The sequence below is a fragment of the Setaria italica genome, chromosome VII (genome assembly GCF_000263155.2).
Source record: "Setaria italica strain Yugu1 chromosome VII, Setaria_italica_v2.0, whole genome shotgun sequence".
NCBI lineage: Eukaryota > Viridiplantae > Streptophyta > Magnoliopsida > Poales > Poaceae > Setaria > Setaria italica.
Window position 1 is genome coordinate 25,200,659 of NC_028456.1, and position 68,457 is coordinate 25,269,115.

Genomic DNA, 68,457 nt, shown 5'->3' on the forward strand with positions numbered 1-68,457 from the left:
CAGCAGGGAAGCCACTCCGTTTCCACCACTCAAGCGGGCGACAGCGCAACTGGTGCTTGCCGGCCTTTCCTCGCCGGCGCCAGGTGGGCCCCTCCAGCAATTTCCCTCTCCGTCCCCGCTCCTCTCGTCCCCGGTGCAAGCTGCATGAGCGTTACTGTGCACGAGCGGACCAGTCCGATCGTCAGTGAAAGAAGAAGGAGCGGACCAATCCAATCGTCGGTGAGAGAGGGAGAGGGGTACTATATGAATGACATGTGGGTCCGCTCCCTACTTTTTCCAAAAACCACAGTTGTTTTACCAAAAGGCTTTTCGATAGCCCACAGCCCATAGCTCACAGCTACTTTTTCATAGCCCACATCTCACAGCTACTTTTCCAAAAGCCACAGCTCAACCAAACACACCCTTAAGCTAGTCTAACCCAATCCCAATTAGTAGTGTGGGACTAAAGTCTATGTTGCTGCTAGCACCCTGCTAGCACGCACGCACACCACTTTTGGCCTGGCCTGGCCTGGCCATGGGCTGTTACACTATGTGTATATGTGCAGTGCATCCGTCTAGTGCTCCAACTTAAGGTCGTGAGTTTAGCGGAGAGCCTTAAAGCTTTTTGGCGATGACCCCGCCCTAGATGCTTGGTAAAAGCATATGCAGTGCATCCATCTATTGCTCCAACTTACAAGTCGTGTATTGTGCATTTAAATTAGATTAGAGTTTGGCGAAGGCCCCTATCAGTCATACATCTATGGGCCCACCGGAAGGTTTGGATAGTCCTACAATACAGGGTTGTACACCGAGATGTGTCAGACATGTAGACTACGGTGCAAGATGATGTGGTCTACATAGAGGATAAGAACTAGTCAAGAATTAGAAAACTACTTGTAGCAATTAGAGTATGACTCTCTAGTCGAATCTGACTAGTATTCTTGTAAACAACCGACCTGTAACCCTGCCCCCGGCAATATAAGGCGAGGCAGGAACCCCCTCCAAACAAGTTTAATCAATACAATCCAACCAACATATAGGACGTAGGATATGTCGGCCATACATCTATGGGTCCATCGGGAGGCTTGGACAGTCCTACATATGGGGTTGTACACCAAGACGTATCAGACATGGAGATTATAGTGTAGGACAACGTGGTCTACGCGGTGGACAAGGACTAGTCAAGGATTAGAAAACTACTCGTAGAAATTAGAGTAGGACTCTCTGGTCAAATCCTACTAGTACTCTTGTACAACAACTGACTTGTAACCCTGCCCTCGGCAATATAAGGTGAGTCAGGGACCCCCTCCAAACATATGATCAATCAATAAAAACCAACTAGCACACAGGACGTAGAGTATTACACGACATAAGCGGCCCGAATCTGTCTAAATCGTGTGTTCGAGTTCACCTTCGAGTTTCTGGTCTTCGACGAGCCCCCGGTGCAAAACAGTACCTTGAGTACCCCCTCGGTAGGTTGCCGGGTCTAAATATCGACAGCCGGTGCATCAGGTAAGGGATCTCGCCAAAGATCCATCGGCAAACTCGATGGCTCCAATCATGATAAAGTCCACCGTCGCGTTTGAAAAAGGCGCGATGTTCATCTTCAGCTCCTGGGTCTGCTTTGCGAACAACGCTGGTAACTTCCACTGCCACATCGCACCAGCTCCGGAGGAAAGGCACTACGACATCAACCTCCATCGCCAAGCTTTGGAGGATTTCGTTGAAAAATTCAATGAAATTTTCGACCTCTTCTGAGGTTCCAGGGGTGAGTCTGAGTCCAACTCGACTTCTTCCACCAGTTGGACTGGTTCCCATGAGCTGGCGCTCGAGCCATCGCGCGAATCGGTCTACAACACAAGTCGGTTCCTGTTTGGACTCCACAACGCGAGCACCGTCTACCAAGCTTCCTTGTCCAGATCCCAATCCAACTCGGATTCAATCAAGGACTTCGACTACTACTCGAATTCGGACGAGAAGATTCCCTTATCAAGTCCGCAGAAAGGCCTGGTGATCACGTCTACTCCATAAGGCAGATTCGTCTACTGGCCCAGCATGAAACCATCTGCCTTCACCAGGGACAACGAGTCACGCCTCGTCGCGTATTTCAACAACCTCCCATACCAGGATGGAACACCTCTATCTCCTATCTACGAAGAAGATGGTCCTACAGAGATCATCACATCAAGCTCGAGTAGTTTCTCCCTAGAGCGAGAACTACTCGCCATTGTCACTCCCCAAAGAGCCAACAACGATGGAGCAGAACAACCAGAAAGGAACCCACGACGTGAGCATCACTCAGACGACGTGTCAGCGAATGAGCTCACCACCAACATAGAAGGAGAAGAGACGGAAGATCAAAGGGCGCGCCGATGAGCAAGAAACGCAAAGTGAGCAGAACATCGACACCGCCTTGCAAATGGCCTACCCATCATGAACCTGGATCACGCGTTCGAAGCAATTTCAATGCGTCAACATAACACTCCTCTCACCATCGTCGCCTCCATTGACCTGCTCACTCAGGCGATGGCGCTAGACAAGTACACCAGGCAATTAGCTCTACTAGCGAAGCACGCGTATGAACTACTCGATCAACAGAGTCTGATCAACTCAGTCCGACGCACCTTCTCTCATCATGGCAGCAGTGGCAGGCATCCAAGTCGCAATGAAGCCGCCAGAAATGAGGTTCCCAGGATTGAGCAACCCAGGACAAGTCAACACAGGGCAGAAGGTAGTCGGGCGGGACCTCTCGGGAGGCCTTGGCCACCATTGGCCCTACTCGGAATCTGAGCAACCTCGCGACTTTCGCTAGCAGATCAACCAGAATCGCGATGCTCGTAACATCATCGAAGGGTGCCGCCGCAAACACGAATTCGGAGCATTTAGAGTAGAACTCTCTAATCGAATCCGACTAGTATTCTTGTAAACAACCGACCTGTAACCCTACCCCCGGCAATATAAGGCGAGGCAGAGACCCCTTCCATACAAGTTCAATCAATACAATCCAACCAACACACAGGACGTAAGGTATTATGCGACATAAACGGCCCAAACCTGTCTAAATCGTGTGTTCGAGTTCACCTTCGAGTTCCTGATCTCGGTGAGCCCGACGCATAGAACATTACCTCAGGTACCCTCTCGGTAGGTTGCTGGGTCTAAACATCGACAGCTGGCGTGCCAGGTAGGAGCTCTCGCCAAAGATCCGCCGGTGAACTCGATGGCTCAAGTCATCATCAAGCCCATCATCGCGTTTGAAGTAGGCGCGATGTTCGTCTTCGGCTCCTAGGTTTGCATCGTAGACAACGCTGGAAACTTCCACCGCCACATCACGTCGGCCCTGGAGGAGAAGCAGTACGATATCAACCTTCATCGCTAAGCTTTGGAGGATTTCGTTGAAAAATTCAACAAGATTTTTTACCTCTCTTGAGGCTCGAGGGATGAATTCGAGTACAACTCAACTTCTCCCAGCAGTCGGACTGGTTCCCACGAGCTGGCGCTTAAGCCATCGTGCGAATCGGTCTACGATACAAGTCAATTCTCGTTCGGACTCCGAAGCTCAGGTGCTATCTACCAAGGCACCATGTCCAGATCACAATTCAACTCAGATTTGATCGAGGACCCCAACTACAACTCGGATTCGAATGAGGAGACTTCTTTAGCAGGTCCACAACAGGGCTTGGTATCACATCTACTCCACAAGACAGATTCATTTACTAGCCCAACATGAAGCCACCTGCTCTTGCCACAGATGATGAGTCACGCCTTGTCGCCTACCTCGACACTCTCCCATACTAGGACGGAACACCTCTATCACCTATCTACGAAGAAGATGGCTCCACAGAAGTCATCACATCAAGTTTGGATAGTTTTTCTCCTGAAAGGGAACTTCTTGCCATCGTTACTACTCAAGAGAGCGACGGTGAAGAACCACCAGAAAGGCATCCACAACGCAAATGTCATCCAAACGACATATCACAGGATGAGCTCATCGCCAACGTAGAGGGAGAAGAAACTGAAAGTCAAAGGAATCGACGGCGAGCAAGAAACGCGGCACCAGCAGATCATCGCCGCTGCCTTGCATCCAACCTACCCATCATGAACCTGGACCACACGTTTGAAGTAGTTCAATCGTGTCAACACTATACCCCTCTCACCACCATCACTTCCATTGACCTGATTACTCAGGAAATGCCACAAGACAAGTACACCAGGCAACTCGCTCAGCTGGCGGAGCGTGCGTACGAGCAACTTGATCAACGGAACCTGATACATTCAGTTCGACGCACCTTATCTCATCACAGTAGTAGCACCAAACCAAGTCACAATGAGGGTGGCGGACCAAGTCGAAATGAGGATACCAGACCAAGTCGAAATGAAATACCCAGAATCGAGAACCCAAGACCAAGTCAGCACAGGGCAGAAAGTAGTCGGGTGGAATCCTCGGAAGGCTGTGGCTACCGTGGGCCCCATCTAGAGCCTGAACGCCCAGTACATGACCTCCATAAGAAGATCGACAAAAATTGCAACGCCCGTAACATCATCGAAGGGTGCCACCGAGAATGCGAGCAAGAAGTCGAGTACTCAGGAGAAGATTTTGACGAATTTCCCACCTTCTCCAAACGAGTACAAAAGACGGTCCTACCTGACAAGTTTAAACCTCCGGATATCACCAAGTACGATGGCAAGTAGGACCTAGTTCAATGGCTAAGGTGCTACTCGTTGTCAGTCCAAGCGGCGGGAGGAAACGACGACACCAAAGTTACTTACTTCCCCATCTGCATGGATGTAGGGCCACTCACATGGCTTGAATCTCTAGATGGGAACTCCATTGACACGTGGAGTCAACTAAAGGCGACATTCACAAATAACTTTGTAGGGAAAATGTAACGTCCTGGCAATAGGATTGACTTGTCTCAAGTCAAACAGCAACAAAGCAAGATCCTGCATAGTTATCTACACTGTTTCTTCGATAAGAAGGCCACTACCATGGACATCACGAAACAGGACACTATAGATTGCTTATAGAACGGTCTCTATTCCTTGAGCGTTTCCCCCAGTTTCTACTTGCAGCTCTTGAGGTCCCAAGAGTTGTCGGGTCGGGTGTACGTATCCTGGAAGTTGTCGATGAATATCCAGCGGAGCTTGAACAAACTATGGATCCAGTCTGGCTGGAGATATTCCAACCATGCTTGAGTTGAATCTGCGAGGAAGATCGACAGGTACTAGATGATGAAGTCGTTGTCGTTGGGACCGCCAGCTCGACAGGCGAACCGGTAGTCCTCCAGCTAGACACTGGGGTATGTGTCCCCAGCGTACTTGCTGATGTTGGTCGGGGCGCGGAAACACTCAGGGAAGGGCGCGGAGCGTATCTTCCTCCCAAACACCTTCGGGCCCAGGCCATACAGGGTAGGAGAGCATGAGCGCTCGTAGTATCGGTCGCGGCGGCCGCGGTGGTCATCGCGGTCGTGATGACGTTGTCTGTCAGACTCCGCACGTTCGCAGCACCGTGTTTGGATCGTGCGACGCGTATTGTGCGCCCTGCCCAAGCAGCTATGCGTCGAGGCCGAGGGGCGCCGTGGCGCTAGTGCCCCTCCCGCGGGTTGGCCAGCTTCCTGCTGGCTACCTACGGGTGCGGCGGGTGCGCAGGAACCTGGGGGCCACCTGCGCTCCACATTCGGTGGCTGCTACTCGCTTCTTGTATCCGTTGGAGGGAGCGCTCCGCCTGCTGGACCACCACGATCTCGAGCAGACCTTTAAGCTCACGATGGATGCGTAAGCCCTCAAGGTCTTGTGGCTCAAGGATTGAGTGCAGAATCATTGCCGCGGCGGCCACGTTGTGGCTGGCACAGTCAAAGCGGCGGACTCCGTCTTCGCTCATGCACGTGATGGGAACAGTCGCGGGCCGATCTGGCCACCTATTCTCCATGCTGCTTGGCGTGCTTGGCACACTTGCGCTCCAGCTGGGCGCGCTTGCCGTCGAGCTCTGCTGCTTCGGCGGCGAGTTGTTACGCTTTTTCGTAGAGGTACACCTCGCTCTCCTCCAGCGTGCGCTGAATCAGCTGCACACGCTGCCCGTCAGGAGGGGTATGCCCGGCGAGCTCTGCCATGAAGCACTCCCTTGACAGGTTATCGCGGAGTGGATCTCCATGAGGTCGTGGAAGGACGCCGGCGCGTACTCCGCCGCACCGACGAATGTGGGGTTTAAGGGGTCGGGGCAGAGCCTGCGCTCGAGGTCCATCTGGAAGAGCTGTGCTGCGTCCCGGAGCTCATACGACAGATGAACCGTAGGGTCCCAGAACTCACTCTCCGGGGGGAGTGGGGCCTCCCCCGAGAGTTGGGTGAAGACGTTGGCCAGTGCATAGAAGGTGTGCTAGCAGGCCTCGGGCTTGGGGTCCGTACTCAGGTGTACGTCGATCTGATGTGCTAGGGTGTTGCCATCGATGGGCAATGTAGCGGGCCGCCACTTGGCGGCGCCCCCTCCAGGTCAGGCTGGATGGGGAACCCCTCCTCGAGGAGGTGCAGGTGACCTAGTTGGTCGGCGACGAAGTCCAGGCTTCCGAAGTGGAATGCATGGGCTGGAAGATAACTAGGGATAAGCTGTACCTCGCCCCCAGCATCGACAACGAACTCGAGGCTGCTGAAACGAATGGTGTTGCCCGGGATGGCACCACCGTCGGCGCTGAGACCGAGGGAGGCCATCGAAAGCTAGTGAGGAATGCGCGACTACTCCTACCTGGCGCGCCAACTGGTGTTTTGTACCGCCGACTAGTGATTGTACATCGCGCTCTCCCTACTTCTGATGGCTAGCACACAAGAGATAAGGAGTTATACTGGTTTGGGAAAATCCCTACGTTCAGTTTTGGCAGGAGTCGTGTTCCTTGGATCAAGTGCACTGGACTTACAACAGGGTACTTGCAAGCAAGCGTTTGTGCGTTGTGTGGATGTATGTGTCGAATGTGAGAGAGAGAGAGAAAGGAGGCCCGGTTCCATTTATACAAGTCAGGGACTGGACAACAACGTTGAGAAATGGAGGGGGTCCTCGATCTCAGGCATGGTCGGATCTTCCTTGCATCAAGAGGCTTCCTTGTCCTATCCCCTTGGCTGGTCATGAGCTTCGCACGCCTTGTACGGTGGCTCCGGTGCGGCGTGGGCTGCTTACGCACGGCCCGGCCTACTCCGTGGTATGCCACGGGACGAAAGCTGTCGTTGACGTCTGTACTGGTGACGAATGGACGGGCCTTGATTAGTGGCCTGGACGGGGCGTTCCGCTCGTCCCGGCTTTCTCCGACTTCTTTGGTGCGTTTACGGCTACTCCTTGCAATAACGTCTGTCGCTGGGTTCCACCTCAATTGCGGGATCGTACCGGGCATAGCATGGTGGCATGATCTTGACGGCGAAGGTGATGATGACGCCGGGGTGCGTGGGTGTGTACGGTTGCGCGTGGCCTCATCCTGCAGGCCGTATTGGACGGTCCGAAGGGTGTAGCCTTACCCTCAGACCTCTTGGTTAAAAGTCAGCTCCCATCGCCCGATCATCTCTTCGGTGTGGGGCGGTCAGGGAGCCACGTCCTGCATTTAATGCCTCTTGTATGGTGCAGGTCTTCTTGAGTCAAGTAGGTGAGGTGCTATGAGCCCCGCCCCCGAGCTGGCTGAGCTGGCGAGTCACGACTCTTGGCTTCCAACCAAGGGAGGTCGGGGGGTGGGCCACAGTGTCGTCTGAGCTGTTTTCATGATACTTCTAGCTGTTGAGCCTTTGACCTCTTGGTACTGACCGCCTTAAGCTCTTCTCCTGAGGATACGCACCAGGAACGGTATAAAATTTAATACTCGTATCTTCGATGAAAATCCCCGTTGAGACCGGCGCGTGCTCAGATACTCGGCGGCCCGGCCCACCAGGATCTGGACTGGGGGCCTGCAGACCCGTCGTCGCTGTCGCGGTGCCGTCCCCGCGGTCCCACCCATGCCGCCGGATCCCCGATTCCTCCAAAAGAATCCCCTAATCCCAAACGACGCAACGCCACCAAACCCGCGACGATCCGAATTCCCAAGAGTTCACGCTTCTCCTCGCCGTCGTCCTCGCCCCGGCGCCGTCAACGCCCCGAGCCCGACCGGCCCCCTCTCGCGCCGTCGAAGAAAATGCACCTGTGGCCGTCGCTCCGGATCCGGGACTCGTTCAAGCATGGGTACCTGCAGAAGCTGGAGCTCAACCTCGGTCACATGAAGCGCGCGCAGCGGGGACAGGGGCAGAAGGGCGAGGGCCAGGACGACCAGGACGGCCAGGCCGGCGACGGGGAGGCGCCGCTGCTCCAGGACCGCTCGCCGCCGGGGTCCGTGCTGGCCGGCACGCTCGAGCTCGCCTGGGACGCCGTCTTGCTCCTCACGTGCTGCTTCTGCTGCTTCTGCTGTGGAGGTACGGGGACACTGGACACGGACGCCTATGTTTCTAGTTGCTCGATTACCATTTGTTATTTTTAATTGCCAAGAGCGCTAGCCATTTCTTCTGGAATCATTTCGATTTTACACCTGGCGTTTTATAATTAAGCTTTGCACTTAGTATAATTACAACTGCAAAATAAAACATTGATTAATCCTCAAGAAATTGTCTTCCGGACACAAGCTCTTTCCCCATAGTACTAACGATTCCATCCTGTAAGAAAGAAGCTTCTAAACCAGTACTGTTGACCATTCCTCTAGTATTACTTGAGAAATATCCAATAATCTTTACAATTGATATTCCCAAATTATAAATTTAGCATCCAATTTAATAAATCTCATTTCACGCAAGTAGAACTTCAATGACCTGCTCATTTTGTATATGTAAAATAGTTATTGGAATGGTCAACAAAGTTTTATATGCTGCAATCTCATTATTCTGAAAATAATTTACTCCTAGTTGAAACTTCAAAATGATGACAGGGTTAGTGTTCTTAGGACTATATTCTTAAAAGGCAAAATAGGCGATTTGGTCCCTCAACTTTACCCCGAGGGTCAAGTTGGTCCCTCAACTTTCAGATTGGCCGTTCTAGTCCCTGAACTTTCGTTTTTGGGTCAAACTTGTCCTTGTGCTGATATGGGTACTATGTAATGGTATGAGACTAATGTGAAAGGTCTTTTTTGCCCTTGGCTCCTTGTGCTGATGTACCATTGTTTCACTGAAGCCATCAATTTAAACCGGTATTCCATAGAAGCTGCAAATTAGATTTAAATGAGAGGACTGTTTCTAAAATGTTACAGCATCCATGTATCATGGAGTCCGTTTATCCCTTCTCTGACAAATGTATTGTGATAAGTCACAGCTCATGTGCATCCCCTAGGAATTTATAGAATTCGGAAAGAACAATGAGGGACTCAACTGCGCACCACAGGGGAATGTAGCATATATGGTATGTCTGCAACCTAAATAAAAATATAGAACTGATATACAAAATGAAAAGGAGTAAGGCCACTGTAAGGAGGAAAAGAGGCATCAAAAGCATCTGTATGACTGTATATGACTCGCAGTTCTATAATCGACTCACATGGACACATATGCAACACAGTTAAAGCTCACATTATCGGCAGAAATTAAGGAGGGGGAGAAGGAGCCAAGGGCAAAAATGACTTTTCGCATTAGTCTCATGACAATATAGAGTACCAAATCAATATAAGGACGAGTTTGACCAAAAAAACAAAAGTTTGGGGACTAGAATGGCCGATGTAAAAATTGAGGGACCAACTTGATCCTTAGGATAAACTTAAGGGACCAAATCGCCTATTTTGCCTTCTTAAAAAATGTTTTAGCAAAAGAAAAGGAAGAGAGGAGGAGAGGGACAGGTTCGAGAAGTTGGGAAAATGGAAAATGGATTTGAACCAGTGGTTGGTCTGCGTAAAAGTGGGCACTAGGGATTCCCGACTTAGTTGTAGTTGATAAACGGGTAGAAAATGGGGGCCATTGATTTGCTTCGGTGTGGCCTGTGCTGCAGCTCATGCCTCAGGTACAGGCTTGGTCTGATGTCTCATTCCTTTTATTTGGTGCAGCGCTGGTCTCCTAATCCGTTAAACTTGGTTCATGTTTTTTTTGTGAACCCTTGGGTCAGTTGTGATTATATTACAGCCTTACAAGGCATGGAGGCAATATTGAGGACATGCCACTCCCCTTCCCTCTCTCCAGTTTTCAGGATACAACTCCATGTCTCACAGACATTAGCTGCCAGTAGCAGCATAAGCTAAATATTTTGACACACCAATTAGTAGTAGCCATTGCTTCTATTGCAGCGTGTAGATTATTCTCACTTATATATATATTTGTTCAAATCACTTATGTTCTTGCAAGTGTTTGCTACGTACTGCTACTCCTGAATCCTTGTGGAACAAAATCGCACTAGAGAAGTAGCACAGTATTTTGACCAACACGATTTAGTTCAGCATGTGTATCAGATTTTAGGTGACAGAAAAGGTTGCTATTTGAAGCTCATGAATTACTTTCCAGTTTTCTGGCCCACCGTCAATATATTTGTTTGGTTAGTCTATTTTCAGGACATCGACAAACTCGTTCTGAACTTCTCTAAGGGAAAATCTTGAAAATCAATTTAAGGTACCTAGTTTGAAGTTGTTGTTAGGTCATTTTGACTCATTGGCTGTTTCAAACCTTTTCATCTCTCCAGGAATAAGCCTCGGTCTCCTCAAAGTACACATTGAACCCTGACCAGTGATGAAATATGGAGTCTTCTCCTATGCCTGTAGAAATTGTATCTCATATTTCTGTAAAAGGTGTACCTTGATATGGATCCAATGGAAAGGATCCTAACACCTAACAGTATATGCATAACCTGAAATTATGATTTGCATTTAAACATCTTATAACTTTCGGTGCTTTCTTTTTCACACAAGTAGTTAATTACTGCTAATCAATGGACACCCCACCCTTTTATGCATTGAAACTGTGCTGTATGTTTTTGTTGCTCAAGTAATTCGGATTCTACAGACTATACATTGTGCTATATCACCATTCTGTTTTCTCCTTAGTTCAAAAACGTGGCTCACATGCCTTCTGTTCCCCATGTCAATTCTTTGACTGGTCCTAACTTCGTCTTTCATTGATTAATGTACCAGCTTGTAGTGATGAGGAGGATCACCCAACTGCCCGCTGAGAAGCGCCTTCAGGAGCCTGACAATTCGTCAGATCAGGGGAAACTAGATAATTTATGGACCCGTAGTGAATTGCAGCCAAATATTTTCTGGCAGTTTTGTACATATGGATTTTTCGGTTGCTCCTTGATGGGGCCTATAGATGTCGCTGGCAAACGGATAAAGATCCTCCAATTTCTTTCTCTAGCAAAATTCCGTTTTGTAGGATTTTTCTTTGTGTAATCAGTTGTATGATTGTATCTATGTTCAGGATGCGTGCAATTGCCGTTAGCCCTCTCAGCAAGTGATTGCCTGCACCGCATGACTGCTAAATCTCCTGATTTGCGTGAGGATGTTTTTGCATTCCTTTATCTTGCTTTACTACCTGATACTGTAGCTCATTACACGAAGTGCTTAGCTGTGGTTTCTGGTTTTTTCAGTGGTTTGTGCCACGAGCCCAGGGATGAGGAAGCCCGTGGTGGCCTCATGGTCTGGCTCCGTTGATCCTCTCTCGGAGCACCCACGGCGGCCCATCGGTTTTTGCGTAGCGGAGCGCGGTTTGCGGATCCTCAGGCCATCGCGAGGAAAGCAAACATCTCCTCTCCACGAACACGCCATGCCGACGCCGTGCCCGCAGAATTCCGAGCGTTCCCGTGCGCGCGCGCAGGAGCCTCGCCGTCCATTGCCGAGCACGCGGCCTCGTCGCGGGACTAGGCGGCCGCGCCTGCGCGCGCCAGGGGATCCGCGCCTGCGCCAGTCCAGCTCCAGGCGCGCGCGATGGACGCCTTCTTCAGCGGCGTCGACTCCCGACTTCGGGTGCCGGTGAAGGCGGCGGACTCCATCATGGTCGGGCTGGTGAACGCCGCCATGGAGGACGCCTACAGGAAGAGCCTCTGGAAGGACGGCGACCTGGACCGCCTCTTCCACAAGCTCCGCTTCGCCGAGCTCGCCGTCATGCAGCTCGAGTGGTGCCTCCGCTTCGTGCGCGGCGAGATGTCGGCGGACGACGGCGGCGACGACGGCCACGAGGAGCTGCTCGACGACCTCCTCGAGACGCGGGACCGGATCCAGGCCCGCCTCGACGAGGCCGAGCTCGCCGTCGCCGAGGCGGACCGCGACTACATGCGCCGGAGGCGCGAGGAGCTCGGCGGCCCGTCGCGCGGCAGCGGGGCGCCACCCGCGGCCGCTCGCAGGGGCGGCGCCGAGGACGAGGAGGACGGCGGCCGTGCGTTCGGCAACCTGAGGGGGTCCGTGAGCCGGATGATGTCGAGGATGAGGGCCAGGCTGGAGGACGCGAGCTCCACGCTGGCGGCGCTCATGGAGAGGATGAGCGGCGAGGCGTCGCCCATGGCGAGGCTGCAGGAGGCCGGCCACGAGGGCGCAGGGGTCAAGGGGCTCTCCGGATTCTACAGCGTGGCGCAGCTGCTCATGGAGTTCCAGGAGATGGTCATGGACGCCGGCGCCGTCCGAGACATCGTCGCGTCTTCGTTCGACGCGATGGAGGGGTCGGTCTCCGCGCTGCGTGCGGCCATGGATGAGCAGCAGTGGCTCGTGGACGCAGAGAGGGAGATGTACGGCGCCGTCGTGGAAGGTTTTCTCAGGGAGATCAACGTGGGATCCAATCGCACGTCTTCTCCGGGTGAAGGAGCTCGTACACCTACATTGCAACATGACAGTGACGCTACTGAGAATTGCCTGGAAGAACTCCGATCTCCAAAGGATGAAACTATGCGGCTGCAGTCAGAAAGGCGTATTACAGCAGAGGAGTCAGATAGCAGACAGTGTTATCATTCAAATGAGCAATGTATCTACCGTGAGGAAGCTGAAAGGCTTGCTGAAGAGAGAATTGATTCAGACGTCAGATCTGAACCACAATGTGTGTTATATACAGCAGCATCCAGAGACTTGGTGAAGAAACGGGCTGTTCTGGCTGATGTACAGAGGGTAACTGAAGAAAGAGATGAGGTGGACATCAGAAGAGAAGTACAAATTGAAATATATAGCACAATAGTCAAAAACTTACTGAAAGGAATGGCTGCTGATTCTGTTGATCATCTTATCAATACTTTCATCAAAGATGAAGTGCATGCAGTTTTTCTTGCCAAGACTTTAAATTCTTGGAAGAGCACAACTGAAATGCCTCACAGTGAGGGGCTTATCAAAGAAGAGATTGATCGCATTGTGTTTGGAGGACTGGCAGTAGATTTGATAAGTGTTCATAATTTTAGAGCGATAAAATCATATGGTGAAAACAGTCCCAGAAATAATCTGGGAAGATTCAGCATGATTGACAATATCGAACAGTTAAAAAAGGTGAAGATGGAAATCAATGTAACCACTGAAGATGAAGATGCAGATTCTGATCAACATGGAGTACCTGTGAAGCAAGAGGTTCAGAGTCTCGGTGCTAACTGCGACAGGCGAAATTGCAAAGGCAGTGATCAACAACCTGAAATGTCAACAGACAAAGGTGATGTCCCTGATTCAGTTAAGAACGATGTTGAGGAACAAACTGAAATGTCAACAGACAAAGGTGATGTCCCTGATTCAGTTAAGAACGATGTTGAGGAAGGATTGGAAGATCAAAGGAAGGAGAAAACAGGGGAGATAGGAGTAGGTTTCAGCGTGCCTCCTGAAAATGGAAATAAAGAAATGTTCATTCCATCAACTAAATTTCAGGCAATGTTCATGGATTTTGAAGCTGTTACCTGTGGAAAATTAGGAACAACTGTTCTAAGGTTTGTGAGTCTCCATTCCATAATTTTTCATGACATAAGGCTTGGATAATGGTTTTTTGATCCTTGTCCAGATTGAGAGGCTTGGACAAACAATTGGCAAATTTGGCTGAACAAGTGAGTTCTCTTAAAAAAAGTGAACTCATTTACAGGACAGCTTTCACCGGGCGATGTTGCGACCTCCAAACAGCGGAAGCAGAGGTTAGAAACTATGGGCTCATACCATCTCTTCAGAAAAGAAAACGGCTTGCTACAGATTGATCCATGGTCAAAATCTCTCAATGCTAAAATGGAGATACTTTATATTTGCCTTCCGTGAACTTCAGGTGGATCTTCTTGGCGATGAGGTAGAGCTGCTTCTTGGACTTGTCAGCAAGACATACAAAGCTCTTAATCACTACTCACCAGTTCTTCAACACTATCTTTGGGTAATTATCTAGTTTCACTCAGTTAAATCATCAGAGGGCATAATTAAACTCATTTAATTATTTTGTACCTTGAATACTAGGCCGATGTAAATTTAAAAGGTGCAGTGTTATGCCATCGTGCAACAAAATTTGTTAACAGCTAACGCAATTACTGAATCTACCACTCTGTGTTCCCTGCGCCGCAGCTTGATAACCAAGTTTTAAAACATACATTTCCACAGATATGTCAGTGATTTTTCTCGTTTCATTCTTGAATTGTTCACAAGAATTGATGCTGGTTTGAGCCTTCGTTTGCTGCTTCAGATCAGGGAGATGCAGATCATGCTTGGGAAGGAGCTTGCCCTGAGGCATCAGGTCCAGTAATATATATAGGATAACGCACATATGTTACCACATATTTTCCATGTGTAAAATTGAACATAGTCTATTTTTCCCTTCGCAAATGTGAAAGAAATATGTTTAAAGGTTGAACCGTTGAAGAGAAGGTAGCGGAAAAGTAAAAAAATAATAATGCCATTCCCAAGGGATTATTCTGCAAATTTTCTACATAGGTACACGTATACCATCTGGCATTCTCCAACGGATACTTCTGGAAGCTTCCAGCGGTTACAGCTGCCGCCACCGCAGAAAACCGCGCGGATACTTTCAACCTGCCGTCCCTCGTCTTCGCTCCGCCGCCGCCATCGTGGTTACTCATCTTCGTTTCCAAGCGTAGCCATGGAGCTCGATCTCCCGCCGCAACAGGTCCCGGCGCTTACCGACCTCGCCGCCGCCGTCCACCGCGCCGCGGCGGCCGCTACCGCGCTCTCCACGCCATCTCCGTCCTCCCACGCCGCCGCGGCGGTGGCCGCCCTCCGCGATGCCCACGCCGCCATCGGCTCCTTCCTCTCCAGGCTCGACGCGGCCGCCGCCTCGTCCTTCGACGATCAGCCGATGGCGGAAGGCGGCGAGGAGCTGGAGGTGAACGGGGAGGAGGAGCACATGGTCGGGGAAGTAGAGGAGGGACTTCGGGACTGTGTCCTGCAGGGGAGCAAGCGGCGGAAGCGGCCCGTGCCGCCGTCGTGGCCCCTAGGACGCCGCACGAGCGGCGGTTGCGAGGCGGCGGAGGCTGCCGCGCCGCCGGTGCTGGACGTCGAGGGGCGGCGGCGCGCGGCCATGGATCTACTGCTACAGTTCCATGCTTGATGCGTAGGAGGACGGTGAGTTGCTTTCGTGTTTCGACGCAGTACTTTGTTGGCTGAATTAGCTATTGATGCAAATAATCGTGAGAATTGTTTGCCATTTCTGGGCATTTTTTTAATCTAGAAATCATGCATGGAGAGTTAGATTTGGTGTCAAATACAACGATTGAAATGCGCTATAACGAGAAAACGTTCAAATGTATTCAGATTTGGCCAACAGCTAATGCTGGTGAGTAGTGACAGCTCTAAGTAGGTTGTGGAATGGAACTGATGGTTTGATTGAAGAGCACGTTTTGTGATGCTTCTAAAGATCTAGAAGTCGTGTTTAGCACTAATAGAAACCGAATTGTGAAATCTAAGAACTGTTAGGCTGCCTGCATTGCGCCTTTTCAGGGAGCACATGTAATTAGTATGTCAACACATTTAAGTCAACTTTGTCCAAAGTTTTGGTACGGCAGAGAACTAAAATCAGAAATACTTATGCAATCGTTTTGAAAGTGGCTGAGGTTCGTCTGGATTAACAGGACAGAAAGCTATAGGCCGTAGGTTATCTTTGGTCCTCCTTGGCAGGCCCTTTAGTTTGGTGCTTCTTGACAGGTCAATAATCTAGGTATTGACAGGGAAATTCTTTATGATCGTAGTAAACATTGGTGGAACAAGCACATAGGTATTGGCCTGTGTTTTAACTAATCCGCACTGGACCTCCTACTTAGCATTCTTTTTTTTTAATTTCCCTATCCATGTGTATCGACATTCCATACAGTAGGTAAATTTATTTAAAAACACAGCCCTAAATAAATCTCTTTGCCCCTTGTGAGCTCATCTGTCCAAACCCCCCCCCCCCCCCCCCCCCCCCCCCCCCCCGGGTTGAGCCTGGGAAGTGGTTCTTGCATGAGTAATATTTTCCTGTTGTTTCATCTCAACATTACTACTTCTCCTTGGATCTCCACTCCTGCTAATTCACTCTAGTGATTTTCAGGAATGGTTTTGAACAAATCATTGATTACTGGCGGGAGCGAAAGTTTTCTGACGTTTGAAACTCGTGGGCCATCCTGTTCTTCACGGAGATGCAGGCAATCAGACAGGCAGAGAGTAGGCAACATTATCCCACAGTGGGGACGCTTTGGGATCGGGATGGAGAAAGGGAGATGCTACTTCAGCCGAACTGTTTTCAGCTACTAGTGGGATTTAGGAAGTTTTGATTCCCAATAAAGGGCCTGATCATCTTTGTTCTCAGTTCCGCTGAACGGAGTACTGTCTATACAGCAGTAGTAGCATAGTACGGGTGTAAACTTTAATACCTATCATATCAGATGTTTAATACTAATTAGGAGTATTAAACATATGGAATCTAATTCACAAGATGAATATATTAAGCCTTAGTTCATGATTTGACAATGTGGTGCTATAGTAACTATTTGCTAATGATGAATTAATTAGCCTTAATAGATTCATTTCGCGAATTAGACTTAGACTCAATCTGTGCAATTAGTTTTATAATTAGATCAGTTTAGTCCTCCTCATTAGCATCCGAACATCTGATGTGATCCCGCGAAAGTTTAGCCTATTGTATCCAAACACCCTAGTGATAGTGATCCAAACACCCCAGTGATAGTGATAATGTGATCCTACTAAAGTTTAGCATCTCATATTCAAACATCCCAGCAACAGTGAATTTAGCATCTCGTATTCAAACATCCCAGCGAGCGACAGTGACGGGGCGACATGATGAGCGACAGTGACGGGGCGACAGTGACGGTTGCTTGCTCAACTTGTTTGTCACTGCAGTTGGTTTTCCTCAATGTCTACAGAATTGATCGTTGAGATGTTTTATACATGTTCATGTTATTCTGAAGTCGGGTGAAACAAACAAAGGGAGCTATAAAATTCAGCAATCGGACCACCTCAAATGGGACAGCTGGTTTGCGTAGGGCTCACGAGTCAGACAACCGGGCCGCGTCCACTGACAGCTGGGTCAGGAAACAAAGCCCATCCGTGATCTACCCGCGAAATCAAGGCTCCCACGTCCCACCTACCCCGAGGCCCAGGCCGGCCGCGAGAGCGGTGCGAAACCACCATGGCCAACGCTCTCCTTCTGCTCCTCTTCCTGTTTCTCTCGCGCGCCTCAGCGGCGGAGTACGGGGAGGAGCTGCTGCGGCGCGCGGGGGAGGAGCGGGAGTGGATGGTGGGCGTGCGGCGCCGCATCCACGCGCACCCGGAGCTCGCGTTCCGGGAGCACCGCACCAGCGCCCTCGTCCGCGAGGAGCTCGAGCGCCTCGGGATCAGCAGCCGCGCCGTCGCCGGGACGGGCGTCGTCGCTGATGTTGGCTCGGGTGCGCTCCCCATCGTCGCGCTCCGCGCCGACATGGACGCGCTCCCGCTCCAGGTCCTTTTCCCCTGTCCCCCCTTTCTCTCTGATGCTCCTCATGGGTCCTGGGGACTCCGGGTGTGGAAATTGAACTTTAGTAGATGATACGATGCTGCGTTTAGGATCGTATTGCCTCATGTTTATGTCTAGGGGATTAAGATGGCTTACTGTTACGGCAGATACTTAGTCGAAATGTTGGATTGATTTCATTCTGTTGGTTCTGACGACAGGAATTAGTGGAGTGGGAGCATAAGAGCAAAGTGGACGGGGTGATGCACGCCTGTGGGCATGATGTGCACACGGCGATGCTGCTGGGGGCAGCAAAGTTGCTTAGTCAGCGTAAGGATCAGCTCAAGGTAAATTACAATTTTATAGTCCTACTTTAATTCAGAGTCATTCCAAAATTGGAGCTTGTTACGAACCTACTCGATTGGTTCATCGATTGGTTCAGTAAATAGGAGTACAGGAGGGTGAATTGGGGTTCAGGATGATTCTAGAGGATTCTAGAGGAAGGGGAAGGGAGGTACGAGATACAATCTAGCCGAAGCTAGCCTCGAGCATGAGCTCGCCGCCGCCGGTTGCCCGGTTCTGGACTTCTGGTCATCGACACCCTCCCTTGCTGCTTCTGTGTATTTGTACTGCCGAGTCGTGTGACTTGCTTCCTTGGGCCAAGGACAAGCTAGCAATCTGGCCCGCTTCCTCACAGTGCCAATTAGCCGGCCCATCTTGTAGCATAGGTTCCTGACAGAGCTCTATTCAGACCTTAGAGTAGAGGCAGTAAAAGAAACTACCTGATCTTCGAGCACTGCAGTCATCATATGATATATCTCTCTGGTTCAGATTTTTGGCATAAAACCCAACCTGAAGTTTTATTTCTCTGATTTCCTGATTACTGACTGTAGGAGCAGCTCCTAGAATTTGTTTTTCTATCCTAATATTGAGTTTCTTTGCCTCTGAATGAGTGAAGGCAGATGCTTTTGTGGAACTTGATTTCGTCCTAAATCTAATCTTGTAGATAGGAATTTTCTGATGCAAGACTGCATGAAGTTAGCTTAATTCTGTAGAGCAATATTAAGACCAGATATTTTCCCTTAAGAAACTAGATCAAATACTTTGCTTAACTACATATATTTCAAATTCCCACAAGTTTTTTTGGTTTGCATATACATGTACATGGATTAATTAATAGATATTGATTTGTGGTGAAGGGGACAGTGAGACTCCTTTTTCAGCCTGCTGAAGAAGGTGGTGCTGGTGCATCTCATATGATAAAAGAAGGTGCTCTTGATGGTGTCGAAGCCATTTTTGCCATGCATGTTGACTATCGGATACCAACTGGTGTAATAGCAGCTCATCCAGGACCCACGCAAGCTGCTGTATGTTTCTATGAAGCAAAAATAGAAGGTAAAACTGGGATGGCTGAAACCCCACACTTAAACGTGGATCCTATTGTTGCTGCATCATTTGCCATCCTGTCGCTACAGCAGCTCATTTCAAGAGAAGATGATCCTCTTCACAGCCAAGTATGATACTGCTCTTGGTAATACTATTTTGCCTCGTGAATTTCTTTAGCACACTACGGAGAGGTGTTGCACATAAACCTAGATCAGAATGTGCAATAAAATCAACATTTCTTTGTACACAAATAACTGGGGCTTGGTTTGGTAGTCCTTTGAAAAAATCTACTGGGCAAAGATGTCCTCCTGAACCTGGTTTTGTCTTAAGAGAGGGGAATTCCTAACCCTTTGGAGAGGTCCTGTCGTGATCTTTGAGCACCCGGGTTCAAGCCCAGGTGGAAGTTCTCTCAACTGGCTTTACCAACTGAGCTATCGCTCGGTTTTCCAATAATCCCTTTACAGTAGACTAAGTAGCATACCCTGTTGCTAAAGATCAACCGTTAGCTAATGCAGACTAACTGTAATACATTTTGACTTGAAAGTTGCTAGTTCGCCCTTTTTCATACATAAGGATCATTCTCAGCATCTACAACCTTGTCCTGAACTCTTGACTCTGCATTCGTTCTAATGAGGACTTTGGGCACACACGGTTGACCAATATTGCTGGTTTTCACACAGAGTGTCTTACAGGGACATGGAATTTGTTTCTTTGTAGCCTACTGAATTATGTTAAAAAAAAATCAATTAATGTCTTACTACTCATGAGTGCACCCTTTGGCATTCAGGTGGAATAGTATCGCTCTGTGAGCTGCTCTTTCGAGTGCTTTGTATGGACAACTAACCTTGTACTTGGGAGTTTGTTTGTCACCTAACTTTGTTTTGTGGCGAGTTTTTTACCTTATTTTTCTCCTTAATGAAATGATACGCACCTCTCATGTGTTCAGAGAAGAAAAGGTCTTGCTACTCATGTTTGCACATAGACTTACTCTAGTTGAGAGTTCCTTCATTACAAACGAACAACATAGTCGGCCTATTTCGGTGTGAACAACCTGAGGGGAATATCCATAGTTGGCCAAAAAACTTCTTGTAACATAAAGCCCACAACATCCTTGTGCTGATGTATGTTTATTATGTTCAGGTGGTCTCGGTTACATATGTCAAAGCTGGAAAAGCCCTTGATGCCACCCCTGCAATTGTTGAATTTGGGGGTACTTTGAGAAGCATCACTACTGAAGGCCTTTACCGTCTACAGAAAAGGGTTAAAGAGGTTAGTAAAATCATGTACCACGCATGACTTTATTTAGAATTATGTTTACCATAATATCGCTGTCTTCTGAATGCACTGGGACCTTCAGAGCATTGACAGCACTATGCATTTTATTTGGTAATGGCTTTCAAACTACATATGTGATGAATGATATTAATATTAGATACCTGTAATGTAACTAGCCCAGACAGACGTATGAACACAATAAGTTGGAAAGGCATGATTTCTTTATTTGAGTGGTACATGGCAATGTTGTTTGTTGTTTACTTTGCCAAAGCTGCATTAGTGTTTCCCTTTTAAAAACAATCATCATCACTGTGTACGAAATTCTAAGAATACCAGATGCTTCTGATAAACAATACCGCATTAGTGGGATTCTCATATTCAGAAGGAAATGGAAATTCTCCCGTTTTCAGGTAGTAGAAGGGCAGGCTGTGGTGCATAGATGCAAAGGAACTGTCGACATGAAGGGTGAAGAGTACCCAATGTACCCTGCTGTTGTGAACGATTGGAAGCTGCATCACCATGTAGAGGATGTCGGCAGGCGCTTGCTTGGCCCGGACAAGGTGAATCCCGGAGAGAAGATCATGGCGGGGGAAGACTTCGCTTTCTACCAGCAGCTAGCTCCTGGCGTTATGTTTGGCATCGGAATTAGAAACGAGAAAGTCGGCTCCGTTCACTCAGCTCACAACCCTCATTTCTTCGTTGATGAGGATGTCATTCCAATTGGGGCAGCTTTGCATACTGCCATAGCAGAACTGTATCTCTCTGAGGCATATGCTCTGAACGGAGGAGGGGACTTGCGGTCTCATTGATGTTCTTGAGTCGAACAGATGGGTTTAAAATGGGCAATATATAAGTATACATAGCATTACCGCGCACATCTGGTGCATTTTCTCTGATAACTGGTTTCAAACTACGAGTGCCCCATATGCTTCTGCCAAAGAATTGTGCAACTATGTAAATTCAGATTTCAGACAGTAACGGGCCCTTCTCCATTTTTGCAGGTAGCAGTAGATGTTGGAAAATTAGGCAATTGTATGATTAAATTCCGAACTATATTTCTCATAAAAGGAATTAAACTTAGCATGCAAGACTCTAACGTACCAGGCAATAGCAGGAACGACATCATGTTCTCATAAAACATGCTGAAATAATAGATCAAATCACAACGTACGTGCTGAGCGGGCGCAGCCGTGATGGGAAGCGGTGCCGACGGAACGATAACAGTGTTGCGGATGGAGCGCAGCAGACGACGAGCCGCCGCAACGCCGGACTAGGACGGAAGACGAGCCATGGTGAAGACCTTGAGCAGTTGCGCAGAGCACTTCCCAAAAACCTTATTTGCCCTGGTGCAGGATCACAAGAGCGAGAGGTTCCGGAGACCTACTCTCCCATTTGCCGGTGCACGCAGACGCTCGGGATGGAGTAGATTAGCGAGAAGAGACAAAAACCTAACTCGTACGGACCACCTTAGGGATACCCTAACTTGGGGCCTTCCGTATAGTAGTCTATATTGCATCTATTCCAGGAGGGAGGTGGTCCATATATATAGGGAGGAAAAGCCCCAACACCCTCATCTATTAGCAATATAGGATTAATAGATGGTATACCCCCTCTTACGCTAATGGACCTTTAAGATTTATTCAGAATTATCATTTATATGGGCGAAGCCCATATATCTAACAGTAGAAGGGCAGGCAACCGTGCACAGATGCAAGGGAGCTGTCGAGTTAAAGGGTGACGACTACCCGATGTACCCAGCTGCCGCGAACGACGAGAAGCTGCATCGCCACGTCGAGGACGTCGGCAGGCGCCTGCTTGCTCCGGACAAGGTGAGGCCCGGGGAGAAGATCATGGCGGGCGAAGACTTCGCTTTCTACCAGCAGCTGGTTCCTGGTATTCTGTTTCCCATCGGAATCAGAAGCGAGAAAGCTGGCTCCGTTTACCCGCTTCACAACCCTCATTTCTTCGTGGATGAAGATGTCATTCCCGTCGGGGCTGCGCTGCATGCTGCGCTTGCAGAACGGTATCTGGCCGAGGGCTCCGCTCCGAGCCAAGGAGACCTGCATTCACGTAGTTGACCTTGAGCTGAATAAATGGTTTGGACTTCGGTATATGACTGTGTACGTGTACGAGTACATTTCGGTCTTTTGGGAGAAAAAAAGAGCACATATCATAAAATTACACGTACTGTCACGTGTACCGTCCATCCCACTGTCAGGTCCGTGTAGCATGCGGGCGCGAATATGTCACCGAAGGTGAAAAAAACAAGCTGTCGCCTTCAGGCCCACCCGTCTCCGCTCGACCCATTTTCCCCTGCGCTGCCATCCACCTCCGTCTCCGGCGATAGGAGTCGTCAGCCGTCGCCCTCACCTCCGGTCCCCACCTGTTTCCCCTCGGTTGCCCTCGCCCCACCCTCCTGCACCGTTTCTGGCGGCTCCTGCTAACGGATTCGCTCCCGCTAGCTACTGCCACTCTAACCCAGCTCCCCTGGGAAGCTCATCGTCACTCTCCCGCCTCCTCTGCCGCCCACCGGCTATCCTCCGCCACCCGCGGCCGGTGGCACCTGCCGCCTCACCACCCCGCTTGCAACCCGCCGCCGCCTCACCACCCCGCTTGCAACCCACCACCGCCGCCCAAGGCCCTCCCTCTATAGCCGGAGCTCACTGGATACCCCACCCCTGGCAACCCGAACCTTGAAGCCTAACCCTACCGACGGCGAGCCCCCACTACTGGCAACTCAAAATCGAAGTCTGAAACCCCGAAGGTTCAAACCCTAACCTCCGACGGTGAAGCAAGGTGGTGGTGCAGCAGGAGGAGGAAGAAGGCGACCCACGCCGCCGAGGGCCGCAGAAGGTGACAAAGAGCACATTTGTCGACATGTAGTCGCAGCGGTAGCATGCCCAGCATCGAGCAACGTAACGTATGCGTGACGCCGGCCGCCCTCTCCAAACCTCGCACCGTACGTCCAGAATCCCATGGGTAGCTGTTCCACTCCTGGACAGAAACAAAACCAACGGACCCGAATTCTTTAATTTTCTCAAGCAAAAAATGGATTTGGATTTTGAACGGGCGTTCTGAATACCTGTATAAATCCCTGCAGCCGTGCCGTCCCCTTCAGCACCATGCCCACCAGCGCCAGCACGTATCATTTTGGAACCCGTGACCGGGTCCGCCGAGTCGGAAGCAGAATGGCGTCGACCTCCCGCCGCGCGGCCGCACCCGTCCTCTTCTTCCTCCTGCTGCTCCTCGTCGCCTCAGGTGCGCGCATTCTTCTCATCACAGCCAGCATTCGTCACGCACCCATTGCACGCGTATGCACGAGCACGTCTTACTTCAGACATTTTAGAGTTTTCTTATATATGTCAGACATTGAGACGAACTTGTTCTCTGATGTGCAGAGATGGGGACGACGCGGCCGGTGGCGGAGGCGCGGCGATGCGTGTCGCAGAGCCACAAGTTCGTGGGCAGCTGCATGAGGAAGAGCAATTGCCAGCACGTCTGCCAGACGGAGGGCTTCCCCTGGGGCGAGTGCAGGTTCCACGGCGGCCTCCTGCGCAGGTGCTTCTGCAACAAGCTCTGCTAGCTAGCCGGCGACCGAGGTGCAGTGCGGTCAGCTGCTAGAGCTCATCCCATTCCCAGGCACTGTCACACCTTGTTTCATCGGTGGTTAGCACCGCGCGCCAAGGCCACAGCATTTGCCATCGCGTTCCCCCTCAGTGCAATCTTGTCTCGTATACCAACTTAAAGTTTTTTTAATTTGTAAGTTATTTCAGTTTGACTGGGGCCAAGAACCAAAGATGTATTTTAAGATATATTTAACTTTCTGAGTTCTATCATTACAAGTTACATTCGTTTACGAATGCATCTTGGAGTATCAAGATGTTGAGCTATATATGCATCGGGATGAAAACTAGACATGAAATTATTTCAAAAAGTTTTCGAAAAAAGAATTGTTTCAGCAACTTTAGTACCAAAGTTGTTTGTAAAATTTTTCTAGAATTTTTGTAAATAAGTTGTTTAAGTTGGAATTGTCCACAAAACATGCATGTTTGAATAAGTCATCCTTGAAATCCTTAAAAATCACCGTACAAAGTTCTTGTGAAAACTGTCATGAAAAAAATATTCTCAAAATTTTCATGCAAAAGTTTTCATGGAAAAAGTTATCTAGGATATTTTTTAGAAAACCTTTTAAAAATTGTGGAAATGAAAATAACAACTAGAATTCATAGTTTTCCGACTGTAATCGCATTCATGGGCGCTGCATGGCCATAAATCACAAGACCTATCAACTATCATAGATTGTATCCAGTCGTTGACGTGCCACCACTCATCTCCTTCTTTGATGTTGACGACCTTATTCCTCATCCTCCCTATCTGCATCACTCCCTTCCCACCATCCATCTTCATTTATGGCAGCTACCGTTATCTAACACTACCACTCTTAACCAGCTCGACGTTCGTGTTAATGTGGCACCCCACCACCTCCACTGCATAGTGACTGACTATCATTCTCCATCCAAGACTAGCGGTGGGGCACTAACTCACATGCCACCTACACTATACCTCCACCACCAATCATTAGCACTTATCACTAATGTCCTCCGCTAAGACCAGTCTCAATGGAAGTTTTATAGAAGTTTTATGAGCATTAAATTTGTTGCCACGTCAGCAAAATTGCTGACTTGGCAAAATCATTATAAGGGGGAGTTTCATTAGAAGAGAGGAGTTTCATCCCATAACACTCAACTGGCACAGCTACCAAGTTCTCAATCTTGATAACTGTACTGTCCACTGAGACTCGCCTAATGCGCTATGCCGAAACCCTCACTGAAGATTAGCCCCGTCCTTTGACAACCCTAAGCCCTAACATCTATCGACAGCGGCCGCGAGTATGCAAGAGGAGGTAGAAACCATAAGGTCCACCGGGCAGTGAGGAGGAGGGTGTGAGATGATCTCCTCCAGCAGCCAGCGTGAGGCATAGTCCACATATGGTTTGGTGACCGGTCCGCATTGTTTTTGTTTTCCTTGGGCGACTGCAGCTCCTACAGAGCACCACGCCGTCCACGTCCCGTTTGCCGTTGTTGACATGCTCCGTCTGGTTCGCCCAATGAGCCAGTCAGCCACCGACCAGTTGCCGGGCTGCGCACGCAGCGCAGCTTGATTAGCTAGCGGTTCACCACCGTTCAGGAGATTTTGTCCCTGTTAACTTTGGACTCAGGACTAAAGGTAAATGAGCCACCGAAAGATTACCAATGGGGGAAGCTTTAGTCTCAGTTGTAAAGATCAATCGGGACTAAAGTCCCCCTTTAGTCCCGGTTGTAACGGCTAGTGGGATGAGGGGAAGTTTTATCCCGGTTGGTATTACCAACCGAGATTAAAGGACCCCTCTTGTCTCGAATAGTTAGTCCCGTTTAAATTTTCGGAATCTATGATCTTATCTAACCGGAGCTAAAGGTGGATTTTACACCGATGGTTGCAGAGCTCGCACATCGATCTAGCTAGCTACTTGGCAGATCACGTGTGTACCGCGCTCATCTCGCTCAACACACCATGTCAGGTCGGTAGCTCCCGTGGCTGAAGCGATCCGAATAAAGAAAACAAAAACAGGAAGGGTGTAGCCGACCCTGTTCTGCTGCTCCTGAAACCGCAGGCTGCCCAGCACCAACAATCCAACGTACATGCCCCCTGCTCGATGCACGCACTACGGGCGTGCTTGCTTCCCACGGAAGCCACGCCATAGGGCTGCGGCACTGATTCTGAACGGCACACCCGTCACACTACAGTGGTATGGCATTCTATGAATGAGAACCAAGCAGCCCATACATTCCAAAGGTATCCACGCATGCCCTCTGAGCACCATCTCCTCAAGAACGGTGCACAATACCAATCCTTTTTTGCATTATGACTGTGAGCGAGGTATTTTACTTGTGCCGAGACGAGATTGTCGGGACACGACGGGCAAAGCTCCAAACGCTGCTACACGCATGCACCGACCAGGTTGCATGATTTGGGCCTTGTTTAGTTGGGGAATTTGGGAGGTGCCAAATTACTGTTACAGCACTGTAGCACACTGTAGCGTTTCGTTTGTATTTGTGAATTATTGTCCAAATATTGACTAATTAGGCTCAAAAGATTCGTCTCGCAAAGTACAACAAAACTGTGCAATTAGTTTTTAATTTCATCTACATTTAGTACTCCATGCATGTACCGCAAGTTTGATGTGATGGGGAATCTTCTTTTTGCATAGTGTCAAAGTTGGGAGTTGGGAGTAACTAAACATGGCCTTGGACTTGAACGAGCACTCTAAACCCCCTATATAAACCCATCCCGCCCCCGGCACCTGCGTGCCAATCAGTCCAGTTCAAATAGTACTCATCATCACGTACACATGCACAGGCGCACAGCCACTCCCGTGTAGTACAACACAGTTAGGCAGCAAAGAAATGGCTTCGACCTCCTCCCGCCGCATGGTGGCCTCCGCCCTCTTCGTCGTCCTGCTGCTCCTCGTCGCCTCAGGTACGGTGTGCATTCTCGTTACCAGCATTCGCCTCCTGGGTTACTTGTTTCTGATGGCACGTAACGTTAATTTGTTTGTGTGGATTGTTGTTTATGCTGCGCGTCCGTGCAGAGATGGGGACGACGCGGGTGGCGGAGGCGAGGCACTGCCTGTCGCAGAGCCACAAGTTCGTGGGCGCCTGCATGAGCTACAGGAACTGCGAGGGCGTGTGCAACACGGAGGGCTTCCCATGGGGCGTGTGCAGGTGGCACGGCATGGAGCGAAAATGCTACTGCAAGAGGCTCTGCTAGCTGGCCGGGCCGCGGCTGGATGCATTCCCCAGCCGGCCGGCAAGCCTGGACCGGCCGGGCTGGAAGGTTTACTGTTATCGCGTCGCGTTCCCATCTCTTATACCGTGGTCTGGTCACTGTTGTCGTGTCTTCAGTTACTGCTCTCAGACATACGTGCCCGCCTCGTGTAGTCATGTACCCGTTTCAGTTACTGCTCTCAGACAGACGTAAGATGTTTTATTAGCTATTTTATTAGCTATATGAAAACATAATAATAAACCCTGTCGTTGCTGCTTTTATATCGATGTGTTCGTGCTACGCCAATGTCACTGCTAAACAATGTGTATAGCATTATGGATAACTTATACTGTATATGAAATGTGCTACCGTTAAGTTATTTTGTAGGTTCTTCAAAGAATGTGTAAAGCTTATCGTGTAAAGCTTATCATCTCGGTGGCAGAGGTGGCTGGTGGAGTGGAGTAGCGTGGATGTGTGGGTGGTTGGGCATGACCACCATTTTGTGTGGAGAGCTTGAGAGAGTTTGTTCACATGTATATCTGTGCGAGCCTTTCTGCCGTGCGTATTTTGTGTCCTCGCTCATATTTGTGTTTTCCTTTGTGTTATTGTGTATGCACCGTGACCACGGTGATATGGTAACTGTGGTAGTGGCCGGTACGGCCCACTGATACTTAGGATTAAATTGGTTAAACTGATTCAATTTATGGCAAGGTTTGTTAATTTACTCATGGTGGATCCTCACTATTTCTTTTTGGAAAACTTCTTAGGAGATGTTTTTTTTTCCAAGAAGTCTTTAGAGAAAAGCTTATTTCAACAAGTTTTAGTAGCAATCTTGTTGTAGAAATTTTCTAGAAAAAATTATTTACATAAGTTGCTTAAGTAACAAATTTAACCATGTTTTTATAAGTCATCACAAAAATCTCCAAAGAAAGCTCTCCTGAAAACATGTTTTGAAGATTTTTTTTAATTTGTCATGAAAAAAGTATCTAGAATGTATTTCAAAGACTTTCAAATTAAAGAGAGAAGTTATAGAGACGAAAGTCAAGAAAAAAAGTTTCCCAATTAAAATTGCACATATACATATCGCAGGCTCAGTATGATATAAATCATGGACCTTTTACCTATCATGTAGGCGAGTGTAATCTATCAATTTTTTTATCTTCTTGTTCTCTACCTCCACACATGTATCGCTCCACCCCCAACCTCCTCTAGCAGCTCTCGCCACCTAATGCACTACCACGGTACTCACCATCCGCCTCCACCACCAATCAGCAGCACTACGTCCTACCTTAGTCCCTCTAAGCCCAAACAATCAGTGAATAGAAGAGCGGCCTCATCCTTGACAAACCCATTCCCTAACCAGCAAGAGGAGGAAGAAGCCTCGAGGCCCTCCTGGCAGTGACGATGAGATGAGGATAGTGTGAGACGTGAACTCCAGCAGCCTACACTAGGCATATAGGGCATGTTTGCTTTGGGCATGGCTGGAACTGTCTGGCTCAGGCAGCCCTCCCAAGTGTCCGATTTTGGTTGCCTGGGGCTGAGGTTGCTGCCTAGCCGGCAAGCTGCCTGCCAGGACTCGATCCAAATAAGCCCATAGAGCACGTTTGGTTTGGTGCCTGCTCACCAAACCAATTATTTGGCTCGCCCATGACATTTGGCATTTATTTGCTTTGTTACCCATGATTGGCTCGCCAATGTGCGCGCCAAAGTGAAAACAACAAGAGCCGCGGGCAAATTCTGGCGAGCAAATCGCTCACCCTTGAATTGGCAGCCAACGCCCACACTGATGAGCAATGTGAGCCAACGGAAAGAGGTGGAACAGAAATTGAGGATGCAAGGTCAGTTCCACTTATACGGTAAAATCTCCCAAATGGCTAATCTAACCTCAAATCCGTTTGCATATTACACATAAGATGTTATTTGACTATATTTTAATGTAAGAAAGAAAATATGACATGTGGATCCCATATATCATATTATGAAAATAAATTGGATTCGCAAGATTTGGTAGGGCTGTGATCCAAACGTAACTTTGCTCACGATTTGGCAACACCATGATTTGATCATGACCAATTTACCAATTTTTGATAAGATTATGGGGCACAAACTAATCATGCCCATAGTCCACTTACGTTACGGAATCCCGAGACCCAACCCATGGCCCCTCCGTGACTCCGTGCGTGCACCATCTCGTGACTGGCGCAGTGGCGCGCATCACAGTTCTTGTTTTGCTGCGATGACTGCGGCTCCAACGTCTACGATTACAGAGCACAACGCCGTCCACGTCCCGTTTGTCGATGCCCGATAAGCCAGTCATCCACCGACCAGTTGTCGCGCGCTAGCTGTATGCGCAGCTTGATTAGCTACTACTACTAGCGTCTGCTGTCCTGCTCGACCCGGACCTCGCATCGATCCACGTTGGCAGATCACGTGTACCACCGCTCGTCTCGCTCAACGCACATGTCAGGTCGGTAGCCACCCGTGTTCTGCTACTCCTGAAACCGTAGCCTGCCTAGCCCTCACACATACACGTCCCCTGCCTCCATAAACGCACTACATTCCAAAGACAATCCATGCATGCCCTATGCAGCATCTCCTCCTGAACGGTGCACGATGCCAATTTCTTTCTGAATCTCCAGCCGTGGGCGAGGTATTTTACTTGTGCCGAGACGAGATCGTCGGGACACGAGGGGCAAAGCTCCGATCCGGCCAATGCAAACGCTGCACCGCCCTGCGTGTTCCGTATCATATCAGATGGCGGGTTTGGGGATTTTGAACAAGCGCACTAAACCCTGTATATAAAACCCTACCGTCTCTGTCACCTCCGTCCCAAATCAGCCCAGTGCGAAGAGTAGCTATCACGTAGTGAGATCTAGCTACTAGTCAGCGAAATGGCTTCGACCTCGTCCCGCCGCATGGTCGCGTCCGCCCTATTCGTCGTCCTCCTGCTCCTCGTCGCCTCAGGTACGGGGTGCTGCATTCTAATCGTCAGCATAGCTAGTCAAGCTGCATGCATTCTTCTGATGATGGCACGTAACGTTTCTTTGGGTGGCTCTGGTGCTTGCGCGTCCTAACAGAGATTGGGCCGACGCGGGTGGCGGAGGCGAGGCACTGCGTGTCGCAGAGCCACAAGTTCGAGGGCACCTGCACGAGGAAGAGCAACTGCGAGAACGTGTGCAAGACGGAGGGCTTCCCGTGGGGCGAGTGCAAGTGGCACGGCATTGTGCGCAAGTGCTACTGCAAGAGGCTCTGCTAGCCGCCCGGCCGTGATCATCGGCCGGCCGGCCGGCCAACCCGGGGAAGGGCTAGCTAGCTTCTAGCTATAGCTTGGACCGGCCGGCCCCGGGGCCCCGGGCCTTTTGCTGTTATCGCGTCGCGTTCGCGTCCATGCTGCCGTGGTCACCGCCCCTCGTGTCTTCAGTTACGTCCCCGTCTCGTGTACCCCAGCCATTCCATGTCGATGTCGTGTGGTTTTCCTTGTAACATGTTTTAGCTACCTGGAAATGGGAACAATAAGCTTTTGTCGTCGCTGCATTATATCGGTGTGTGCTTGAACGCGCCACGCCAGTGTCCACTGCCAAGCATCATCATATCATTCCCCTGCCTTTCGGCACTTGGACCTGCAAAGCTGCTGTGCGCGGGAGCGAACACGGCCGAGCCGTCCAAACTCAAGTCTCCAAGACACGCGCCTCATGCACACGTCCGGCGTAGGGAGGACAGCCGGACACGGTGGTGGGCGCGGGGCGCTCCACCGCGGCCGCTCCAGGCGCCCGATTCGTGCCCGCCTCCGCTGCCACACGACGCCCGGGGCCCGGGAGATGCTCTGCTTTTTCATCGGCCGCGAATCAGATCAAAACTAGCTACACTAAAAGGCACGGTCACGCATACGCAAGTAACGCAAACGAGAAGCTTGAAAAGCTTCCCAGAGGGGCGGGGCGGCACCACGGGAGATCGATTCCGTTGCTATCCTTCGGTCGCCGACTGTGCTTGGTGCTGCTAGCTAGGCAAATGCGTTGCACGCCGCAGGTGGATGTGCGGCCGGCCGGCCGGTGGGTTGCGCCGGTAACACGTCGCGCGCGGCCGGCCGGTGGGAATAATCGGGCACGACGTCGTCCCCTTCCAAAAGTTCTCGGACAGCACGGGTTCGATTCTACTACCTGTATCTTTTTGTAGTTAGCATCAATGGAGACGTCGTCGATCGTGGGCGACTGGGGACGGGTCGTGCGCCAGAAAGAAAGTGCCCCCCGTCCATATCGAGCGCGCATCGCGCCTCTGTAATCAATCTGTAGAGGAAAATGCAATGCCTCTTTTCTGGTTTCTGTCAGGGCTCTCCAATGATTGCTCCACTGTGTTAGACGGCTACGCCTGGTAGCAGTAAAAAAACAACAACCAAACCGACAAAGCATATACTAATCCATCATCCTCAGGAAAAAATAGGTACTGCGAGAGACCCGATCCTAGCTTTTCCACCCATTATTGCACATCCACAGTTTCATTGCTAAAGAGTCTTTAGTAAAGACGGCTACAGAACTGAACCCGCATCACCCAAATCGGCGTCGTCTCACAGTTACCCGGACAGGGGCTCGCCAAGCCTGCGTTTTTCCTGCGCCTTTGGCCACGCCTGCACCTCAGGTTCGTGAGGCGGCTGCTCGCCGGAATCTATCCTGCATTGTCGGCACCAGAAACGGTGGAAGCTCGCACGAGCACGAATTCGGAATCCGATGGGTGCGCGTCGAGCGCGACGGCCGCTGGGCGCTGGCCGAGAGGTGGAAGCTGCCGCGCGAAGCGCATCGTCTCTCAGCTGGTGACGTTTGTCCTTGCGATGGGCAAGGATTTGCGGTGGTTGACGACCAAAATTAGCATCTCGGCAAACCGGTCTACAAACCGATCATATCGGTTTTATAAACATTGTCAAATCTCTGATTGGACTTCATCATTGCGTAGATATCGTTGAGACAATCGAAATGCATATGTGGAACATCCAATTTTGAGTCCGGATGAGAGAGTTATAGCTCTGGCAGGATTCAGCCCTGTGTTGACTGGTCTGATTGGTTGGGATGGGCGGTCTTACTGGTTTGATCAGTCTAATCCGAGTTAAGAGTTGTATTTTGACATAGGATTTGTATAACCTTCAATTCCTACTGCGGCAAGACCTCTCCACCTTTCCACCTTATAAATATGAAGGGCCACAGCCAATTGAGGACATTCCAATCGAATCAATCTACTATGCATTTACCTTTTATCTCCTAAACTTCTTTTCCAACCTCCATGATGTTCGTCTATTGATATCCACAATGAGAGATGGCGTCCTAGGCTTGTTGGTCGACCTAGCGCACGCCGGCGACATCCACGCCCTGACGGGGTCCCTCCCGGGTGAGAGTATCGACGACCTTTGCTAGTTTTCTCATAAACTAGTCGTTGTTCGTCACGTAAGTGCATTGGTTATCCCTTTGCTGGTTTGCTCGTAAACCTAGCCGTCTTCCATCACGTAAGTGTGGTAGTTATCCCCTCGAATGATCGATCTAGGCAAAACCTTAGGAAACCAGCCCAACCGGGTTGCTAAACCGGTCTGAGCAGCATCGCTGCCGTTTGGTCTGTTTGCGACCCGCACGCTCTAGTACTTTCGTGTGTTGCCTTGAATTTGCACCAACACATTTTGGCGACTCCGCTGGGGATGAAGATCTGGTTGCTCAAACGTTCTATCAAACCCTAACTATTTACTTAATTGATCTATTATTTTGATTCGCCACTATTGTTGAATCTGGTCTTTTTAGACCGATTGCATCTATACTTGTGACATTGCATCAGATTGCTCAAGCCGATTGCATTGTATTCGCTTGTTGCTACACATTGAAAATTAAAAGAGAAGCAAAGTGTTGGTCATTGATTACTTAGATTATCAAGAATATTTGGATTTATTTACTACAAGATCAGAAGCATCAAGATCTATTGGCGGGCTATCCTTATACTCACAACAATATCACTACGGCGAGCCCAAGGTAAAAGTTGCAAATACATTATATGTTCCTAATAATTATTTTGCAAGTACCATGAATCCTCATATTAATGTTGCTAGATATGATACTAGTAGGCATATTGTATCGACTAATAATTATTCAGATGCTTCTACTTATGCAAATTATAATTCTGAATGTTATATGCAAAAACCATTGTCAAATAATATGCATGCTTTAAATTTTAATGCCACTAGTGACATACAACATTACTCTCGCACATCGGCTGTACAACAAGTTCAAGAGCCGGTGGGCAATTATCAAGGCCAAACTAACATGGTGAGTTCGGCCAATTTTTATGAGACATCATATTTCGGTAAGGTGTTTCATCTGTTTATTCATCAGCTGGAAACTCACATTATGTGATTACATCACAAAACATGCCAGTGAATGAGAAGATTGGCCGTGATAATTCTAACTATCCGGTCAGTTATTCTCAAACATCATATACTACCAATTTCTATAATATTAATCTTGTTGATATTGTTTTTAAGGGTTTAAAATCATCTATTAGAGATAGGTTGGATGGGTATGATTTTCTTTCGGTTGCACAAGTACATGTAAGGGCTACGGCTCACGAAAACCGAATGATAAAAGAGAAGAAGAATAATTCAGATTTGAGCAGTAGTTCAGTTATTACAACAACCAAATCAAATAATGTATATTCTGAATCTGTTACACCGATAGAGTCAAGCTTAGTTGTAAAAGAACGTGTTAAACATAAGAAAACAGCTCTGTTTGTTTTTCCTGAAGCCGAATGTGTCGTGCATTTTTCTAATGATTATCGCATTATTAAACGACAAGTTCTAACTGCTGTTGAAGAACATGACAATGGAGGCAAGAAGGAAACATTGGCATGTCAACACAAGGTGATTTCTAGCAATCTTGGAAGCACTGGTCTGACCGGTTTCATATTCCAATCTGACTGGTCCATGCAGAATGTGGTTGTGGGCTGGCATCAAGGGGAGAAACACGATATTATCCACATCAAGGTTCCTCACCTCTTCAATATATTTGACAAGGTATGCTTTGCAAGTAATTCTCAATCAAATCACAAAGTTTCAGTTAATTCATTTATTAGTGATTCTATCATAAATAATTCCAAGAGATCGATTGAGGATGGTAATTTACTTGCTAGTAGTAGTATGCCTTCAGATTGTCTCAGCCAATGCATTGTCAAAATAACGAAGGCTAATCATAGTAATACTTTGGCATTTAAATTTTCTCCATCATCATTACCAAATTTTTTCTCTACATGATTTACTTATGGTCATTCTAGATTTAAAAGTAAAAGATTAAAACTGAGAGTTGTTGTGAAATCTGATGCTAATATAGTACTAAGCTCTAAAGAATTGGGTATGAGAAGCACAAGAAAAGGTATAACCGAATGGATCATTGAGAAATCTGAACCATTTGCTTGCTTGGCCTTAAAGCCTTCTCCACAAAAGCATCCGTTAGAGAAGATAAAGTATAATTTTGATTTAACTTTGTGTGATGATCTATTTGATATCTTTCTAGAGAATAATTTTATTAAACTATTTGATCACAAAGTTATTCCATCACCTCTTGAATTAGAAGATTGAAAGTATTGCCAGTGGCATAATTTATTTGATCATAATACTAGCGATTGCAATATGTTTCACCAATTTATACAATCGGCCATTAATACCGGACGATTGAGATTTTCTCAAACACAAGAGGATGATCAGTTGGCTACAATTGGTTTTGATGGCAAAAAGTCATTAAATCGGTTAGCATCTGTTGGGGGGAAATATTAACGACCCCCAAATACGCAGCTTAAAGAAACAAACATGAAGGCTCGGGCCTACCAAAGCGTGATCAAGTCTCCGCCTCACCCGACCCAGGCGTCAGGATCAGGAGCGCCCGACCTCCCCCCGCAAGGCCTCCGCCTCGCCCGACCGTAACCTCAGGGTCGGGAGCGCCCGACCCTGTACCGCAAAAGTTCCGTCTCGCCCGACCCCGAGCGAGGGAGTCGGGCACGCTGAGGTTCGCGGGGTCAGAATCCCCCTCGGATACGATCCACATAAACAAAACAAATCCTGTGGGTCCCCCCGTCGGCCTCACCATAAATGCGCCGCAGAGTTGACAGAGCACAGGGCGACCGCGCCCCTCACGCAACCCGGCGCAAGTACCCGTGCACGGCCGTCCTGTGCGAGCTACAGTGCCGGCGGCCGGTTTCTGTTCGTAACAGAGTACTCATGACCTGCGGCGACCGGAGCAAGGGAGGGAGCGGCCCCGTCCTCGGGTCCCGCACGACCTCAGGCCCCGCGCAAACGGCAGTACAGGTGTGAAGCTCCCCCTCTCTATAAGCCATCGCCGGAGCCGCGGTATCCACCGTCCTCCCTAACGGACGGCGGAGTGACGACGAAACCGCCTCATCATAACCCAACCTGGTACCTACGAACACCAAAGAAGCTACCTACGGGGAGCAGCGACACTTGGCGTCTGGCGACCACCCATCCCGGCATGCACAGTGGCACGCGTTTAGGGTCGGCAGGACATCGGGCGCCTTGGCTCCCCCTCCTCCTCCACGCCGGGCTTTTTACCATCTTACTCTTTACCTTTCACCCGGTCCCAATTGTAACTCCGGCCGGCCCCTTGCGATATAAAAGGAGGAACCTAGAGCCGGAGGAGGGGGGGCAGATCGAGATCCAGATCAAAGAGGCCAGCTTCTCCCCCCGTTACACCATAGGACATCAACACTCCTCCCAGGAACACGAAAACCGAAGAGACCTGGGACCAGTCCCTCTCTCGCCCATCTGTAACCCCCTACTACAGAACCCCTGCGTGGGCAACACGAGCACCCTCGATACTGGACGTAGGGCTTCCCTTGCCCGAACCAGTCTAAATCTGTGTCTCCCGCGCCACCATCTGAGGCTCACGCGCATAAAAGAAATTTACTAGTCTAAAGTCTAGATCCGCTGATCTTGACAACGACAGTTGGCGCGCCAGGTAGGGGACCTTTGTGCGTGCATCTCCAAGTCTCAGATGGCCAATCGCGATAGCAGCTTTGCTCCGGGCTCCCTGATCCGTTTCGGGAGCCTGGACTTCCTGGCCACCGGGAAAGGGATCGAGCTGATCCCTGTCCACGTCCTGCCCGCTCGTCCCGCTGCCATCGGCACCACAACCAGGACGACGACGAGCAGCCGGATGCCAGCCAGAAGGGCCTCACCGGAAGGATGGCTCTTCAGGCTACGCAACGCCACGGGGGCTCACGGCCGCCTCCTAGCGCGGTCCTTCGCCACGTCACCCGCGAGCAACGAGCTCGTGGGCACGGCAAGGATGGTCTCCGACACTTGCTCCAGTAACGAGGATCCCCGCCCCTCGCGCGAGTGCTTCATGGCCGACACGCACTCCGAGGGGTCCAATGGCGATGGTGCCGGGGAGAGGCAACGGGCTCCCCCCTCGCATGCCGCAGCTACCACCGGGGCCTTACCCAGGGCCCCAGAGGGCTCTCTGCAACCGGAAGCGCACATGGGTGCTCGCCAAGAGGTAGAGCACCCCCGCCACGAGGGGGGAGCACGACAACGAGCGCGCGACGTCCAGGAACGCATCTATGCGGATGGGGAACGTTCGCCGCTCTTTGCCCGCGCCAGCCAGAACGTCGCCGCCGCGGCGGTGTTACTCCGACAGCTCCCTGAGCCGGCAACACCTGAGGAACGACGGGCGCGCCAAGAGATGCGTAACCTGCTCGAGTGCACCGCCGTCCAGCAGGCAGAAAGTTCAGCGTCTCGACGACGCGGCCAGAACGCCAGTAGGGCGACGCAGGGCGCCCCCCCGGAACGGCGGGGGGAATCTGTCCATCAACTCCCTCCGGAGGCGAATCCGGCTGCGACCGTCCAACGAGCACCGCCACTCGCGGTAGGCGAAGCCCGATCCGTCCACCAGCGCGTCGGTCTCGTCCGTGACGCCCGCGATACACTGAACGCGCGGAGACGATCCCGCGCGGACAGGGGGGACGGGGCGGATCGTGGCTACCACGTCCACCGTGGTGGGCGCTACGACAGCGGGGAAGACCGCAGTCCGAGTCCCGGAGCAGCCGGACCTCGGGCCTTCTCCGCGCGCATCCTAAATGCGCCCTTCCCGCCGCGCTTCAGGCAACCCACGAGCGTGGCCAAATACTCGGGGGAGACCAACCCTGGAGTATGGCTCAGCGATTATCGTCTTGCATGTCAAGCCGGCGGGGCGGACGATGACCTGTTCATCATTCGCAACTTACCCCTGTTTCTGGCAGACTCCACGAGAGCCTGGCTAGAACACATCCCTTCAGGACGCGTTCGCAACTAGAACGACTTGAAGGAGGTTTTCGTAGGAAACTTCCAAGGGACGTACACACGCCCTGGCAACTCCTGGGATCTCCGGAGTTGCCGCCAGGGGGCGGACGAGTCCCTCCGGGATTACATCCGGCGCTTCTCCAGAAAGCGCACCGAGCTCTCCAACGTCGCCGACGCTGACGTCATAGGAGCCTTCCTAGCGGGGACCTCTTGCCGACCCCTCGTCCACGAGCTAGGGCGCCGAGGCCCGCGAACCACGGAAGAGCTCCTCAACATCGCCACTAGCTATGCCTCTGGCGAAGAGGCTGTCGGAGCGATCTTTGATCGTTCCAAAAGCAAGGCGAAGCGGGAGGAGGACGCCGACGAAGGCACCTCCAACCGCCAGCAGCAGAAGAAGAAGGGCAAGCAGCGACGCGAGGCCCCCCTCGTGGCCGCGGTCGAACGCAAGCGAGGGCATCCGCCCCCCGAAGGCGCGCCCGGCTTCTTCGACAAGCTGCTTGAGGGACCGTGCCCGAACCACGAGTTCCCCGTCAAGCACGCCTACAAAGACTGCAACCTCATGAAGAGGTTCTTCGTGGGCAATCCGGTGAAGGGTGACTGGAAGCGGAATCCCGACGAGGAAAAGAAAGGCGACGAGGAGAAGGAAGACGGCTTCCCTAAAGTGGATGGCTGCTTCATGAGCTTCGGGGGCTCCGCAGCATACGACACCAAGCGCCAGTAGAAGCTGGAGCACCGGGAGGTCTACGCGGCCGAGCCTGCAACTCCGGCCTTCCTCGACTGGTCCGCGCTAGCCATCACTTTCGACAGGTCCGACCACCCTGGACGCGTCCGGCACCCAGGGCGCTACCCACTAGTCGTCGACCCCATCGTCGGCACGACGCGTCTCACCAAGGTACTCATGGATGGGGGCAGCGGCCTCAACCTCCTCTACGCTGAGACCCTTGACGCCATGGGGATCGATCGCTCCCGTCTCCGTCCTAGCAAGGCTCCCTTCCATGGCGTCGTGCCAGGGAAGCAGGCAACGCCTCTCGGGCAGATCGACCTGCCCGTCACGTTTGGGACCCCTTCCAACTACAGGAAGGAGGTTCTCACCTTCGAAGTGGTGGGGTTTCGCGGAACCTACCACGCCATCTTGGGCCGCCCATGCTACGCGAAGTTCATGGCAATCCCCAACTACACCTACCTCAAGCTCAAGCTGCCGGGACCCAACGGGGTCATCACCGTCGGCACGACCTTCCAGAAGGCGTACGAGTGCGACGTCGAGTGCTGTGAGTACGCCGCGGCTATCACCGTCTCGGGCGACATGGTGGCCCAGCTTGAGGAGACGGTCGAGGACCAGCCCGACGCCAAGCAGTCAGGGACCTCCTTTGAGCCCACTGAAGGTATAAAAGAAGTCCCTCTCGATCCGGGTTGTCCCAATGGAGGGGTCGTGCGGATCAGCGCAGCCCTATCCCCTAAATAGGAAAGCGCGCTCGTCGACTTCCTCCGCGCAAATAGCGACATCTTTGCGTGAAGGCCCTTGGACATGCCAGGCATCCCGAGAGAAGTCGCCGAGCATTCCTTGAACATCAGGGTCGGCTCTAAGCCAGTGAAGCAAGGCTTGCGCCGTTTCGATGAAGAAAGGCGCAAAGCCATTGGCGAAGAGCTCCAGAAGCTCCTGGTGGCCGGGTTCATCAAGTTAGTACACCACCCCGAGTGGTTGGCTAATCCTGTTCTTGTGCCGAAAAAGAATGGGAAATGGAGGATGTGTGTCGATTATACCGGTCTCAACAAAGCGTGTCCAAAGGATCCGTTCCCTTTGCCACGTATAGATCAAATAGTCGACTCGACAGCCGGGTGCGAAACACTCAGCTTCCTCGATGCGTACTCCGGCTATCACCAGATCGCGATGAAGGAGGCCGACCAGCTTGCTACCTCCTTCATCACCCCCTTTGGCCCTTACTGCTACGTGAAGATGCCTTTCGGCCTCAAAAACGCGGGGGCTACCTTCCAGCGATGTATGCTTAAGTGCTTCGGAGATCTCATCGGGCGGACCGTTGAGGCCTACGTCGACGACATCGTGGTCAAATCCAGGAAGAGCGAACAGCTCGTCCCCGGCCTGGAGCTAGCCTTCGAAAGGCTAAGGGATAAGCGTATCAAGCTTAACCCCGAGAAATGCGTGTTCGGTGTCCCAAGGGGCATGCTGCTAGGCTTCATCGTTTCCGTGCGCGGTATCGAGGCGAACCCGGAGAAGATAGCGGCCGTCAACGACATAGGGCCGATCCGGAACATGAAGGGAGTACAGCGCGTCATGGGATGCTTAGCGTCCCTAAGCCGCTTCATCTCGCGCCTCGGCGAGCGAGGACTTCCCCTCTATCAGCTCCTGAAGAAATCCGACCGTTTTGAGTGGACCAGCGAGGCGCAGGAGGCACTTGACCGGCTCAAGGACCTCCTGACGAAGGCCCCAATCCTAGTTCCGCCAACCGACGGCGAGACCCTTCTACTCTACGTCGCGGCAACCACCCAGGTGGTCAGCGCGGCCCTAGTGGTGGAGCGGGAGGAGGAGGGGCGCGCTCTTAAGGTGCAACGCCCGGTGTACTTCATCAGCGAAGTATTGTCCGAGTCCAAGTCACAATATCCGCAGATCCAGAAGCTCGTCTACGCCATCCTCATCACGAAGAGGAAGCTGCGTCACTACTTCACCTCCCATCCGGTAACGGTCGCCTCTTCATTCCCGCTTGGTGAAGTAATCCGGAACCCAAATGCAACAGGAAGGATCGCGAAGTGGGCGCTTGAGCTTATGGATCAGGGTATCACCTACGTCCCCCGCACCGCCCTAAAGTCCCAGGTACTTGCCGATTTCGTGGCCGAGTGGACAGAAGTACAAACTCCGGCGGCAACAGAGGAGCAGGAGTACTGGACGATGTACTTCGACGGGTCGCTGATGAGGGCCCGCGCCGGAGCAGGCCTCGTCTTCGTCTCTCCGCTGGGCGTGCGCATCAGGTACATGATCCGCCTCCATTTTCCTGCATCCAACAATGTCGCTGAGTACGAAGCCCTGCTCAACGGGCTCCGCATCGCCATCGAGCTGGGCATTCGTCGACTAGACGTCCGAGGCGATTCCCAGTTGGTCGTCGAACAAGTCATGAAAGAATGGAGCTGCCATGACCCAAAAATGGCCGCCTACTGCAACGAGGTACGTAAGCTCGAGGACAAATTCGACGGGTTGGAGCTCAACCACGTCGCAAGGCGCTTCAATGAAGCCGCCGATGAGCTCGCAAAGGCGGCGTCCGGCCGGATGCCCGCCCCCGACGGCGTCTTCGTTAGCGACCAGCTGAAGCCTTCAATCCGTTACTCGGAGCCAGCAGGGGTCGGCGGGGCATGCCCAGTCTTGGGGGCGGGATCCGAGCCAGGGGAGGTCGGCAGCACGCCACCTGTCCTGGACCCAAGCACCAATCCCAAGGGAACCAACGCTGCCCCACCCGACCCGGCCCCGGAAGCCAAGCCTCCCGACCCCGTGGTTATGGAAATCGAGGCGGGCCCCGCGGCGGGGGCCAACCCCTCGACCGATTGGAGAGCCCCGTACCTCGACTACCTTATCCACGACGCACTCCCGACCGACAAGACCGAAGCCCGCAGGATCACGCGCCGTGCGAAATCCTTCACCATCATCGACCAGGAGCTTTACAAGCGAAGCCACACTGGGATCCTCCAGCGCTGCATCCCAATCGAACAGGGAAAGGCGCTGATCCAGGACATCCACGCTGGGGCTTGTGGTCACCACGCTGCGCCAAGGACGCTTGTGGGCAATGCCTTCCGACAAGGTTTCTACTGGCCAACCGCGGTCGCGGATGCTACCCAGGTAGTCCACACTTGCGAAGGGTGCCAATTCTTTGCCCGCCAAACCCACCTGCCCGCGCAGGCGTTACAAACCATCCCCATCACGTGGTCGTTCGCGGTCTGGGGGCTGGATCTCGTCGGACCTTTCAAAAGGGCGCCCGGGGGCTTCACCCACCTACTCGTCGCTGTGAACAAGTTTTCCAAATGGATCGAAGCAAGGCCTGTGGCGCAAATCAGGTCCGAGCAGGCGGTGTAGTTCTTCACCGACATCACCCACCGCTTCGGGATCCCGAACTCCATCATAACCGACAACGGTACGCAGTTCACCGGAAAGAGATTCCTCCAGTTCTGCGACGACCACCACATTCGAGTGGATTGGGCGGCAGTTGCGCACCCCCGCACGAACGGGCAAGTCGAACGAGCCAACGGCATGATACTTCAGGGTCTCAAGCCACGGATCTTCGACCGCCTTAAAAAGTTCGGCGGACGATGGGTTGCGGAGCTCCCAGCAGTCCTCTGGAGCCTGAGGACGACGCCCAGCCGGGCGACAGGATTCACCCCGTTCTTCATGGTTTACGGGTCCGAGGCCATCTTGCCCACCGACCTGGAGTACGGGTCACCAAGGGTCAAAGCATACGACGAACAGGGAAACCAAGCGTCGCTCGAGGACGCACAAGACCAACTCGATGAGGCGCGAGATGTAGCCCTGCTACACTCAGCTAAGTACCAGCAGGCCCTACGGTGTTACCACAGCCACAGGATACAAGGCCGCGCCTTCAACGTCGGAGATCTAGTGCTCCGCCTCGTCCAAGACAACAGGGGTCGGCACAAGTTGACTCCCCCATGGGAAGACCCGTTCATCATCGCACAAGTGCTACGGCTAGGCACCTACAAGCTGGCAACTCCCGACGGGCAAATCTTCAGCAACGCCTGGAACATAGAACAGCTAAGGCGCTTCTACCCATAGCTCTCATTTACAAGTTATGCATGGTCTTGCCGTCTTTTCAGTTCCTTTCGTTTAAAAGCTCAGGGGTATCCGACCCTGGCCTGGCTCCAGGGTCGCATACCCCTCGGGGGCTACCAGTTTTGTTCTTCTGCGTAAAAAGAAACCCTGAGCCCCTTTGGCTCAGGTCCTTTCGTTTAAGCTCAGGGGTATCCGACCCCGGCCTCGTTCCAAGGTCGCATACCCCTCGGGGGCTACCAGTTTTGTTCTTCTGCGTAAAAAGAAACCCTGAGCCCCTTTGGCTCAGGTCCTTTCGTTTAAGCTCAGGGGTATCCGACCCCGGCCTCGTTCCAAGGTCGCATACCCCTCGGGGGCTACCAGTTTTGATCTTCACGAACTTTTCTTTTAAACTCAGGGGTATCCGACCCTGGCCTGGCTCCAGGATCGCACACCCCTCGGGGGCTATCAGGGGTCCCGACCCCAGCCGCTGTGCACCGCTAAAAAGAAAACATTTTTTCTTCTTTCAAAAAACCGGACACTCCCTTTCGAAAACCTTTGGACGCAAAAAGATAAGGATGCGTGAACGGTACTCAGCCAAGTTGCGATCGGACTGCGAAAAAGCCTACGCCCCAGCGGCTACGGTACCTTCGCTCATCAAAAACTTACTGACGCGCCCGGCAACGCATCCAAACGCTTTCAAAAACCAAAGGAATAACAAAGGGAAACGGTTTCCTTAGCGCAAAATAAAAAGTCATCAGAACAGGCCCGTATGGCCAGCACAAACGAGTTCAAGACAACTGACTTAAGTACAAACGTTTTTTGGGCACAAGCCTGGTACAGCTAGTTAACAGGAGGGTCGGCTGGAGCAGTGGTCCCGGGGTCGGCTGAAGCAGCGGCTTCGGGGTCGACAGGAGCGACGGCTTCAGGGTCGGCAACGGCGGCGGCTTCAGGGTCGGCGGCGGCAGGGGCCTCGGGGCCGGCAGGAGCGGCTTCAGGGTCGGCAGGGGGGACAGCTTCATCCTCCAGAAGCTTCGCGAGGGCCTCCGCCGGCGCAGTCACCACGGAGTCGATCTCGTCCAGCTCGGCGTCGGTGTACCCGGCGCAGTACCCCTCACTCATCCCGACAAAGTTAATGTCGGCATAGTGAGAGCCGAAGACCCCGAAGGCGCGCCACACACCAAGGTGAAGCGCGTCCACGGCAATCTCACGGCGGCGACGGCGCACTTCGAGGACACGGGCCGGCAGCGAGCTCGACCCCTCCTCCGGAGCAACGCCGAAGTCCTCGCAGATGACGCGAACCGCATCCCGCAGGGCGCCATGCTCGCCGCGCTCCTCGTCGAGCAAAACCCGCAACCTGGCGAGGTCCTCTGCAGGAGCCGATCAAGAAGTCTCACCAAGTTAAAGGAACTGAAACACCAATGACACAAAAGTACAGGAGCAGAAAGAGCCTCACCGTCGGCCTGGGCCTTCAGCTCGCGCTCCCGGTCGACGCTGCGGGACAAGGCGGACTGGAGCTCGTGCACCTGCAAACGGAATTGGTCGCGTTCCGTGCGAAGGGCTCCATTCTCCACCCTCAGCCGCGCCAGTTCCTCGGCGTCTCGGCGGGCCCGCTCAGTAGCCGCGGCTCTTAGCCCCTCGGCATCGCGGCGGGCCCTGTCCATGGCAGCCTGGAACTCCTGGAGGTCGAGGCGGGCCTTCTCCGCGACGGCCTGGAGCTTGGCCTCGGCACGCCGCGCCCCCTCTAGCGCCGCCTGCTCGTGCCCCTCCAGGTCGCGAACGGCCCCATGGACGGCGCCGAGCTGCAGGGTCAGATTCCTGGAGCGCTCCCTCTCGGTGTTGTAGTGCTCCCAGAGGTTCCTCTGCCGCCGGAGGAAGTCGGATTTCTCCAGGCTGCCCTCCTGGAGAGCCTGCAAAGCAGCATGACGGTAAGGCAAAAAAGTAAGAAGAAAGGAACTCACCACCGAGCGGCAGAAACAACATACCTGGCTGCCAGGGACCACGGTGTCGGCCAAAACCCCCAACGCCGAGGTCAGAGCCGCCTGCACCTGGGCGACGCCGCCGTGCATCGCCTGCCACTTATGCCACTCGGCGGCATCATCCAGTGCGTAGAGGCGCCTCGGCGGATCGTCGCGGGACGTCCAGCGGAGGATGTGCCCTCTCCACGCCCCAGGGATGGAGGAAGCTGAGCGCGGAACAAGGGCCGACTCTGACGTCGCCATCGATGACGACATCACGACGCCAGAAACCCCCGGATCCGCCGACGGCTCCGGCGCCTGCGCGCCCGTAGCCACCGCGGCCGCCGACGGCACCTCTGTGGGCACCTCCGTCTCGGCCGCCGGAATCACCTCCGTGGGAGCAACCGGGACAGAGACCTCGGCCTCCGACACCGACGCCTTCACCGCAGCCGCGCCCTCGGGAACCAGCGCCCCCTCTGCCTCCGACCCCGCCATAGCAGTGGGGGCATCCGCCCTGCTCACCGCCGTCTCCACCTCCTCCGCCTCGTCGGCGTCAAGGTCGATCACCTCCCCGGCTTGTGGGCCCGGGGGAATCACGACCCGAGCCGGAACGGCGACCGGTGGGGCCGCAGGCGGAGTGGAGTCCGCTCCCCCTCCTGCGGCTGACCCCGCCGCCGTCCCGACGACCGGCTCCTCAGCGGCCACCTCCGCCGGGGGACCTGTGGCCACTGGCGGGGTGGCGGCCCGCCCCCCGGAAGAGGACGACGTCCGCAGCATCTTCTTGGGCGCCAGCCGCAGGGTGACGCCGTGGGGAGAAGTGCTGCACGACAACGGTCAGGCGTCAAACAGAAACATACGGAAAGGGAAAGGAAGGACAACATGTGGGAAGAGTCAACTTACGCCCTCGAAGCGCAGGGGCGGCGCGCGCGCTTCGACTCGGAGCCGGACGCCGACCCCGAGGCATCTGGCAGTGGCCGCTTGTCGCCGCCCCGTTGCCCTCCGCCAGCAGGCACGGCGGCGGGGGCAGCCCCCACGGATCCCCGAGGAGCCCCCCGAGCGGACTCCTGGGGGACGCCCCGCGCTGGACCCGCGACGGCGGTAGGGGCGGACTCGGAAGGCCCCTGAGGGGCGCTCCGGCTCGACGCCGGGGTGACATCCGTTGCCAGCCCCGAGGGAGCGCCCCGCGCCTGCTCCTGGGGGGCACCCTGGGACGACCCCGAGGGGGCGCCCTGCGTTCCTCCCTGGGGGAGGTCCTGCGCCGACCCCCGGGGGACGCCCTGCGTCGCCCCCTGGGGAGCGATCCGCACCAGCTCCTGAGGCGCGCGCTGCACCGACCCCTGAGGAGCGGTCCGCGCCGGCTCCTGGAGCGCGCGCTGCGCTGGCCCCTGGGGCACGGCCCCAGGGCTGGGGGGAGCCGGATCCCGCGCGGACGCTCCCGCCGCCTCACCCCCTGCCGCCGTCTGCGGGGGTGCGTCACGAATCACCAAAGCCCCCAAACGGGGGGCAAACAGCTCAACTTCCTCCTCCTCCTCCTCTTCCTCTTCCTCTTCTTCTTCTTCTTCTTCCTCCTCGTCGTCGTCGTCATCGGACACGACCGCCCCTCTCCGCCGCCGTTGGAACTCTTTGGCGGCCTTCTTCCGCCGCTTCTCCGTCTCCTTGTCCTTGCGGCGTTTGTCCTTCTCCGCCTGGAGACGGTTGCGAGCCCTCCGTGCGGCATCCTCCGGCACCGGCGGGAGGGAGTCCTTAACCCGGGTCAGCGTGCCCTGCGAGGCGAAAAAGAGGATCCACATCAGAACAACAAGACAGCGGAACGTCAGGGGGGGGAAGTGGTGGCCCAGACGCCTTACCAGGTCCACGAAGCCCTGCTCCGGGCGCATCGGCGTAGTAGTGGAGGAGCCCGCGGAAGAAACGTCTTGGAGGGGAGGCGAATCCCCGCTCGTGGAAGTGGGCGAAGGAGACAACATAGCCGGCGGGTGGCGACGGAACCTTCTCCGTCCCCGGCAGCCTCCACTCGTCCGCCGCCGTCCTCTCGCAGAGGAGCCCTTTTCGCACCAGGCCCTCCGCGCGGTTGGCAGTGAAGTGGGAGACTCCCCAGGAGGCCATTGCCGAAGGAGGAAGGGGACCGACGGGGGCGAAGACGAAACGCGCGGCGAGAGGCAACGGGAACGAGGCGAGCAAGGCGAGCGCAGGTGAGCTAGGAAGGCAAGAAGGCTTGAGCGCGAAAGGAGAGGAACCGGCGCGGCGTGCTTCTGCTTTTATAGGAGGAGTACCGGGGAAGCCAAATCGACGCCCCGGCCGCCATAAATGCGGCGCCAGGTACGCCCCTGCCACGCCCGTTTCCTTTCAAAAATCGCGCGCACGATCGGCCGCGGAGAAACATCCTATCTTCCTCGATCCGCGGGACGGCGCTTCCATAACTCCACTCCCCGGGCTTGGCGCCCACGACGCTCCCCACGATCGGCCTGGCACATCGACCGCTCCGCTCCGGTCCAAGGCCCACAGGGAGGTAAGAAAGGGATACGGGGCTGAAAACGCCCCTACGGCCCAATACGGTCCAGGGGTTCGAAAGCTGGCCCAACACGGGTTCGACAGTTCCCCCAGGACATCCCCGAGCAAGGGGTGAGAAGGGACGGGCCCGCTAGCAGCCAACACCCAGGCGAGCAAACGCAAAGGGCGCCCCAACCTCACGTTCGAGTCCCGCTCAGTATAAAGTTCATGGTTTTTCCACGGGGAAAGGCAACGAGCCCTCAGATCCAATCGAACGGATCCGAGAACTATATAAACTGACTGACGGGAAATTGGAGTACGCCACCAGCTTGGCCCGAGCCGGACCCCCCCCCCCAAACGGGGACCGGGACTCCACTCGAACTTACCCGTTTGCAGCTCAAACGAGCACCACGGTTCGTCCTACGCGGATAACGTGGCCCGGCTCAACCCCTCCGTCCTAGCGAACGGACGCTTGAGGGGCAACGATCAAAAAGTCGACCTAGCCTCCCGATCGGTTTCCTGCAGCGAGCAGGAGCTCGGGGGCTAGCCTCGCAAAAAACTGCCACACGTGTGGTCACCAACTGACAGGTTCCCTCGAGCATGGCGAAGATAAAACACGCGCGCCATGACACAGGAACCAACTGCAAAACAACGAAAGGAGCCTCCGGAGGAGCACTCCTGCTCCACCACAGGCTCGGGGGCTACTGTTGGGGGGAAATATTAACGACCCCCAAATACGCAGCTTAAAGAAACAAACATGAAGGCCCGGGCCCACCAAAGCGTGATCAAGTCTCCGCCTCACCTGACCCAGGCGTCAGGATCAGGAGCGCCCGACCTCCCCCCGCAAGGCCTCCGCCTCGCCCGACCGTAACCTCAGGGTCGGGAGCGCCCGACCCTGTACCGCAAAAGTTCCGCCTCGCCCGACCCCAAGCGAGGGAGTCGGGCACGCTGAGGTCCGCGGGGTCAGAATCCCCCTCGGATACGATCCGCATAAACAAAACAAATCCTGTGGGTCCCCCCGTCGGCCTCACCATAAATGCGCCGCAGAGTTGACAGAGCACAGGGCGACCGTGCCCCTCACGCAACCCGGCGCAAGTACCCGTGCACGACCGTCCTGTGCGAGCTACAGTGCCGGCGGCCGGTTTCTGTTCGTAACAGAGTACTCATGACCTGCGGCGACCGGAGCAAGGGAGGGAGCGGCCCCGTCCTCGGGTCCCGCACGACCTCGGGCCCCGCACAAACGGCAGTACAGGTGTGAAGCTCCCCCTCTCTACAAGCCATCGCCGGAGCCGCGGTATCCACCGTCCTCCCTAACGGACGGCGGAGTGACGACGAAACCGCCTCATCATAACCCAACCTGGTACCTACGAACACCAAAGAAGCTACCTACGGGGAGCAGCGACACTTGGCGTCTGGCGACCACCCATCCCGGCATGCACAGCGGCACGCGTTTAGGGTCGACAGGACATCGGGCGCCTTGGCTCCCCCTCCTCCTCCACGCCGGGCTTTTTACCATCTTACTCTTTACCTTTCACCCGGTCCCAATTGTAACTCCGGCCGGCCCCTTACGATATAAAAGGAGGAACCTAGAGCCGGAGGAGGGGGGGCAGATCGAGATCCAGATCAAAGAGGCCAGCTTCTCCCCCCGTTACACCATAGGACATCAACACTCCTTCCAGGAACACGAAAACCGAAGAGACCTGGGACCAGTCCCTCTCTCGCCCATCTGTAACCCCCTACTACAGAACCCCTGCGTGGGCAACACGAGCACCCTCGATACTGGACGTAGGGCTTCCCTTGCCCGAACCAGTCTAAATCCGTGTCTCCCGCGCCACCATCTGAGGCTCACGCGCATAAAAGAAATTTACTAGTCTAAAGTCTAGATCCGCTGATCTTGACAACGACAGCATCAGTCGATTCATCTAAGGATCCAAACTCCATTGCCAAAGAGGAAGATTTGAACCTCCAAGTGATAAGAAGGATATCGTCCATGAATTGCAAGTTCAAACAACTAGTGAGGACGATAAACCTATCAAAGTCCCAGAAGTTACCGGGGGGCAAACGGATTTTTCTCCATCAAGTCAAGAACATGTTATTCCTGCTGTGCTGCGCGAACAGGTCAGACCGGTTTGCAAAAAGGTCTGACCCGTTTGGATCAATAGGTTAGACCGGTCTCCCAAACCGGTCAGACCGGTTCATATCTGAAAAGTCCAAAAATGTCTAAACCTGAGGATCCTATAGTGAATGGAGATAAAGACCGTGTCAAGCACAATGGTAAAAAGTCGAAGCTCACTTTTGATGAACTTCTAGCTAAATATCAAAAATAGAATGAAGCCAAGCGTGCTAATTGGTCGAATGATATTAAACCATCAAGAGTGCCTCCTAGACATAATTCTGGGAATTGTAATTGGCAAGGGAAAAAATTTCATTCAGTAGCATCATATCATCCTTTCGAGCCAACAATGTCAGTTCCATATGCTTCACATCCCACTAGTTTTCATCCTTACTCATCATGGGGGTGGAATGATCCATGGGCACATACTCCTTCATATTTTATACCATATCATGTAGAGTATGCAGCACCAAGAGAACCATCGTGTGCAAGGCAGTCGTATGTTGAAAATGACCATTTTGAGCAAAAGGATCGGTCTAATGTTCAAAAGAAGAAAAATGTTGTCAAGAAAGTTTATCGAGTGAAAAGAGATGGTCACAAAGATAGGAGTTCATATCTGAATTTAATTAGTGAAAAGCCGAGTAAAGTGTTAAGCACTTCGGCTACTAATGGTGAAGGAAAGGAAAAATCAGCCATTGATCCTCCAAGTGCTAAATCTGAACAAAATAAGTTGAAAGCATCAAAAAACAAGAAAAGAGCGTTACTGTCCAAAACTGAAGAAAAGCCAAGCCATCACTTGGTTTATCAAATTGGCAGAACAAGAGCTGAGAAAGAAAGACATGGCATGGGTTCCTAAAGGAAGCATTCAATTCAAAACAAGGATGATGCTTAAGCAAAAGGTGCAACACAATTGAAGGAGAAGAAAAGGTACGAAAGACGATCTCCAAAACTGAGGTTTGCATCAAATCATCAAAATAATTGGGCATCACATCATCCATTTGTTTTACAAATGCCACATATACCTATGTCTTGGAATTCATCCTTAGATATGTTTGGTTATCCCTCACACTCTTATTTTGATCCTTGGTCATGTGGGTCTTTATATTATAGAGGTTTATCACCAAAATGCTCTACATATTGATTAATTGCAATAGGTGTTGCTATTAATTTTCAAAAACCGAAATATTTAGTTCCTAGAGATGGTTTTAATTCCTACATTTATACGGATATCTACTCTTTTATTTCGGTTGCGCATATTATTATGGATGGATTCATTATGGATGATAATTTGTTATCATCCTTGGCGACATATATGGCCGATGAATCTCTTTGATCATTATCCTAAAGCGATAAATTCCCGATTAGAGATCACTTATGACCTTATTGGTGGTTTCAATGCTCGGGGGGCAAGATATTAGCAAAAGGAGTAATTTGCCACCATGGAGTCTGTATTTACTAATCGTCTTGCAAAGTGTTTTCAAAACATTGATGCGGTCTTTATTTCACCAAATGGTGTTATTTTGAGACCTTTAGCTGGTTGGAGTTCTTAGCATCAATGGTCAAGCCGAATATGCAATTTTTCTATTCAATCTAGAAATTTTGTGATCCATGGGAAGAAAGCATGCAGAAGTGTTTGATAACTCATTGCTGGAGGTGCAACAAGTATTTATGTTTAAATGAGTTATTAGATGTTTGTCCTAATGGATGTCTAGCGGATCATCTTAACTTTGTTGTGCATCATGTATCTAGACATGAAAATTCAGGATTAACACTCTGGAATGATGAACATCAGGCTGCAATGTCCAATAAGACATTTACATGAGAGAGCCAGTATTTAGAAAATGTCGGAGGGCACATCTCGAACGCAACGGTCTAACCGCTATTGAGACCGGTCTGACCAGTATGGCTGCTACTTTGGTTCAGAACTTTGTGAATCCGAGGTTAGTAGTTGGAGAAATCTTATTGTTGGATATTTGCATAATCCAAGATGCATTGAAAGATAAGGTGAAAACGAACAAGAGGTGTTCAAGAGTAATCTAGTCATCACCAATTCCAAGGTAATTGTGTCATATTCGTCATTTAGGCTAATTACTCACCTTACTTTATTTATTATGATCAAGATAAATTTGAGGATGCGATATTGAATCATTTTATCTTTCTTCATTATCAATTTGAGAGGTATTGCAAAGACCAATTGACATTATAGCAATTTGGTCGCTTTATGCATTCACAATAGCTTATAAGTGTGAGGATGACTTTGAATTAGTATTTCAAAAATCTACTGCCGAGGCAGTGTGTACTCAAGCTTGTTTCACTCATACAAGATGTATAAAGAGCAGCAGCAAGTTGAACTCTTCATATTGGGCAAAATCAAGTAGTATGGCCCATAGATACTATCATCCTTAAAAGTGGAACATGGTTGATGCACTTGTGCTCTATATTGTTCCTGTGCAGTTTTGGTTCTGATAAATATTTCTTAGCACGCAAGCTTTACCAAGAAACAGGACGCATGCGTTGACGACCAAAATTAGCATCATAGGAGTTTGTTGTCAGAATCTGGGCAAACCGGTATATAAACCGGTCAGACCGGTTTTACAAACATTGTCAAATCTCTGATTGGACTTCACCATTGTGTATATCTCGTCGAGACGATCGAAATGCATATGTGGAACTTCCAATTTGGAGTCTAGATGAGAGAGCTATGGCTCTGGTAAGATTCAGCCCTATGCTAACCGGTCTGACCGGTTGGGATGGGCGGTCTGACCGATTTGATCAGCCTAATCCGAGTTAGGAGTTGTATTTTGATACGGAATTTGTATAACCTTCGATTTCTACTAGGGCAAGACTTCCCCATCCTATAAATATGAAGGGCCACTGCCGATTGAGGGCAACCTACCATGCATTTACTTTTTATCTCCTAAACTCCTTTTCCAACCTCCATGTTGTTCGTCTACTGATCTCCATGACCATAAATAGTATCCTAGACTTGCTGGTCGAGCTAGGACATAAATAGCATCCTAGACTTGATGGTCGATCTAGGGCACGTCGGGGACGTCCACGTCCTGACGGGGTTCCTCCCGGGCGAAAGCATCAACGACCTTTGCTAGTTTGCATCGTTCTTCACCACGGAAGTGCACTGGTTATCCTTTGCTTGTTTGCTCGTAAACCTAGCCATCTTCCATCACGTAAGTGTGTGGTAGTTATCACCTAGAACGCGATCTATGCAAAACTCTAGGAAACCGGTCCAACCGGGTTACTACACCGATTTGACCGGTCTGAGCTGTTCTGTCTGTTCGTGTCACGCACGCTCCCGAATTTGGCCAACATCGATGTTTCTCCTGCCGCCCGGGTTCGTGCGCGCAGGCCCATTCGGAAAAGGGAGAGCGATTCCTGACAGTTGCATGACGCTGAAGCGCTTGCAGCAGAGTAAAGCGCTTGCAGCAGAGTACAGAGATATGATATGTTAAGTTTTCTGTATCCTTTTGTAGAATGTAACTGAAACGGACAGCACAGAAGGTGACCGATCAATCAAAGTCCAGCTACAACGTACTTGTACTCGAATCTGCAACGTCGGCATGAAAGAGCTGGAACGCCGGTCATAAAATAGAACTGAAAAAAAAGTATTCAAATATCACTCCATACATAACCATGTTTGAATACAAGGTACTAAACTTTACAAGGGTCACATCGAATGTTCGGACGCTCATTAGGAGGACTAAGAGCAACTCCAAGAGGCTGCTAATCTTACCCCAATACCTTTTTTTAAAAAAAAAGAGAGAAAAAATAAACTCCAACAATCCACCTAAACATTCCCTAATTTTTTAGCGATGCTAAAAAACAGCCTGCCACCGCGTATATTTTAGCGTTGGCGTTCCTCCCCCAATCCTGATTCCCGCATGCCCGCGCGTCCCTTCCGATGGGCCCAATACGATGACGTGGCCTGTGTTTGAAATATTGGGGGCTATTTATTAGCGATCTGCTGTGGACTGATATATTTTCGGGGGAAATTTTTTTGGGAGAACCTCCAATACATAGTTTTTGGGAAGAATTTTTTAGGATACTCTTGGAGTTGCTCTAAACATGAGCTAATTATAAAACTAACTGCAGAACCCCTATACTAATTCACGAGATGAATCTATTAAGTCTAATTAATCCATCATTAGCAAATGGTTACTGTAGCACCACATTGTCAAATCATAAACTAATTAGGCTTAATAGATTCATCTCGCGAATTAGACTCTATTTGTGCAATTAGTTTTGTAATTATACTATATTTAATACTCCTAATTAGTATCAAACACCCGATGTGACAGGTACTGAAGTTTAGGGGTGTGTTGCCAAACAGGGCCTAGATCAAGTCTCGTAAGGCTATTCTCAATGGCTATTCTCAATGGGACTTTCATTCTCATGTGCCATGCCAGTAATTTTGATACTATGGTAAAGAGATGATGAAAAAAGAGGTGAAATAAATTTTATAGGGATGAAACCCTCTGTACACTGCTTTTAACATAGTTTGTGTTTTGCATGTACTCTTGGAAATAACAAGTAATGAAACTGTGAATTGTACTGAACTGTTTCAATTAGGAATTAAATGGCATCTCGTTTATGTAGTATTTTTTGGAAGTATAAATATGAGATGCCCATTAAAAATGGCCTTAGTACGTTACGTTGTGCATGTATGCTGTATAATCATAAAAATAAATTTGGGAGCCACGGCTGAGGGTACGCACATGTGAAAAAAATAACAGCCCTTACGATGTCATGAGGTAATCCATATACGGTGCAAGCGTGGTTTAGTTAGTCCTTACAGGTACATATGTATACTACCAGCAAATAACACAACCCGGTTGGGGTCAATGGACTTTAGACTTTCAAGATTGTAGTAAATGAAATAGTTAAAGACCACTTCATATGGTCCCACCTATAATGATTAGCAAGATACATTGCTCGCTCCATAATGGAAATTGCTCATCTTTGCTCTCATTCATTTATTTTCTAACATGATATAGGGCCTGTTTGGGAAGGGGGTGTTAAAGTTTAACACCCCCTTTTTAACAGATTTTAACACTTTTGGTTGCCAAACACAAGTGTTAAAGATGAAGTGTTAAAATTTAACACCCCTCTTTTCATAAACACATGGAGGGGGTGTTAAAATGTGCTAAAGGTGTTAAAAGTGGTCCCCCTCCCCACTTATTCCCTGGTTGCCCCCCTCTCTCTCCTCTTCTCTCTCCTCCACTGCCCCCATCTTCCTTCCCCGATCCGCACGTCGCGCACCGCCGCCAGTCCGCCCGTCGCGCCGCCGCTGGTCCGCCCATCGCGCGCCACCGCCGGTCCGCGCCGCTCCTGCGTCGGGATGCCACGCTGGGCAGCACGCGGCGGGCTCGCGCGGGCGGCAGGCGGCGGCCAGCGCGGGCGGCCTCGCGTGGGCGGCGGCTGGCGCGGCCGGCGGGTGCGGGCGCGGGCGAGGCCGATCCGGTGGTGTGGGGACCGGCGGGCGGCGCAGGTGGTGGCGGTGGGGGCTCGGGCGGGCGCGGTGGTGGCGTTGGGGGCTCGGGCGGGCGCGGCCGCTAGCGCCGCGGTAGGGGACGCCGGCGGCGGGGCGGGGCCGGAGGCGGCATGCGCAGGGGAGGGGCCGACGGGGCGGCCGGCAGCGCCGACGCCGACGTTGGCGCCGGGCACGGCGTGGACCGAGCAGGGGTGGGGCCGGAGGCGGCAGGCGCAGGAAAGGAGGAAGAAGGAAGGAGGAGGAAGGAGAAGAAGGAAGAAGGGGTATTTGGCTGCCATTGAGAGGAGTAATGAGGGGTAAAGTTGTCAATTACAACCTAAGGTGTTAAATTTTAACAGATCATCCAAACACCTCAAGATACTAAAGTTTAACACCTTTATTTGAGGGTGTTAAAGTTTAACACCCTGTTAAATTTTAACACGCCCTTCCCAAACAGGGCCATAGAAACTTTGTACTATTTATGTGATTGTAATAAATTTTAGTTACCAATTGTTCTATATGCTTTTTGTTGGGGATCGCTAAAACGTACAATTTTTACCCTCGAACGTCTGCTGCAGACGTCCTCGCATGTTAAGGATCAAAGGCTGAAACATGAAGGCAATGTACACTCGCAAGTTCATAACGCCAGTGAAATTCCGAAGGTTATAAATGTCAGCAGAGTTGGGAGGTTTCCCGTGTACTAACCCTCGGAGGTTTGAAGCTAACACCAAGCACTAGTTTGGTTCCTTTGTTCATTTCGCAGGAACTGAGGCGGTGCAAAACCCTTCGAGGTTGATCGCAGAAGCCATCTCCTCAAGGTGGAGCGAGGGCGCTACCTCGGGCGTCCAAGCTCACCGCAAGCCTCGAGGCTCACTGCAAGCCTCAGGATTTCGGATCGACAAGCAGCAGAAGAGTCGCGGATGAAGCCCCGAGGGTACATGGTAGGCAGTATGAGAAACGTGATCACGTGGAGAAGTTCAATTTGAACACGTGTACCCCAATGACCTTTATGTATGGCATATTTCAGGAATGGAGTGGTTGAATAAGGGTATTTTCGGAATGTAAAGTAGGTCGGCTCCTACTATAAAAGGGTAGCCCTGCCCGTTGTAAAGGACGATGACTTTTTGAATGGAAAAGTAAAGTAACCTTTATAAAGTGTACGTGTCAAATTTGTTTGAGACCAACACTTTTTCATCCATATTTATACTTCCCTCTTTGAATCGCACCACCATGTCCATGTGTCTTTAGTATGTGTTAGAGATGGTGTCAGAGATGATAGCAAAATGAGCATGCTTCCTTTTCTTTACCAATTATTCACTAATACATGGTCCCACGGTGTGATCATGGGAACACTTAAAAAAGCATGAAAATATAAATGAAAAATGGAAAGCAAAACAGGCACAGTGCAGTACACGAAATGTGCCACGATGCACCAGTTAATCGACGTATGTCTTTGATAAGCGCGCATGTCGTCCTCGTTATAGTGATCTATATCACCTAAAGCGAATAAAGGAAAAGAGAAAGGAAGAAGAAGAAGCAAACGCTTCAAAGGCCCGCATATTCTTGTACAGCGAGCCGAAGGAACAAGATGATGCTCTCGTTCCGGGCCTCCAGTGGCAGTCACTGGGGCTGCTGTTGCTTGAGGAAGCTGGGGAGCCCAATCTTTCTGCCGGTCCTCTTGACGTCCTCCTGCACCATCCTCCTGTACTCCCCGAAGGTGAAGCTCCTGTACGGCGATGGCTCGCCGCACGTGCCGACGGGCGAGTCGTAGGACGGGCAGAGGAAGTAGGCGGCAGAGAAGCGCTCCGCCTTGGCGTTGGCCACCACCTTGTGCTCCACGCTCTTGTACCGGTTGTTGCTCCACGCCTGCGACACACACGGAACCGTAGAATTTTTCCGTCAGGGAAGACCGATCGAAGAAAAGTCTCGAGAACTTGTGTAATCCAGACGTCCTCTCGCATAGATATCAGCAGATAAGTATCGTCGTTTCCGCTCTGCTGCCCTCTGCCTGGCCAAAACTCGAGCACGTACTACGTGAAGATGCCCGGCGGCAACGGTGGCCGGGCGAGGGTATCGGCGCACTGTTACCTGGAACAGGTCGCCGATGTTGACGATGAGCGCGTCCGGGTGGGGCTTGACGGCCACCCAGCGGGCGTCCTTCATGAGCTGCAGGCCCCCGACCTGGTCCTGGCAGAGCACCGTGAGGAAGTCGCTGTCCGTGTGGGGCACCAGCCCGAAGGTGTCCGGCGCGAACGGGCACGCCGGGTACCTGTTGAGCCGCAGGAAGCACGTCGTCTCGTCGCACCCCGCCGGGAACGCCGCCGCCGCCGCCGCATGGTGCCCCTGCAGCAGGCTCCCCGCCAGCGCCACCGCCACCGTCTTGGCCACCCGTGACATGGCGTCCGCCACCTCCTGCATCACGCCCCTGCATTCTCTGCTCTGTTAGCTAGGCCCGCGACTCCTTTTACCATCCATATAATATATACCATGGTAATTAAAATTATCTGCCAAATTAATTACAGCGGTAAATTTAGCAGTAGATACTACACATTCTACTGCTCGATCGTGTCCTTTGATGCAGAGAGATATTATGAGTATACGTGTCATCAGATATTTCCGTTGGTTCTTCTAGTGTACACGGAGGGATACAGCACGTGTGCCGGAAAGGACTTTATTAAATAATAAAGTAGTATATACGAGATGATGGGAGATGGCGTTGGTAGGCTGGTTCGATGGACACGAAGCCGCTGATTGGGTTCGTGTACCGAAAGCTCCCATCGTTTCGTGGTCATGTACACCACCGCACACATGAGATATCCCATCACCCATTGACTTGTAGCACCGGGAAGCAAGTCCGCTGCCTGTGGGCCGTGCAACTTCTAGAATTCTGTTATCTTTAGCTTTGGAGGAAAGATGTATAGCCGGCGGCAGGCAGGGGGATATAATCGCGAGCTGCGTACGTGGACACGAGAAATATCCCGGGACTGTGTGAGACGTGGGCAAGGTACAACGGTACCAATCTTTAGTCATGTCAGGGTACCATGGGAACACACGACGAGCTACACACCTGCGCATTTGTGTGAGCACCTTGTCCTTGTGGGTGGCCCGGCCTAGCTGAAAGATACTATGATCTCCATGGGTGGAGCACGGGAGGACACATGCGCCGCTGTGCTTGCAGCTACGTACGAGCTACGAGATGCACACATCTATGTGATAGCATGTCGTCACTACTTTTTTCACTCACCGATAGGGACTGGACCCCCATATAGTAAGTAGTAGGTATCCGGCCTTATATTAACTTGAACGCTACAGTAACAAGTTGGAGTAGTGCAGCAAAAGCAAGGAGCTACGACACACAGGCCATGCAGAAACAGGGCAGCATGCGTACCTCAAGGAGCCGAGCTCGCCGAAGTCGCAGCCGCTCCCGGAGATGCTGGCGAGCGGGACGTGGAAGGCCTCCGACCACGAGAGGTGCCGGAGCGACGTGGCCGTGGGGGCTCCCCACCGATAGGAGCCGTTGAGCAGGCCGGCGCGGGCCTTGGTCTCGAACGGCAGCCGGAACAGCCGCGCCTGCTCCGCCCGCAGCCGCTCCAGGAGCGCCCGGCCCACGCCGTGCCCGGTCACCTGGAAGAAGCCCCACTCCGAGGCCGCCCGCGCCATGGCGTACGCGCACGCCGCCCTCGCCTCGCGCGCGCTTCGGCTGCCCTGCTGGCCGCTCGTCGTCATCAGGCACCCGAGGTCGATCAGGGGCAGCTCGCGCTCCTGCACAGCGACGCGGCCCTCGCCCGGGGGCGCAATGCCGCCGCCGCCGCGGCGGAGCAGGTCGAGGTAGCTCTCGGCCAGCGGCGGCTCGGCGGCGGCGCGGCTCTCTGTGAAGGCCGGCATGATGGCCGGTGTGCGAGGCAGCTACGTAACGCACGTAAAGGGTCGTGTGCGTCTCTGTGCGTTAAGACTCTAGTCGTGTCACGTACGCACACGTAGCTGTTGCACACTTGCTGGCTTTGCTGCTGCTAGCACTGGCTCATAGCGAAACGCGCGTCCACGGCGCCTATATATAGAGCAGGCTCTCTGACAAGCCGGGGCAGCGGCGTGCTAGCGCGGTTGCCCGGTGGGTGAAGGGAGGCTCTTGCGCGGTGGGCATGCACTCGATCTCACATTCTATCTCACATTCTTGCATGGGGCGCTGCCCTGCTCGACCCCCACAGTGAAGCCAGCCGTGTGCGACGGTGAGCCACGATTCGTGGGGCACGGCACGGCCAGGGATCGACACTTGTGGGGGCCGGCGCCGTGTCCTGGGGGCGCCGTGTCCTGGGCGCCGAGTCTTTGACCGCCCGGGCCACCGGAGGGGATTCATTGAAACCGAAAAGTGCAAGGGGGGATTCAGTGGGGGCGAAAGAAGGTACATGGGCGACGTAGAGAGCTGCTGAAATAATGCCAGTGGTTGAGCCACATCTATGTAAGATGATGTGGGAAGAGCAATATCTCCATGTGAAAGCTGACAGCGCAGAGTGTTTCACCATACTTGGTGATTCAGGTTCTGTAGCTGCTTAGCTGTGTTTGTTGACTACTCGATCAAAATGACTGGACTGGCTGACTAGCTGCAGTCGCACGGCTGCAAAATGGTTCTTTTTTTTTACAGCTTTACTAATCTAGGCCATGTTTAGTTACTCCCAACTTCCAACTTTGACACTATGCAAAAAAAAGATTCCCCATCACATCAAACTTGCGGTACATGCATGGAGTACTAAATGTAGATGAAATTAAAAACTAATTGCACAGTTTTGTTGTACTTTGCGAGACGAATCTTTTGAGCCTAATTAGTCAATATTTGGACAATAATTCACAAATACAAACGAAACGCTACAGTATGTTACAGTGCTGTAACAGTAATTTGGCACCTCCCAAATTCCCCAACTAAAGGGGTGTTTGGATACGAGGTGCTAAACTTTAACATTGTCACATCGGATGTTCGGATGCTAATTAGAAGGACTAAACATGAGCTAATTATAAAACTAATTGCAGAACCCTGTGCTAATTCGCGAGATGAATCTATTAAGCGTGACTTGGATGTCTACCAATGAATGGTTACTGTAGCACCGCATTGTCAAATCATGGACTAATTAGGCTTAATAGATTCATCTCGCGAATTATACTCCATCTGTGCAATTAGTTTTGTAATTAGCCTATATTTAATACTCCTAATTAGCATCCAAACATCCGATGTGACAGGTGTTAAACTTTAACAGGGTGTTCCCAAACACCCCCTAAACAAGGCCCTAGCTAACTTTTTTTTGCTTACCTGGACAGGTAGAGACAGCTGCACAGTAAGGTAAAGATACAGGGTCTTCGTCCTAAGGAAGCTTTGAACGTACTTTGGCTGGGCGGGGACAAGGTAGGCCATGAGCTCTTGCCTCCTGTGGTTCAGTTTGGTACTTTGGTCTAGGGCTGCCGGGTGGGGGCCGTGGGACAGGCCGACAGCGTGTTGGTCTGCGATTTGGGGTTCGGCATGTCCTCAGCCTAAGAATGGGCACAACACTCCACAGCTGCACATGACAACACAGTACAAAGGCGGCATACAGCCCAGCACTACGGTACTACTCTGTTCAGTTTGGTCGCTCTAGGATATGCTTCTGTAACATGGTTGCATTGACCATCGGCTATTCGCATTGACAATCTGAAGAACCTACTCGATCGTGTTTATAACTGACAACCAAGCGACAGGCCAACACCAACAGGAAACAATTTTTATGCAGTCTGGTGCGTGTCAAGAGTCAAGATATACGTAATATTTTTATGGGTCTAAAAGTATGCTCAAATAGTACACCGTTTTTTATTACAACTTGAGACCCAAGCCATCATCTTAGCTTGCTGCAGACCTGCAGTAGGTAGTGGGTCAAAGCAGCTTGAAACAATATCCTATCGGAAGAAACGTGCTCCACTAGTGTATTCGCAGAGCTTGCAGTACGTTCCAGCAGTCCGTAGGGAAGGCCTGACAAAGTTTCCAGCGTCAAACACTGTTCCAATAAACATATACATTTTTTTGGTATTTTGCCATAGATTCGGTGTGGACGTCAGGTCACACGTAGGGGTCCATTGACCATTGTTGTATACTATGTAGCAGAAGGAGCTGGATGCATGCACCTCATTTGTGACGGAAGAAAGGCACGTACGTGCCGTCCTGCGCGTGTACTTTATTTGCTCTAGCTTGCTGAACTACTCTTCCCTACGATTCTAGCATTCCAGCGTTAACTTAGGAAATCTCTGGTGGTTCCGAGACTGCTAGACAGTAGCATGGGTTGGGAAATGCCAAAATAAGGTCCCAATAATTGGCACGAAATAATATTTGACGGACAGACCCCCGCATCTCTCCTCCCATAGGAGGAGCGACACGGGAGGCACTCAAACTCTAGCCGCCGTCAGCCCCTCCCCACCCTCACCAAGGCCTCGCCGTCGCCAGGGCATCGGAAGCCCACGTGCCTACTACGACGACGATGGGTTGTTTTAAGGCGTCGTCGCTCAGCTTGCGCAGATCTTAGACGTGACAGCGCGAGGCAGCGTTCGGTCTCCGGCAGTGGCGACGGGTGCACAGGAGGCGCGCCGGCAACCTGTTGGAGGTGCTCGGCCCGGAGGCGGTCCAGTGGGCGCGGAGTGGGCCATGCCAAGCGGCGCGGGCCAGGCGACGGCCTCGCGCGGGAGCGAGGATGCCGCGGCCTGCGACAGCCGTGGGTTCACGCGGTGGTGCGCCAGCGGTTGTCGAGCGCGAGCACGGACCAGGCGGCATGGAGGAGCGGCAGGCTTGCCCTCCTGCTGCAGCGAGCCGGCTTGGTGCACGACAGCCGGCGGCGGTGGCTCAAGGGCGGTTGATCCAGTGGCCTGGGGCAGCGATGCATGGAGTCGAGGATGCGCGTCGCGGTGGCTGGCACGGGGCGGGGAGACGAGACCGCAAGGTGCCAGCCCGCGCGGTGTGAGAAGGCCACGCTGCAGCGGTGGTGGTAGCCCGACGGGGTAGCATGGCCACACGACTGTTGTCGTACATACATCTATGGACCCACCAGAAGGTTTGTGCAGGATACAGGGTTATACAGTGAGACGTGTCAGATATGGAGACTACGGTGCAGGACGGCATGGTCTACATGGAGGACAAGAACTAGTCGAGGATTAGGAAACTACTCGTAGCAAATATAGTAGGACTCACTAGTCAAATCCAACTATTATTCTTGTAAACAACCGACCTGTAACCCTACCCCCGACAATATAAGGCGAGGCAGGTACCCCCTCCAAACAAGTTCAATCCAATACAATACAACCAACACACAGGATGTAGGGTATTACATGATCTAAGTGGCTCGAACCTGTCTAAATCGTGTGTTCCAGTTCACTTTCAAGTTCCTGATCTCGGTGAGCCCCACGCACTAAACACTACCTCGGGCACCCCCCTCGGTAGGTTGCTGGGTCTAAACAAAGACAGATGGCGCGCCAGGTAGGGGATCTCGCTAAGAATCCACTAGCAAACTCGATGACCAAGTCATCATCAAGCCCACCGTCGCGTCCGAAGCTAGCATGACATTCATCTTCGGCTCCTGGGTATGTGTCGCAGACGGTGCTACAAACTTCCACCGCCACATTGCGCCAGCCCCGGAGAAGAAGCAGTACGACATCAACCTTCATCACCAAGCTTTGGAGGATTTCGTCGAGAAATTCGACGAAATTTTTAACCTATTCAGAGCATCAAGACGAGTCCGAGTACAACTCGACTTCTCCCACTACTCGGACTGGTTCCCACGAGCTAGTGCTTAAGCCATCGTGCGAATCGGTCTACAATACAAGTCGACTCCCGTTTGGACTTCGAAACTCGGGTGTTGCCTACCAAGCTACCCTATCCAGATCACAATTGAACTCAGATTTGATCGAGGACTTTAACTACTACTCGGATCCAAACGAGAAGACTCTATTATTAGGTCCACAATAGCGTCTGCTGATTACATCAACTCCATAAGGTAGATTCGTCTACTGGCCCAACATGAAGCCACCTGCTCTCGCCAAGGACGATGCATCACGCCTTGTTCCCTACCTTGACACTCCATTATTAGGTCCACAACAGTGTCTGGTGATTACATCAACTCCACAAGGTAGATTCGTCTACTGGCCCAACATGAAGCCACCTGCTCTCACCAAGGACGATGTGTCACGCCTTGTTCCCTACCTTGACACTCTCCCATACTAGGAGGGCACCCCTATGTCGCTCATCTACGAAGAAGACGGCTCCACAGAGGTCATCACGTCGAGCTTGGGAAGCTTTTCTCCAGAGCAGGAACTTCTCGCCATCGTTGCTGCATAAGAAGGTGAAGATCAAGAGCAACCAGAAAGGAATCCGCGACACGAGCGTCACCCAGATGATGTCTCGCACCGCCAACGTAGCCGGAGAAAAAACTGAAGCTCAAAGAGATCGATGGCGAGCAAGAAACGCTGCAAAAGCAGAGCGCTACCACCGTCTTGCAGCTGAACTCCACCGCTATGGACTCCCTAACTCGCAGTACTCCATCGCTACGGCTTCCCCAACCACATCATCACAGACTTGGGTCCCAATTTAAACAACCACGAGTTTGGGAGTACTGCAAGAATAGCAGGATCGATATCCAGTACGTCTCTATTGCTTATCCACAGGCCAGTGGTCAGGTTGAGCGCGCCAACGGGATGTTACTGGAAGCTCTCAAGAAAAAACTACATGCTATTGGAAATTCCAAAGAAGGCAAGTGGCTCGAGGAGCTACCCAATATCCTTTGGGGGCTTCGCACACAACCATGCAAGCTTATGGGGTATTCACCCTACTTTCTTGTGTATGGATCAGAAGCCATCCTTCCCGCTGACATCATGTGGAAATCTCCAGTAGTCGAACAATATGATGAGGGCGCAGCTGAAGAAACAAGGCGTCTAGACTTAGACAGCCTCAAAGAAGCTCGTTGTGTAGCACTCATCCAGTCAACAAGGTACCTTGAAGGAATCCACCACTATCAAGAACGTTCGTTCAGCACCGGCAACATGGTCCTCAAACGTATCCAAGACACAAGGGGCTGCACGAGCTAAATTCACCATGGGAGGGTCCTTTCATCATCTCCAAGGTCATTGGACCTGGATCGTATAGGGTACAAACTCTCTCCAGCGAATAAGTCGACAACTCGTGGAACATCAAGCACTTGTGTCGATTCTACCCATAGTTTACATATTCATGTAAATTAGCCACCAACCTTAGTTGTACCGTTACAATTTAATAAAGTAGAGATATTTTTCGTCATAAAATGACTAGTCTCTGCCTGATTGCGACTTGCAAAAGCAGGTTCCCAGAGTTATTTAGCTCCCCGGGTACTATCTCCCAAGTTGCAGCTTGTAATCACAAGCCTGCAAGGGATATTTTTTGAGTTATTCAACTCCTTGGACAAAATTGTCCACACGCAGCTTGTAATAACAAGTATGCACACATATTTTCCGAATTATTCAACTTGTTGGACGCAATTGTCCACACGCGACTTGCAAAAGCAAGCTCGCACACAAATTCATCAGCTAGTCAGCTCCTTGAACAAGTTTGTCCATCAACGGCGTCAACGACGTCTTGTAGAAAAGAAGTCGTTAGTAATTTGGGAGTTATTTATACTACCCCAGTTACTATCCAGACAAGTCTATCTAGTCGCAACTTGTAATAACAAGTTTGCAATTCCAGGTTTTCAAGGAGCACAACATCTAAAAAACCTAGAGAGGTTGCAAAGATAGGCTCCAGCTGATAAAATCTTGAAGAGTCGACTCACCTAAAGAGTTCGACTGCCCAGATACCCGAGTACCTGCACTCCGCAGAAAGGGGTCGCATCGTAGAAATACTCTACACTATGTATCTGAAGAGGCTCACAAGAGTAGCCTTGTGCGCAGACACTCTCGACTACCGCACGAGCAATTATCAGGGAAGTTCGAGAGATGCACTAAAACAAAAAACACACAAGTCAACAGCATTAAAATTTGCAACAAGATTTCAAATAATTTACATTTTCATTTAAATCATATTTATATTATAATAACTCAATGTATTTACATACAACTACTCAAGGTCTATTTGACTAGCTACTTCCTTGGCAACAAGAGCCATCTTTTGCAGGTATTGTTGGAACTGCTAATCAGAGCAGTCTTGTGCAATCCCCTCCGCAATTGGAGCTAAGTCCGCCTGCGGGTAGAAGGACTTCACCATTGCCAACAACTGCTTCGAGACCGACTCTGCCATCTTCTAGATGTAGCCGGTTATCTTCGCAGGAACTTCTTTAAATATCTCCGCTAGAGAGCGGGGCTCCACGCCTTCCGCTAGGAGCTCCACCATATCTGCAATGGGATGAGCTGCTTCTGTCAGCTCCTTCAAAGCAAGCTTGGTTGCCTCTATCTCAGCCTCGCACTCCCGGATGGACTTCATGGCGTTCACTAGATCAACTTCTCCGTTAGCGTGCATTTTTCGCTCCTTCTCCAAGCGGTGCTCCAGATTTCGTACAGAGCGGATAACTTGTCGTGTTGCTCCATCACTCTGTATTACGAGTTCTGCCAGTCTATGGCTAGGCCTTGGAGATCGTCTTTAACATTCTGAAGCTTTGCAAAAAACAACACAAGGAGCAATTCAGCATTGTCAAAGTATAATCAGTACTCGAAGACCAGCAAGAGATAACGAGTTACCTTTCAGCTGATGATTCAACATCTTGTTGCACTTCCGGAGGTGGTCCTTCTCATCCACGGCTTGTTGAACAAGATTGCGGTACTCGGCAGCTTCGCCATCGTACTTCATAAGCAGCCGGGATGAGTACTCCCGCTCCTTGGCTAGCTCTTGCTCGAGTGCTTGCGCTTGCATCGCGGTGTCTCCGTAGCCCTGGAGCATCTCCGAATTCTTGCGACAACATTTGATTACATCCTGCAAAACAGAGCAGGTACTCGTGCCAAGATACAGGTACTCATTTTCAATTATGGGCAAAGCAGAAGAAGACTTACCGCTGCATATTTGCCTATGTGGTGGTACATCTCCATTCTTGTGGCTTCCATCTCCACATCAAGCAGCAGGTTGTCGAGTAGCTGCATTTCTTCAGGCATAGCCTCCAAAGGTACCCATAGTTCCTTATGTTCTTTAGCAACAGACGCACCAAGAGGAACTAGGGCACGGCTACTCGAGGGACCCGCCTCAGAAGATGAGATGGAGGTCATGGCGCGGCTAGTAGATGGTCCTACCTTAGAAGGCGGGGCGGATGCCAGAACTTGGAGAGCTCCAACAATTTCAGTAACTACTTCAGGCTCGGGGGCTACACAGGTAGCCATGACTTCAAAAGTAGTCGCCATAGTAGCTTCAGTGCTTTCCTCTAGCTCGGGGGCTACAAATGTAGCCACAACGACAAAATTAGTCACTCCGATTGGCTTGGCTACAAGCAGCTCAGGGGATGGTACTAAAGTGATATTCAGTGACGCAATAATATCATGCATAAAAATACCAACCAGGGATACATCACCTGGAGCTACTTCCGGCGCATGCTGCTCCTCCAGCAGCAGAATTGTAGGCGCCGGGACGAGGTCTTGGGCCAAGCGGTTGCTGCCATCAGTTGCAGACTTTGGGCTCGGGCCTCCAATGTCCACACTGGCGGATTTCCTAGAAAAGTCAAGTGTCAAGACACACTACACAATAAAGTCAACTCACAATCAGTACTCGAGTGACACTCTAGTACTTACTTCATGGACCTCTTAATCTTCAAGGAGGGCTCCCCTGCCAAGCGCACGGGCTTGACTGTGGGTGACAGCTTCTTCGGCACGGCTTGTTGGATCGCATCCTGATCCTCTCCAGCCTTGGCCACCATCTCCACTCCTTGGGTGGTTTGCGCTCTGACGGGGTTTTCCCTAGCAACGAGAGGCTCTTCATCATCATCAAGCTCGATGACCTCCTTAATCGTTGGCAGCTCCTACTACACAACTTCTGTAGTCGTCTTATCTGCCTCTGTCTCCTCTCTGACTACCTACAATCCACCAATGTTGAATTGAGCAAACATGGCGGTAAGGAAATTACTCATGAGTACTTGATCTTTAGGATCTTATCCTTCTTTGAATGTGATTACCGAAGGAGGAACGTCCTCAGCAATGACAGACTTCTTTGCCACACACTTGACAGCGACGGTGCGCCTCTTCTTCGGCGGCAGCGCCAGACCAGCCTCTAGGTCATCTTCAGCTTCACGCTTGGATGTCCCAGAGGAAGACCCAACCTTGTTCGATGGTCGGGCCTTGATCTCAAAATCCTCAGTAGCCTCTAAATCAGAGCTGTTGAAGGAGGAGAACCCTTCCGACTCCTCCTCTTCGACTACCATCTGTACATCAGCAGTCGTATGTACACAAGGAGCGGCGTTAGAGCCATCTGATCCGGGTGGAGGAGGAGCGGAGCAGAACAAGTGAACATCTTCCTGCATGAGAAGACTAGTCAGAAAAATAACAAGTACAAGAATTGGTACCCGAGGGCTGAGGCCACGGGTACTTACACTACTTGGTGGGTTCACATTGCAGAACTCCCGAACAATAGTCGAGATCTGTCTCACGTGCTTGAATAGGCATTTCAACAGCGCCATGACTTCATCCACGAATAAGTCATCTGATGTCATCCGGGATGGATCGTTGGGGCCGGCGTAGTCGAATCCCCAGGTACACCGTAGCTGCAGTGGTTGGATCCGCCTCCTCATAAAACTAAATGCTACTCCAACTCCGGTCAGCCCTTGCTGCTTGAGTACATCAATTTTCTCCAAAAGCTTGGGTACCTGCAGACTATCTCTATGGGTAGGCTCGTCCAGCCACCGGTTGTTCCAAACTGGGCAGTGGTCTGTCACCTTAGGTAGTCGGGGCTCATGATTTCCAATATAACACCACCTCTCCTTCCAGCCAGAATGGGAGTCAATTAGGTCGTAATCGAAGTACAAGCCTTTGACCTACTTCCGCAATTGAATGCTTAGCCCCTCCTCCTCCCCCCCCCCGACTACTTCGGTGTGATCCATCTTGGGCTGGGGCTTGACTCTGAAGAACTTGCGAAAGAGTTGGAAATGCGGCTGGATTTTGAGAAAAACTTTGCAAAGATGCACAAAAATGGCTATGTGCATAATGGAGTTGGGATTGAGGTGGACAAGTTCCAACTTGTAATACAACAACATCCCGCGGAAAAAATCAGAAGTGGGCAAGGCCAAGCCGCATGGGTGAAGATTTACCATCTCATGGGTGTAATACGATGAAGTGTGTGAAGATTTACCATCTCATGGGTGTAGTTCTCCATTGGCCACGGGTTCCCGTAGGCTGCCCTCAAGGTGATGAATTCCTGGTCTTGGAGAAGATTGGCATCTACCAATGCCTGGATGTCCACCTCCTTCAGCACGGACTCTTCCAGGCGCACGCTTGGGTTGGCGGGACTATCTGGTAAGTCTTCCCATACTTGGATGCCGGCAGTTGGATTTCCTTCTTCATTGCTTTCCTCTTCTCGCTCTCCGTCGCCTTGCTGGAGGTCGCCAGTATTCCCTATTCGTATTGCCATGAGGGTCTTCTTGCGCATGCGCTCGGGAGCTAAGCGGTGGGGGACGGTGGCACTCGAGCTCGAGAATCGCGCAAGTGGTGGCGCTAGGGCTACAGTGAGGAAGATGAAAGAGCAGTTGTCTTGGGTGAAACAGAAGGGATGATTTCCTCCGTTATTTATAACCGTAGCACAGTTAACGCAGTGGCGAGATTAATGGGAAGATTCTATTTTTTAAACGCACGAAGTTATCACTTGACAGTTTTCAATTTTTTCGAAAAGAGATAAGGTTACTGTTGGCGAATGGTCACGTTGAGCAGTGGTTGACCATTATACCCAAACTAGTCATGTAACGTCTCGGGGGAGCGACATGCCACGTGTCCATCGGCTAAAAAGTTTTTTCTTTTGGGTTTTAAGGTAAAAAGAGATGTGAAATTACAGATTGACCCTCAGCCTAATTTTTCGATTCAACCTAAGGCTCGAGGGTTACTCCATATGGAGTGCGATTTTCAAGATTTTCATCGCACTTCCATGTA

The 68,457-nt window shown here is 51.5% G+C and overlaps 8 protein-coding genes across 10 annotated transcripts; 7 read left to right on the forward strand and 1 right to left on the reverse strand.

Moving 5' to 3' along the window:
• Positions 1 to 7,980: 7,980 nt before the first annotated feature.
• On the forward strand, positions 7,981 to 11,384 carry LOC101762775. The gene is made up of 2 exons (XM_004976200.3): positions 7,981 to 8,388; positions 11,070 to 11,384. The coding sequence occupies exons 1-2, from the start codon at positions 8,115 to 8,117 to the stop codon at positions 11,105 to 11,107; spliced, it is 312 nt and encodes a 103-aa protein (XP_004976257.1). The 5' UTR covers positions 7,981 to 8,114; the 3' UTR covers positions 11,108 to 11,384.
• Positions 11,385 to 11,659: 275 nt separating this feature from the next.
• Positions 11,660 to 14,689, forward strand: LOC101762377 (WPP domain-associated protein). Of its 3 annotated transcripts, XM_022827918.1 has the most exons (5): positions 11,660 to 13,554; positions 13,618 to 13,822; positions 13,894 to 14,020; positions 14,146 to 14,247; positions 14,551 to 14,689. In XM_022827918.1, exons 1-5 carry the CDS (start codon positions 11,862 to 11,864, stop codon positions 14,608 to 14,610), a joined length of 2,187 nt encoding a protein of 728 aa, XP_022683653.1. In that variant the 5' UTR covers positions 11,660 to 11,861; the 3' UTR covers positions 14,611 to 14,689. The 3 variants fall into 3 exon arrangements, with proteins under 3 accessions (XP_022683653.1, XP_012703171.1, XP_022683652.1); XM_012847717.2 differs by having other exon boundaries at positions 11,660 to 13,822; XM_022827917.1 differs by lacking the exon at positions 14,551 to 14,689 and having other exon boundaries at positions 11,660 to 13,822; positions 14,146 to 14,403.
• LOC101761960 lies at positions 14,662 to 16,815 on the forward strand. The gene is made up of 2 exons (XM_004976198.3): positions 14,662 to 15,446; positions 16,408 to 16,815. Exon 1 carries the CDS (start codon positions 14,758 to 14,760, stop codon positions 15,430 to 15,432), a length of 675 nt encoding a protein of 224 aa, XP_004976255.1. The 5' UTR covers positions 14,662 to 14,757; the 3' UTR covers positions 15,433 to 15,446; positions 16,408 to 16,815.
• Positions 16,816 to 17,440: 625 nt separating this feature from the next.
• Positions 17,441 to 21,458, forward strand: LOC101763183 (IAA-amino acid hydrolase ILR1-like 5). The gene is made up of 5 exons (XM_004976201.3): positions 17,441 to 17,814; positions 18,027 to 18,152; positions 19,005 to 19,319; positions 20,332 to 20,460; positions 20,877 to 21,458. Exons 1-5 carry the CDS (start codon positions 17,506 to 17,508, stop codon positions 21,273 to 21,275), a joined length of 1,278 nt encoding a protein of 425 aa, XP_004976258.1. The 5' UTR covers positions 17,441 to 17,505; the 3' UTR covers positions 21,276 to 21,458.
• Positions 21,459 to 23,572: 2,114 nt separating this feature from the next.
• On the forward strand, positions 23,573 to 24,245 carry LOC101763590 (defensin-like protein). Its single transcript, XM_022828687.1, has 2 exons — positions 23,573 to 23,724; positions 23,865 to 24,245. The coding sequence occupies exons 1-2, from the start codon at positions 23,589 to 23,591 to the stop codon at positions 24,047 to 24,049; spliced, it is 321 nt and encodes a 106-aa protein (XP_022684422.1). The 5' UTR covers positions 23,573 to 23,588; the 3' UTR covers positions 24,050 to 24,245.
• A 2,577-nt stretch (positions 24,246 to 26,822) lies between these two features.
• On the forward strand, positions 26,823 to 27,725 carry LOC101763991 (defensin Tk-AMP-D1). Its single transcript, XM_004976203.3, has 2 exons — positions 26,823 to 26,982; positions 27,095 to 27,725. The coding sequence occupies exons 1-2, from the start codon at positions 26,910 to 26,912 to the stop codon at positions 27,271 to 27,273; spliced, it is 252 nt and encodes an 83-aa protein (XP_004976260.1). The 5' UTR covers positions 26,823 to 26,909; the 3' UTR covers positions 27,274 to 27,725.
• Positions 27,726 to 30,067: 2,342 nt separating this feature from the next.
• Positions 30,068 to 30,793, forward strand: LOC101764403 (defensin Tk-AMP-D2). The gene is made up of 2 exons (XM_004976204.2): positions 30,068 to 30,234; positions 30,348 to 30,793. Exons 1-2 carry the CDS (start codon positions 30,162 to 30,164, stop codon positions 30,524 to 30,526), a joined length of 252 nt encoding a protein of 83 aa, XP_004976261.1. The 5' UTR covers positions 30,068 to 30,161; the 3' UTR covers positions 30,527 to 30,793.
• A 24,861-nt stretch (positions 30,794 to 55,654) lies between these two features.
• On the reverse strand, positions 55,655 to 58,381 carry LOC101764803 (gibberellin 2-beta-dioxygenase 8). The gene is made up of 3 exons (XM_004976205.2): positions 57,770 to 58,381; positions 56,470 to 56,806; positions 55,655 to 56,247 (listed from the first exon to the last, which is right to left on the reverse strand). The coding sequence occupies exons 1-3, from the start codon at positions 58,264 to 58,266 to the stop codon at positions 56,002 to 56,004; spliced, it is 1,080 nt and encodes a 359-aa protein (XP_004976262.1). The 5' UTR covers positions 58,267 to 58,381; the 3' UTR covers positions 55,655 to 56,001.
• Between the last annotated feature and the right edge of the window lie 10,076 nt (positions 58,382 to 68,457).

Excerpts from the sequence above, each read along its gene's own strand:
- LOC101762775 (XM_004976200.3), top strand. The coding sequence starts at position 8,115 with ATGCACCTGTGGCCGTCGCTCCGGATCCGGGACTCGTTCAAGCATGGG. Across the intron at positions 8,389-11,069 it reads CTGCTGCTTCTGCTGTGGAG|CTTGTAGTGATGAGGAGGAT; the intron begins GTACGGGGACAC and ends TTAATGTACCAG.
- LOC101762377 (XM_012847717.2), top strand. The coding sequence starts at position 11,862 with ATGGACGCCTTCTTCAGCGGCGTCGACTCCCGACTTCGGGTGCCGGTG. Across the intron at positions 13,823-13,893 it reads TTAGGAACAACTGTTCTAAG|ATTGAGAGGCTTGGACAAAC; the intron begins GTTTGTGAGTCT and ends ATCCTTGTCCAG. Across the intron at positions 14,021-14,145 it reads TCCAAACAGCGGAAGCAGAG|GTGGATCTTCTTGGCGATGA; the intron begins GTTAGAAACTAT and ends CGTGAACTTCAG.
- LOC101761960 (XM_004976198.3), top strand. The coding sequence starts at position 14,758 with ATGCCATTCCCAAGGGATTATTCTGCAAATTTTCTACATAGGTACACG.
- LOC101763183 (XM_004976201.3), top strand. The coding sequence starts at position 17,506 with ATGGCCAACGCTCTCCTTCTGCTCCTCTTCCTGTTTCTCTCGCGCGCC. Across the intron at positions 18,153-19,004 it reads AGCGTAAGGATCAGCTCAAG|GGGACAGTGAGACTCCTTTT; the intron begins GTAAATTACAAT and ends TTTGTGGTGAAG. Across the intron at positions 19,320-20,331 it reads ATGATCCTCTTCACAGCCAA|GTGGTCTCGGTTACATATGT; the intron begins GTATGATACTGC and ends TATTATGTTCAG.
- LOC101763590 (XM_022828687.1), top strand. The coding sequence starts at position 23,589 with ATGCCCACCAGCGCCAGCACGTATCATTTTGGAACCCGTGACCGGGTC. Across the intron at positions 23,725-23,864 it reads GCTGCTCCTCGTCGCCTCAG|AGATGGGGACGACGCGGCCG; the intron begins GTGCGCGCATTC and ends TCTGATGTGCAG.
- LOC101763991 (XM_004976203.3), top strand. The coding sequence starts at position 26,910 with ATGGCTTCGACCTCCTCCCGCCGCATGGTGGCCTCCGCCCTCTTCGTC. Across the intron at positions 26,983-27,094 it reads GCTGCTCCTCGTCGCCTCAG|AGATGGGGACGACGCGGGTG; the intron begins GTACGGTGTGCA and ends GCGTCCGTGCAG.
- LOC101764403 (XM_004976204.2), top strand. The coding sequence starts at position 30,162 with ATGGCTTCGACCTCGTCCCGCCGCATGGTCGCGTCCGCCCTATTCGTC. Across the intron at positions 30,235-30,347 it reads CCTGCTCCTCGTCGCCTCAG|AGATTGGGCCGACGCGGGTG; the intron begins GTACGGGGTGCT and ends GCGTCCTAACAG.
- LOC101764803 (XM_004976205.2), bottom strand. The coding sequence starts at position 58,266 with ATGCCGGCCTTCACAGAGAGCCGCGCCGCCGCCGAGCCGCCGCTGGCC. Across the intron at positions 56,807-57,769 it reads GGCGAGCTCGGCTCCTTGAG|GGGCGTGATGCAGGAGGTGG; the intron begins GTACGCATGCTG and ends CAGAGAATGCAG. Across the intron at positions 56,248-56,469 it reads ACATCGGCGACCTGTTCCAG|GCGTGGAGCAACAACCGGTA; the intron begins GTAACAGTGCGC and ends TGTGTGTCGCAG.